Source organism: Anas platyrhynchos, chromosome 24 (genome assembly GCF_047663525.1).
Source record: "Anas platyrhynchos isolate ZD024472 breed Pekin duck chromosome 24, IASCAAS_PekinDuck_T2T, whole genome shotgun sequence".
In the NCBI taxonomy this organism is placed as follows: Eukaryota; Metazoa; Chordata; class Aves; order Anseriformes; family Anatidae; genus Anas; species Anas platyrhynchos.
This window is the reverse complement of record NC_092610.1, coordinates 4867279-4935015: the sequence shown is the minus strand read 5'-3', so window position 1 is coordinate 4935015 and position 67737 is coordinate 4867279. Positions and strand designations below refer to the sequence as shown.

Sequence of the window (67737 nt, the reverse complement as noted above, 5' to 3'; positions counted from 1 at the left end):
CAAAAGCATGTCTCATTCCTTTGGACTCATCCTGGTTATTCTTGCTCTCCTCTGAAGACAGCCTGTTAAACCAGGGTTGGTGATGTCCCTCCCCCTCTGCATGGGGACAGTGGCCAGGAGCAAGCACCTCAGACAGAGACTCCTTCTGCTATCGACTGTGGGAGCAAAACAAATCCCACACCTGGTGAGAGGATGTCCCAGGGGACCTGGGTGCAGAGCACTGGGAGCAGCAAGGCACTGCAGGGCTGTACATCAGCACTGGGAGGACGTGGTTCATTTGTTTTTGCAGAGCTTAGGTGTACAGACTTAGGGGTTCGGGTTCCTCTAAAGATGCTCAGCAGAGTTTGCTGCTGGGTAGAAATGGGGAGATTAGGAAGGTGGTCCCAGGACAGCGAGGGCTTATAAAGCTCCTTCCATGTCCAGTCAAGGCACTTGCGGGGTTCTCAGTTACAGTCTCCTTCTCACCATATGAATGTCTGACATTTCATAAGCTGCTTTCTCTTGACAGGCTAAGAGAGATAATTCTGAGTAATTTCCCATGAGAAGTAAGGGTCGAGTAGGGAATCATAGGGGTTTCTGCTTTTTTGGAAATGTCTTGGAACATCCTAAAAAAAAATGTCTGTAATTTCAAGCTTGTAACTTCCTTTAAAACTCTCCTGTCCTCTTGACTTTACTGTTGTTTTAAAGTTCTTCTGACCTTTATTTTCTCTCTTTAGTTTCCTGAGTAATAAGACTGTAAGGAGCAATATGGGATTTGGGCGGCTTTTTTTTTTCCCGCTTGAGACAGAATGGTATTTGAAGTCACAAGGTGAACGAAGCAAGCTTTAAGCTGGAGAGACGCTGTAGCAGTCCTGGAACTGACTGATAGCAAAACAAGCAGTCAGTTATTAGAAGACACAAATCACTCTAAAAGATTAAGTACTGAAAATAATAGCCATGCAAACCTTGCAGGAAGGGGGATGTCGGAGGCAAAGGTCGTTAATTGACTGGTGAAATTTTGGCTACAGTTAGAGGGAAATTGTCTTCTTTAAGCAAAGAAAAAAATGTATCTGTTTCTATTCTCAATGGCAGTGGTGGTGTACGGTGATTGCTGTTATTGAATGTTTCTAGGTTTGGTGTTAATTCACTACTCCAGCAGATCCAAAGTAATCATTCTTTCTTGCACTTTTTCTGCTTTATTTTATTTACATATTTGACATTTCTGTAGCGCTCTTGCTCTCTATCTGAATATGAAGCGAGATTAAAAATGCTCAGCAATTAAGAACTCTGGAGATAAATGCAGCATATTTAATCTCAAAAATTGCTTGTATGGGCTCATCAGGTGAGGTGCACGAAGGGATCAGGTGTCAATGTGGAAGCAGCCTCTTCCCCTGCCCTACCAACAAACTGCAAAGCCCTCCACTTGGCCACATCACGGAAACAGACAAGATCCAGCCAAAGCTAGAAAATGCTTTGGGAGCCAGGTCTGAAAGAAGCTAGTGAAAAACTCATTATTAATGTTTGTTTTTCTTGCTGTTGTTGTTGTTCTTTTTGTTGTTGTTTGGTTGGTTGGTTCGTTTGATTTGTTTTTTTTAAGTGCACCTAAAGGCTTGGGGACTGCTCAGGAGTCACAGCAGCACTGTTGCTTGAGGAATTTCTCCATTCATGCAATGCTGTGAATCACACTGACCCTATTTTGCTAAAGAAATGCAGGCCAAAGTCATAGGACTTCACAAAGCTTTGCTTATTTACTTATTATTTTCTTAACCGCAGAAATGTGCATCCTAGAAACGCTTCAGAGTTTCTTCAGAGTTCTCTTCTCTTCTTTAATGATGTATTTCTTTGAGACCTGCATCATTTACCCAAATAGAGATGATCCTTTTGATCCTTGAACAAGAAATCCTGCTCTACACTACGCTATGGGCCCTGTTTTTCAGAAGAAAATTGAAATGTTAGACCAGTACCACTGCCCATCAAGGTGAGCACCTTGTGCCACACAGCCAGCAGCATCTGAAACTACAGGTCTTTAGGTAAAAAAGACCTGGAGGAAAATGACTACATTGCCTGCCAAATACACTAGTTAAATTGTTTTAAACTCTTCTGGCTCAACCCTTTTATTCAGAACTGAAGTGGTGCAAATCAGTGTAGCCTACTTTGGTTCCAGAGGTTTTCTTTTTACTGTGAAATTGCAGCAAATGGCATGAATTTCTAGGGCATTACCTGCTCTGTAGGTACTCTCCAGAGTACTGCCAAGTTTCGTGTGTTCAAAGTAGAGCAAGCAGCAGAAAGTTATTCTAAAACACACCAGAAATAGCCACATGGAAAGGAAGTTGTAAATTCTCCTCTTCCTCTTCTTTGCATACCAGCAAGTCCAAGGACAATTAAGCAAACTTTGGGTGACTCTGCTCCTAACTAAAAGTGTTTACACAGTGGTTTAATGAAGTTGCATTAACCCAGTTTAAATCCCCAGCCTTAATTAATTGCAATTATTAACCAGTGGATTAAATTTCTGAGCACCCCCTGCAGGGATGAGCCTTAAATATAAAAATCCTTCAGAGGTGTCGGGCTTGTTCCACAAAAGGCAAAACAAGAATTTGGGGGGGGGGGGGGAAGGTTAACCAAAAGAAGTCTTCCAAAACCTACTTCAAATGTTGGGCAGGGGAGCATACCTTGAGGTCTGGACAGCCTCTCAGGCTCCTGCAATTTGTTCATACTCTGCTTGTTGGGACTTTGCTCCTCTTTCAATTCTTTATTGCAAAGCAAATCCATGTCAATCTAAATCTATTTTCTTTCTGTTTGTATTGAAACTGAGACTAACCCAGACACTTTTATGAAATATTGAAACACATGGATTACTACAAATATTTTTTCTTCTAAAAATGCACATACTGTTTGTAATTCTATTTTTCATTGGCAAATCCTTCAAATAAAAGAAACTTGCCAGCTCCAGAGAGGCAAGTGTATGGTAGTTACATATTCATTTATCATTTCATGCTGTTCAAACATGTGCTAAATACTTTATAGAACAAATAAAAGACAGGCAGAAATCTTTGCCCCAGTGAAAACAGGAAAAACCCAGGGATTTAAACCAGAATCTCATTCTGTCCATTTCAAAATATTTCCAAACTAAGGCTTCTATCAGTGTGCACACATTGAATACAAGCAAATTCCCATCAAGGAGATAAGACCAAATTGCAATACAAGGGCCCATATACTTGACAGTTATTAGCTCTTAGTCTGAAACATAAAGTATTTTCTACCCTTGCTAATACTGGTAAAATTGGTGATATGTTTATTCAGATTTCCCTCCCTAAGTATATGTATAGCTGTATATATATGTATATTGGGGTTGACTGGAGTGATTTCCTAAATCAAGTAGAATTAATTGAGTTGTTTTTTTCCTGGAAAATGCAAAAATATTTTTGAAAAACTAAAAAAAAAAATATTGTGTGCTTTGAATTAATTAAATGGCCCAGGAATTACTTTATTTTCAATTTAATTATGAAAAAAAAAAATGAAGAATAAAAAAAAAGTAATGAAGTGAGGTCACCTTTTTCTGTCTTCTTCTGTGGTCTTTGAGGATCAGTTCTGGAGAGTGTTGCTGGTACAGACATGGGAGAAATAAAAATGCTCCACCGTGGTTGCACTTCAGATTGCAACCTAAGATGCATTTTTTCTTTCTCACCACAAGGATACAGCAGTAATCATTACCTTTTATATATATATATATATATTTATATATATATGATATTCCTTCCCACTCATCTTTTTGTTTGAACGTCTGCATGAAAAAATGTAAAACATTCGAAAATGTTGTTAAGGGAGGAAAAGAAATCAATGTATGTGACCTTCACTTGGCAGCCTTCAAAAGTGGTAAAAGCCATCAGAACCAGGAGGCCTTTGGTGTGTTTAGCTGTGATTTGTAGCTGATCTCCTCGACTCCCAACAACTCCATGAGTTTCATGCATAATGCAGCAGCAGTTTTGATTGAAGTCAAAAAATCTGCTGACAGAATGTAGTGTCAGGCATCTGGGGAGATGTCTAATTAATTATTATAATTGACATCCACACCAGATGTCTGATATATGACAGTCTCTTTGTTGATAAAAGGTTTTGGTAATTCTGTTTGAACAGCACTTTCAGAACAATATGTTTTCCATTTAGGTCACAAGGAAAAAAATATGATTTATTTTTTTCAGGAAATTGAATTCTGTCGGATAGCAGCATTCTTTCGTCTTGCCTTCCAACCTCTAACCAGCCCTGAAAATGCATGGGATGAAGGATGCGATGGAAAAACATTCATCACCGTGTTGACCACTGATCAAAAGCACTTAGCTGGGAAGTGCAGGATCTGCCATCATCTTTTATTTTCTATAGTCACAAAGCAGAGTAGCTGATCTGACATCTGTAAAAAAATAATAATAATAAAAAAGTGAAAACCTCAATCAAAGAGCAATTCTCAAATGGAAAGCCGATATGTTAGGCTATCAAAGAGGGTCAACAGCTTTTTAGTTCTTTCGAGTCATTATAATACTTCTAGAGCTCCTTGTATTGAAAAGGGACAAAGTACACAGTAACCTGAACCTTTTGGCCCCAAATTCAAACTAAGTCTCATCCCAGAAACTTTTAGTAGTATGAAATAGCTTGTCTGGCTTTCTGCCTTAGTAATTCACATTCTTCTGCATATTTTTGTTTTTCTTTTTGGCTTGGAACTGCTGAGAGAAGTTCTTCTTATGGCATGTTCGATCTGGATAAAAGTACAAATCATTTGGAAAATCCAGTTTTATGAGCTTTCCAGAGTATTTGATGGATCACAGAGGTTTCATTTCATCCAGTCTGTTATACCAGCAGGGCTCAGATGATGCTCAGTTCATTCTCTTGCTTCATGAACTCGTAGGACTATCTTCAGCCATCTGCAGAAGCTGTCTTAGCTCTGACTGGAGGTAACTCTCCAGAGAGCAGAGAGGGCACTTGCTTCTTTCCATCACTTTAAACTGCTTCTTTTTCTTCAGCTTTACAGTAAGTCTATGTGACTTCTGAAAAAAAAAAAAAATACAGAAAAGTTCTGCCCATGCTTATAGCAGATGAGAGTCAGCTCTGAAATAGAACATACCGATTGTCAGGACCACATTGACCTGCACTCAGGCCAATAAGCACTACTCAGTTTTTAACCCATATTAATGAAAGTGGCATTCCGGATGCCTACTTCAGTGTAACACCTCTTTAAAGTAAAATAAAGCTGTTTGCAACCACACTGGTTATTCTGTGCCCAGTTCTGGGCACACCGTGAAATTTTCCAAACCATCTGGTGGGCTTCATCTAAGCTTGATGTAAGAGTAGGGCATTGTCATATGAGTGCTTGCAATATATTTTGAGCCATTTAAGAAGCTACCTGCTCGCAACTCCAAATTGTGGCTGCCTTAGCTGGGACATTGTCTCTGACATCCATTTTGGTGCAAAGTATGACAGATTGACTTAAATTGCCTGTTAAAATTCCCTGTCTAGAAGTAACCAAATATACTGCAGATATTTCAAGGTATTTTGATGCCAAAAGAAGCAGATAGGCACTAGTCAGCATTTCAAAGTCTGGAAGTACTAATTTGCATCCTAGATATCCAATTTCCTTTCCAGATGTGGCTTGCAGATGCAGGGGTATGCAGGCATCTGACCTTACAAAGACACCTAAACACAAAATGATTTTAATGGGAATTCAGGCACTTGGTATGGGGCTTCGTTTTACATTTCTTCAAACATCTGAAATTTAAATGTATTTTCGTAGCTATTTCTGAAGCGACTCTTTACAGTTACTGAAGAGATTTATAGTTATTATGCTGTATAGTTATATATGATATCCCCCATGCTGTGTAGGAGTTAAGTGCCTTGATACCTTTGCATGTATGTCCCTAAAGGTTTACGTCTCTTCTGGAAATAGGACATAGGCATCTATGTTACCTAACCTTATGTATGTATTTTCTGAGGGTGCCAAACTAAAGCAAAGCTTAACATGAGAACAAAGCCCTAACATGAAACTGTAAGAAGAATTATCTTCCCCCCCAGCATGAAGATGCTGAATTTCCAGTTGAAACATCAGCTTTATGCTGAGTTACTAGCATTGTCTTTTTGTTTTATGGATAGCCTTACTTGCTTAACAGAATAAAGGAAGATAAAGTACTTGCATGGATATGTATTCACTGCTGTTCTGTTGGTAGTGATTTGAAACCTTTCACTCCTGTGATGTTAATGTCACTTTTAATATTGCAAATTCGCTAAGATGCCAAGCAAACAGCATTTAAATAATATCTTTACAGGACTGATGTGTTTTTCGGTGAGAATAGTAGTGGTTTTTTTACTAGCATCCTTGCAAAGTATGTAGTCTGCACCCTCCTGCTTTAATTCCTGATATAAATGTAAATGGTAATTTTAACATTTTAGATACTAACTTGATTTCATCTGATTTTGGCAAGACACGTGCCATGTATTTTACAATTTAAAAATCAGGTTTGAAAATGTCAGCTTTCATGAGCAGGCGGGCTGTGTCATTTACAGCACACCGAAGGCACATGGCAGATAAGGCAAAGTGGGGCTAAGGAGGCTTTTAGAGATGATTTGCATAAGAGAAGGCTGCTGGGAGGGAATGGCTAAACTATTGGGAAAATGGTTGCCTCAGTATGGATGTCTAGATGAAATGCTGTTGGATGGCTTCTGACACTACAACTGAATTGCACCTTGGCTACTAGCTGTGCTGGACATTCATAGCTGGATGCAGCAGCTAGCATTAAAGCCTGCAGGCCCTGCTCCTGTCTCCAGCAGTTCTTCACCCTCTCGGTGAAAAACCTTTCTCCAACACCCAGCCTGACCATCCCAGCTCCATGCCGTTCCCTCGGGTCCTGTCACTGTCCCCAAGGAGCAGAGCTCAGTGCCTGCCCCTCCGCTCCCCTCATGAGGGAGCTGCAGGCCGCCATGAGGCCTCCCCTCAGCCTGCCCTGCTCAGGGCTGAACAAACCAAGGGGCCTCAGCTGCTCCTCACACATTTTGCTCTCCAGACCCCCCACCATCTTTATTGCCCTCCTTTGGACTCTCTCTACCACCTTTATGCCCTTATGTAAGGGTGCCCAAACCTCCACACAGCTCTCAAGTTGAGGCCACACCAGCACAGAGTGGGACAATGCCTTCCCTCAACCAGCCAGCAGTGCCATGCCTGAGGCACCCCAGGGTATGGCTGGCCCTTTTGGCTGCCAGGGCACACTGCCAACTCATATTCAACTTGTCATCAACCACAACCCCAGCTCCCTTTCTGTGGGGCTGCTCTCCAGCCTCTCATTCCCCAGTCTGTCTGTACAGCCAGGTTTGCCCTCTCCCAGGTGCTGAGTCCAGCACTTGCTCTTGTTAAAATTCATGTGGTTGGTGACATCCAAGCCCTCTTATTTGCCTAGAGCTCTCTGGAAGGCTTCTCCACCCTTGAGAGAGTCAACAGCTCCTCCCAATTTAGTGTCATCCGCAAACTTAGTATATGTTTGAGTCCTGCATTCAGGTCACTTATGAAAACATGAAAGAAAACTGGCCTTGAAATGGAGCCCTGGGGAACCCCACAAGTGACTGCCACCAGTCTGAAGTAACCCCATTCACTATAACCCTTTGACCCGATCCATCAGCCAATTGTTCATCCATCACATTATGTATTTATTTATGGATGGGGAGGACAGTGTCATGGTGAGAGTTTAAAGAGCTCTAACAGCTCTAGTTTATTTGTTTGTGTTTCAAAGGAGTGGGAGAGCATCCCTAAGGCCTTGGTGGGATCAGGAAGCATGGGTGGCACCAGGGTACCCATCACCTCCTCCTCACATCCTGCTGATGCTGAACAGGTCGCTCAGTGAGTAATTAACACCAAGAAAAGGACAAGGAAAGTTTCCAAGGGATGCAAAAAGGCACAGAGAGCTCATTTCTGAGTACAAGTGCAAAGTCTCCCTGTCAGACAGCCACTCCTGTGGACTTTTGGTGTACAGGCTTCTAATTAAGAAACTAGAGGCCTGAAATCACTTGCTTTTATCCTGCAGTTTTTCTCTTGTGAGGATCTCCTGGGGTTCGGTTAGTCAGCACATTGAGGGGATTAGAGAGCCCTGGGAGATACCTTCAGAAATACTAGGGAGCTAATTAAAGCAGGCAAGGGGAGTTGGCCGGAGAAACAGTTTCACAAATACACAGACATTTAAAGGCACCGGCAGAAAATGCAAGACAAGGAGAAAGATGGAGCTTTAAAGAGAGGCTAACGGAAGAGACAGAGACAGAGAGACCACCTGCAAGCAGCAAGAATTATTAGCAACTTTTTTCTTCACCAGCAGCCACGTTTTCCCTCTAGATTTTGCCCACAGGGACAGCACTGTGGCCATTATGGAAATATTTCCTAAAACAACAGGAATCTGTTGCTCACTTCCAGTCATTAGCAGCCCCATTTCTCACATTCAGCTTCTGTGTGAGCATGCAAGGCAGTGGAAGCTGGTAACACTGCCTTTCCCTTTGGCTGCTGAATGCTTCTCATTAAGAGATCCCGCTTTGCATAACTTGTTAGAGCACCAGAAAATCTGAAACATTTGGGCTCACATTTTGCTTGATATTTGTTTGCACCAGGAAACAAATTGGAGTAAAAGTACAAAGTAACATTGGCTACCTCTGAGAAAGGATTTGGAGGAAAACAAATTGGCTTGCTGCTTTATAGAAATACCTACCATGATTCATTGAAAACTCTTGCTATTTGGATAAGGAACCTGTAATTTGGAGGCAAAGTCTCCTTTGTACTAAAGATTTGGCTTTGCCATCCACGCAGCTTCCACTGAACTGTAAGCCAAAAAGAAATCCCAGTTTGCATGGCCATTGTACGGGCTGTATCTGCTGGAGCCTCTCTGTCCTCTGTAATGATATGGAACAGCCAGGCTTAAATCCAAGGAAGGAAGGGGCTTAGGAGTCCTTGGAGGTTTCTAAGACCTTCTCAAGTTGGCAAGAGTCCCATAAGCTGGACAGGAGATCTCCAGACATCCCTTCCCACCACTGCCTCTAACATTTTATTTATCAAATAGCCAAGTCCCACTACTGTCTCTTCTCTCCAGGGGCCAGTCTGCCAAAAAGATAAACGGCCTGGCAGTGCTGCGAGCTGCTGCATTTGCCCACACACCAAAACATGATGGAACAGCTCGAGGCTTTAAAATTCCTGTTTAAAAAAGGTTATGAGGGGGGAGGAATGAATGCCTGTTGAGAGCTATCTAAAAGCAAATTGTTTGTGCAAACAAACAAAACAAAACAAAACAAAAAACAGAAGCAACAACAAGGGTGCTATCCTCTTCTTTGTGTGCTGGAACATTGCACAGCCCATAAGTGGGTCCTGAAGTGGTCTCCAGCCCGGTGCCGACAGTGCCTACAGCTGGCACTCAGCCCCAGGGAGCTGTTGGCTTGATGTGCTTGCCAAAAATCCAGCCATGACTCAGAAGTGCTAGGGAGAGTGCACGCCATGCTGAGAGGGTCCTGGGCAGCAGGGATGATGGAGAGCCAGTAGCAGCAGAAGGTCAGTGAAGCAAACCAAATTTGAGAGGAAGGGTTCAGTCTCGAGAGGCTGAGAGAAAACAGCAATCACGGCAGTTAGCAAAATAATAAATAAGCCCTCCATTTTTTGTGAGAGAAATGGTCACAGCTGAGCAAATGCCTAGCAATGGGCTGTCTGGTGTGAATGATGGATAGAGAGAAGAACAAGGCTCGATGAGGTTTCATGAGCAAAGTAAATACATAAAAGCAACCGCTTGGCAGGAGAGCTGCAATGAGTGGGATATTTGGAGGTGGTTCTCTGAATGCATGCCCCTTAGCAGGGAGAGGCTCTCTGCTCAGAGCAAACTCATGCAATTGCACAGATTCGGGGAGGATGAAACCTTCTGGGTCAACTTTTGCAAATGATTTTGGCTAGAAAAAGAGAAATTTATAAGAAAAGAAAAAAAAAAAAAAGAAAGAAAAAAAAAAAAGAAAGCTTTTTCATCCTGTTGTTTTCAAACTGGAACATTTTGACTGTTTCAAAACACTGTTTTCACTTCAAAATGGACTTAGATGTTTGAAGAGGAAAAATAATCACACAATTCACACTGAAATGAAGAGGTTTTGTTTTGGGCCAGGCAGACATTGACAGCTTTAACCTTCGGGAGGTTTGGAGAGTGGCTGAGGGCTGTAGGAGGTGCTGATTCATAGACAGAAAACATCCATTTGTAATAAGACCCAGAATTAACTATTTTTGCTCCCTGGAATTTTGTCACAAAATATTGTGGGTTTCAAAAGCAAGTGGGCAGATGAATGGGGAATGAATCCATGAAGGGCTATTAAGTACAAAAACATTGATAGGCGACTCCAAGCTTAAAATGTTTGGGAAAATAACAAAACAAAGTGCTCACTGTTATTCTACCCATCTCTTCACGTCCTCATTAACCACTTTGAAGAAAGAATCATGGGTTACCTATACTTTTGGTCTGACCTGTAACAGCTGCCCTTGTATATTATAAGCTAAAACCAAAAAATGCTCTTGCTTTATTCCTTTATTTCCAAGCCCAAATTACATCATGTACTGAGTCATTTCTGCTGATTCTCTAGCTCCTGCCAGGATCAGACCTAGTTCGCACTGACCTCACTTCTAAGCCTCACTGTTGCTTCACGTTTTCATCTCTTATGGCAAAACTTACACAAATAAATTAGTTTTTCTCCCCTGCTTCTTCTCGCTTGCACCACTGCCACCATCATAAATGATGGGCTGTCTCTGGTAGCTGCAAGTATCACCTGGGACAGGGCCACAGCTCAGCAGCATTTGGGGAGAAGAACCACTCTACAGGTAATGGTGAAGGAGAGAAGAAATCTTCGTACAGGGAGCTCAGATTTCACAACTAATGAATTTTGATCCAACCAGGGCTGTTTTCCAACTCCCACCATTAGTTTTTGCCCCAAACTCCCTATCTGTCATCTTCAGCTCCTAAAGGAATGGTGAATTCTTTGGTTCAGCAGCCAAACAAAGCATGCAGAAAAACAAATACATTTCAAAGGAAATTAAATGTATTTTCAAGGGTTATTAGCAAAAATACACAAAAACCTATTTTGCATCAAGATAAGCATGCTGTTTGACCCAAAATGTCATGCTTTGCTGCGTTGGTAGCTTACTTAGCCCTTTTGTTTAAACTCTCCCTTTTCACTTGCAAGACATTTTTTTATGCAAATACTGCCTTATTCCTTGGAGCAGCCCACTTAAGGCTTTCTCCCACAAACCCCAGGTGCAGCAGAGCACCACACTGCTGCCTGCACCCTGCCTGCACCCTGCCTGCACCTTGCCTCCCAGCCTCTTGCTCTGCTGGCTGGGGTATGCAGATAGACAAACTGCCTGTTGAGATGCAGCACATTATCTAAAATTGTTATCTCCCCGTCTTCCTAGTCCCTAGGACCTCATTTGCTGATGACAATACATTAGTGAAAAGCTGCACTCATCCCTTTTGTTACGATTAAAGAAATGTCAAACCGTATTGTGTTCTGCAGCAGCGCATATCTGGTGTGGTCAGGTGGAAAAGGGGGTGGCAAACCCAGGGGGGGTCTTATTCTCCTGCCCTTGTATCAGACTGCAGTGAAACTTTAGAAGGGAGTTTTGGTAAGCTCTTGTGGCCACAACAGAGGACAGATGTCCCAGGGAGTTCTGTATTACAGGGATCTGTTGGACTCATGTAGTGTGTACGTCTAACGCTGGTGCATGTGGGAGAATTTCCTCTTAAACACAGAGCAAGGTCATTTCTTACCTTTTATGTATACAGAAGGGGTACGCAGCCCCACTTGTGTTTTTCCATATTGTCTTCATTCTGCCCCCTTCCTGTAGCTGCAGGACTTGTCTGAGACTCACTGAGAACTCACCTTTTCTGCAAGCCTGTTTACTCCTGGAGATCCCCAGTGACATGAATAACTCAGCTCTTGTTTGGGGCTTCCCTGCTAGGAGGGTCCCCTGTTCCCCTTGAAGGTATGTCCTAGAGTTGGTCTGGCTTAGGCTGATGGCCATATTGACTCTGCAGTGAACAGGACAACACAAAGTGACTTATGACCTTATTTCTTTTGCCTGTAAATTTCTTAGTTTCAGGCCCTTCCAGGACATAGGGTAGAGAAACTACCATATAGTTTTTAACACAGTTCCTCCCTGTGCTTCACCATCACTGAAGGATTTTGTGGAAGGAATTTGATGAGGCAATTCCAGTCCTCCAAGGAAGCTGTAATTCAAGAACCAAAACTTAGTATTGTTTAGGCATCCGTTATTCTGAGCAAACTTTTGATCACTACCTTCATGACATTGTAATTTCAGCAAAAGCATGGTCAATATATGGCTGTACAACAAAATACCATAGCATTACAAGTAATGGGATTGTAAATAGTCTACTCAACACCCTAACCTTAATATACAGCCACAGTACGTTCAGTTGTTACAGTACCCATCACAGCAGCATGGTAGCAGGCCAAATTGCTAGCATTTGGTAAGCGTTACCAAGAGACTCACAAGCAGTAGGAAAGTGCAATGTTTTTCCATGCACAGAATGAAACAGATGTCTTCAGCAGTGAAATCCTCCCCGTGCTGAGGACAACACAAGCTGGCACTGAGAGCTGGGCTGGACGGCAATGGACGGCAAAAAGAGCTTAAAATCTTCTGTATCGGGTCAGACTAAAGCTCAGCCCAGGTCTCCCAGAGTCAGTAGCAGGGGCCTAAAGAGAGCATCAAAACAGGGTCTGTATGATTCTATGATTCCCCAAAATATTATCTGTGTGTCTAGTAACTCATCCCACGGGGATTTCACAAGCCAGATGTAAGGTCATTGTTTTTCATAAACCTCAATCATGTTTTTGGTTCCATTAGTTCACCCAGTAGCTCTTTGAACCCGTACTTATCTGCATCCACAGCTTCTTGCTTCTACTTCCCTAGCAGGGCAAAACCAGCCTTTCAACAAGGGGCTTACAGCCCCCAGAGGGGTCAGCTAGGAAGGACATTTAATTCAACAGTGAGGTGAATGAGCCTACAGGTGGATGTATAAGTAATAGGTAGAGAACCTCTCCTTCATGATGGTGGTTGTTACAATGTCCCCAGGGGCCAGCTTTAAAAGGAGACCCTTCAAAGGGTTAGAAGGGCAAAATGCATCAAGGGAGGCTGATAGGACACGGAATAGTCAAATTCTTTTTTGAGTCACGCAGGGGAACATGGTTTGATAACAATCAGAGCATTTGCAATCTCTCAAAAGGATTAGAAATGTCAGTCAAACTCAGGGCAGGGAGGTGTTAGTGAAAATAAAATTAGAAAAAAAGTAAAATAAAATAGTAGGGAATAAAAGTAGATAGGGACTGCTCTAGAGGAGTTTGCTAAGTGCTTTCATTGACTTCCACTTTGAATCGTGAACTGAGTCCAAAGTCTATATGGTTTTGAGAAGCCATTTCCTTACAGAAAGCACAAATAGCAACTAAAAGATGCTATTCTAAGAAGCACTTGTCACTGTATTCATTCAAAGTTGCAACAGTGAGTTGTGCCAGGAATTTTTTTTTCAGCCCTGTTAATTCTCTGTCAGCTCTATCCTTCTAGGTATCTAGCTCAATCTCAGACTGTGAAACCGTTTAAGAAATTGAAAAGCTTTTGATTCTTAAAAAAGGCAGTAATGCAAGTATGAAAAATATAATTTGGGAGTGGATGTAATAACATTCCTACAGGCATTCAAGCAAAGAAAAATCCTTCTGGTGAAATCTACCCCTTTCTAGAGCAGTTCAGGCTTAAATGGGATATAATTAGGTAGAGCAATTGTGCTGCCTTTGGTCTCAAAAATGGACTTCACCCTTAATAGGACAAAAGATCAGTCAAAACTACATTTTGAAGGAAAATTCATGTTTTCAACAGAACTGGGTTTTTAATGACCAACCACCTCTAGCAGAAAATGTTACTATTTCAACAGAAATCCCAGCTATTTTTTGCCAGGAGCACAAATATTATTACTCATAAGAGTGAGCGTTGGCTTGTGTGGCCTGCAGAGTTGGTGCTCGGGAACCCACCCACCCAGGGCTCCTCTGGTGCTCCTCTGAACCCCAAAGGATGGTGACATGTCTTGGACCACCACGACCACCAGCATGGAAAGGAGAACAGCCACCTGCAGCAGCACCTACAACACCCAGTGCAAATGAATTGTTTTCCCTATGGAATACTCACATGTACATACATTCAGATATTTGAACACAACATCACATTTCTCTCAAAAGCTAAAAAATAAAGGGGGGCATTTTGGAGTAGGCATAAGGAGAACTTTGAGGAAAGAATCACAACATAAAATGTGTGGTAACAGTGCAAATACAGATATTGTATGCATTAAAAGATATAAAGTATTTTATATTATACATGAAATAATATCCATGTATCATATAAATATCAATATTGTGCATACCATAATTTGCATCTATTTAAATAAATAACCGTATATACAGTAATATAAATGAATGTATTTTGGTATGCAGTAGGCAGCCCAGATTTCTCAGACACCCAGAGCAGGCATGACGACAGGACCTGGCCAGGTCAGGTGAGCCCTGTGCCGGGTTTGTTCTCAGTCCCTGCAGCCCGTTAGAAGGCAGACACACTGCCACGTGTGCACATACACATGCACACACTGTGATCTCTGCTGGGGATTTGGCTTTGATTTTTACCTGTTTGCTTTAATATAAAGTAAAAGGTCATCTTAGAGTAACATTCCACATTATTCACTGTTTATTCTCAGTTGGAGATGCAGCATCTCTCTTATCTGACATTTCCACAACAAATTAAGTTCCTCAGACACCTTTTAAGGACGCAAAATGATTAATATCTAACGCAACTCTGAGATATAATAAACTCTGCCTATCACTCCTGCATCTCCACTTGTGTGGTTTTAATGCATTTCTCCTCAGGGCAGCTCTGTGGTAGGGCAGCCCCTCTTACCCTTATTTTACATGTCAGGAGGGGATGCACGGACTTCGGAACTTATGAGGCTTACCTCCTTTATTTTAAACAGCCCTCACCTTTAGGAACATCCTGCTCTCCAGCACCTGGTTACAGATAGGACTAGAGCAACAGTGTGCATTAAATACCTCTTCATTTCCTCCCACCATGTTCCCTACATCCTGTAGTTCTGACAAATTTCTCTGAACAGGGCCAGAAGGCTGAAAACACAAGGAGACACCCAAAAAAAGGGTGATCCCACATGACTCAACTTCCTTAGGAAACCAGCCTGAAAACAGCAAGAAGCATTTCCAGGCTCGAAGCACAGAGAAGAAAAGACCAACAGCAGCACAAGCAAACAGCCCAAGAGGCAGCAGCCCCCCACGCGTTGCAGCTCGGAGCTGGAAGAAATTGCCAATCAGTTTTAGAAAATGTGCAGAAACTCAGCAGCTTTGAACGCACTTCAGAAATGCTGAAATTAATCTTGTTGAAACAATAGATGAAGCGGCAAAGGGAGCAGCTCTCCCCCCCTGCATCCAGGATGAGGTGTGGCAGGACGTGCTGCTGAGGATGCATCTGCCCTTTCTTTGGGCTCGTATCCAGCCTGGATCCAGGTACTGGAATGAGGACTCAAGAGTAGGGCAGTCGTGTGATGGAGGTTGAATTGTGCTGCTCAGTGAGGAATAGCTGCTTTTCTCCAACGCGCATACAAGCACAAGGAGCTTGGGAGTGAGCTAACACAGCACAGCCCACAGCACTGGCAGGTAATGTAGTTAGCCAGAAAAAACACTTCCACACTGTAATTTTGGGGCCAAAATCCAGTTCTGTAAAATTCCAAGCACTCTGTGGGGAAGACTTCAGTGTTAACACAATTTTCTGTGCACAAAAATCAGGAAGTTCAGCATTGCGTTTCTCACCTCATTTCAGGGAGTTTTTGGCATTAGTGGTTCATTGCTGCATCTCCACAGCATCTTGATGCCAGATACATCACCCATGGCATCGTGGCTCATTAGCGTTGGCTTGGTGGTGGCTTCTAGACCAGAAACATTTTGCTTCCAGGTTGGAGGACACACAGACACATCATGCTCTTCTCTTCTCTTCTCTTCTCTTCTCTTCTCTTCTCTTCTCTTCTCTTCTCTTCTCTTCTCTTCTCTTCTCTTCTCTTCTCTTCTCTTCTCTTCTCTTCTCTTCTCTTCTCTTCTCTTCTCTTCTCTTCTCTTCTCTTCTCTTCTCTTCTCTTCTCTTCTCTTCTCTTCTCTTCTCTTCTCTTCTCTTCTCTTCTCTTCTCTTCTCTTCTCTTCTCTTCTCTTCTCTTCTCTTCTCTTCTCTTCTCTTCTCTTCTCTTCTCTTCTCTTCTCTTCTCTTCTCTTCTCTTCTCTTCTCTTCTCTTCTCTTCTCTTCTCTTCTCTTCTCTTCTCTTCTCTTCTCTTCTCTTCTCTTTCTCTTCTCTTCTCTTCTCTTCTCTTCTCTTCTCTTCTCTTCTCTTCTCTTCTCTTCTCTTCTCTTCTCTTCTCTTCTCTTCTCTTCTCTTCTCTTCTCTTCTCTTCTCTTCTCTTCTCTTCTCTTCTCTTCTCTTCTCTTCTCTTCTCTTCTGTTTTTTCCCTTTTTTGAGGGAATTGGAGGTTTCCTAGTAAACAAATGAGGGTCTGCCTAGTTAGGAGAGATTTCGAAAAGCTCATCAAGACTAATCATTAAAATGGATAAACGAAAGCATATTAAACAACCTATGTAGACACACTCATTTGGAATTAAAGGGTCTGTAATTAAGTTTTACTTAATTCACTTTTGAAGTGACTTGAGCCAAATTGAATTAAGCCCACTTTAATTTTAAATGAAAGTATCCAGACCTGGATTTAATGTAATTTAACTAATCCACTTGCAATTCACACCACTAGTTAATTTTGGATTAATTTCCCCTTGTAAGCAAGCTCTTAAACAGACCACAAGAAAGCAACTTTATTTTTTTTCCCTCTTCCATCTAGAGAGGGAGCCACAGAACTTCTTTTTCAAAAAAATAAAAAAATAAATAAAAGGCACCTCTGCTCTGTGAAGTTTAACCCCTTTTCATTCTTTTTCACCATGCTTGGGGTGAGCTTCATGAAGGGTGTGGAAGAAGCCTCCAGTGACCCTCAGCTGAAAGGAGACAGGGATGTTCCTCTGATGTTGTTCCTCAGCAGCCATCAGTGATGTCCCCTCATGCAGGACTTCTTCATGCAGGACAGCCCACCCTCAGGAGAAGGTTTCATATGGGGGAAATAACATTTGGCAAATGGCTCTGGGAAGGCAGCACTGATGTTTAATGGCCTGGCTTGAGTGGAGGTCAGGATCCAGGCAGAGTTTTTGGTCAGCTGAAGAAAGGCAGATCCTTGGGTTTTGGCAAGGCTTGGGAGAGGTGCTGCGTGCTGCATGGTGGGACTGGAAAGAGTCCAGCCAACAAGCTCTGTTAATTAATGCCATTTACAAAGCTGCATATGTCACTTTTAGGAGCCCTGAGCTGTGGCAGCAGCATGAGGCGATGATGTTGCCACGGGGCAATTAAAATGAGGGATCTCTTTGAAGCTTCTGACAACGACAAGCCATTAATAGAGCAACCAGCACATGAACAAGCAAGTGTGGGGCTGGAAGGGATGTCAAGAATTAGAGGAGAAAAAACATTTGCAATAGAGAGAGAGGGTCAGCACAGCTAATGCAGATGGCAGATACCCAAGTCTTGCTGCCTCTGATTTGAAGTGCAGAGTTTCAAGTGCAGCTCAGTTCATCCCAAGGCACTTAAGAGTGTAGGTAACCCTACAGTAGGGCACAGAAACCCCTGACAGCTTGGGTTTCATGCAGAGAAGTGCTGTGCTCCCATCAGTAATAACAGCAGTGATAATTTTCATTACTGCAGCGTGCAGTGGGCATTGTCTGTTCACGCAGACTTTGATAAAAGGAAGATGTTCTCAAATCAAGAGAAAACAGCAGGCTTCCAAAAGGATTTAGGGAGCCAGAGAGCTCGTCCTCCTCTTAATCCCCAAGGGACTGATAGATCCATGCATCCCTTGCGTCATCTCCCCATAAACCCACCTCATGTAACACCTTGCACCTACCTAAAGCGCTAGTGAGATCCTCTGGCATCTGTGCATCATGGTGGCGTGGGGAGGAATGAATATTTCATGCAGGCATTGCATTTTCTAGAGTAAGGAGTAAGGTTCAGGAGATTTTACCAGGAATAGAGCCGGCACCTAAGCTCATATGTTTTTCATCAAAACCAGAGCTTTTATGGGTTTGAATTCAGAAGCTGCTTTTCTTCTCAGCCACAAGCCAGAGCAGTTTAACTGAGAAATCCTGCCTGGGAGGTGCAGCTTGGCTCCAGGGTGCCTCCACCCTTCCCTACAGTACCTTTGATTTCCTAAATCAAACTACACTTCCCAGAAGGCCCCTTCCCCAGCAGCGCCTCTAGGCAGGCCCATGGCTAGGGCTAGTTAGAGTTTAGTTTTTCAGGTATTTGACTTTTTCTAGCAAGACAAGGGAAAAGACACATTCTCTAAAAATTTCATTTAATCAAAAGAAAATCGATTCTTCTGGGAAAAGAAAAAAAACAAAAAAACTCAGTTGAGATGGAATATTTTCAACCAGCCTAATGATAACTATCCCACAGCTCCCTAAATCTGGCTCCCTGCCTTTCACATAAGCAATGACTGGGTAGGAACTCCTGCTGTCAGCATTTTACTTCATTTGTGACCCACCACCTCTTTTCAAATAAATTCCCATTGAATTATCTGAAGTGAACAGAGAGCAAGGGGGGAAAGGAATTCAGGCTTGGAGGATAATACAGAAGTTATTTCAGCTGGAAGATCGAGTGCATTGCATCCATTTAAAAATCATTTAAAATGGTGAAAGAGGTGTTTTGAACTCAGTGGGAAGCTGATGACTGATTTGAATTCGCATTTGCACACCCTTTTACTATGAAAGACTCTCTGGAAAATAAAAGCCCCCAGCAAGATCTCCCAGGATGCAGTGGAGGTTAGGAATCAAAGCAAACTGGAGGTGCGACACAGCTCTTGCACCTACACTCCAGAGCCAGCAGAGGTGCAGCTGTCCTGCTGTCTGCCCTGCAGGATGCATGTCTTGCACCCAGCCCACCGCTGCTGGAGACATCACCACAGCAACCTGCACAGCCCCAGGGTGATGCCCAGAGGGAATGTGGTGGGATGCACAGCAGAGCAGGCTTTGATGCATTTACCACCTTGGTTCAGCATCCCAGAGCAGCAAGGAAGGCATTGTGCAATTTATGCCAGAGAAGGTCCTGCTCTCCTCTTGGCCATTCACTGCTGGCATCAGCCCTTATTTCTGTCTTAGTTTTCCCATCTGTGAAACCACCACGGTGATATAGACCCACTTTTTTGTGATTAGTTTGAGCTCTCTGGATACAAATTGCTAATAATGGCAAATAGTCATGAAAGTAGTTTGAAGAGACATAGATAATTCAGTTTGTTTTGTACTGTAGCTTACTCATACTGCTTATATATACATCTATATATGTTTCTGTTTCTTCTTAAGATTCATTTCATTTTTAAGTGCATGGGAGAAGAGCCCAGAGTTCAGCTATACATCACTTGTTATTGATGGTTTTTAAAAGTAAATAAGTGTATGCTATTATGATTTCATCTTCTGTGCAAGAAAGCGGTGTTCTGCGTGCGCATTACTCTGGGAGACCTGTCGTGTTTATATCCCTTACGCGATACGTCTTTGTTTTCTGAGGCACAGAGTGTCTTCTCCATTTCACAGCACACTAAGGATTAACACCCAAACTGCAAAATGCATTGTACTTCCACTGTTAATCTGTCAGACACACACACAAAAAAAAAAAAAAAAAAAAAAAAAAAAAAAAAAAGGAAAAAGAACAACAAAAAAGTTTCACTCGCTTTCACTGCCTTTCCACATCAGTGACTTTTTTTTAGCATTTTGGAAGGCATTTGAATATTTCAGTTGGGCACAAAACAGGTGACAACGTGGGCCAGGAAATGGGTGATGTCCTCGTAGGCCTCCAAGCTGTAGCAGGGGTGATGCAAACTGTCTATAACCTGCTTTTCATGCTTTACAATGAAAGACAAATTCCTGGTAGCAGAAAACAGCCTTTGACTGTCAAAGCCAAACCTGAAGTCTCTGTTCTTCCCATAGAAGCTTAAATAAATGAGTTTGTGCTGCAGTTCCCATGTGCAAGATGGGTATTATGGACCCCGCCAGCCTCACCAGGGCTTTCTGTGGGGCTTGGATGTTAGGAAAAAATGGGGTATGTAAACAGATAATACAAGGAGAAAATGCAAGCTCCAGCTGTTTTTTTGTTTTTTGAAAGAAAAGAATGCCTCCAGCTTAGGAACGAGCAAAAAGTTCATAGCATTTTCTATGAGCCTGGATTCCCACACTGGGGTTTGGAGTGAATTTTACATAAAGTTTGTCTGGAAATATTCCAGCCTGCAGCGGAAAATGAAACTCTGCAAAGGTACCGACCCTCAGCGACTCAAATCCAAAGCTGGGCTGAGGTTTGCAAAGCTGCAGAGGGAAGCTGGACAGCAGAGTTCACATTAATTTTAATAAGAATCGGGCATTCAGATCCTGCAAATGATAGCAGGGGCTATCAACCTTGAAACCTGTACAAGCCCCAGCCAAGCAGTGCCACATTTCTGCAGAACTCCAACAGCTCTAAATACCTGTCAGAGCCAGCAGAGACCGAGCGCGGTGCACAGCCGGCCACACACGCACCTGCTCCCACAGCATCGCTGCAGCCATACAAGCAATATGGGAGTATTTCTTAGCCTGCACATTTAGAGGTGCTTTTCTGCCTACCAGGAAGTGTGGATTATCTACAAAGTGCATTCATATGGCTAAGTAAGGGCTATTAACATGCAAATTCCACTTCAGCAAGTTTTTATGCTGATTGCTAGACCTCTTTTTTGCGCAGATCCTTGCAGCATATAGCTTTATGTGTAAGAATTTCTTAATGAGCAAGCTTCAGCACAGTATTTGTGGCAATGCTGAGAGGTGCTGTATTTATCAGTGGCTAAAACTCAGGTTTAGAGGCTCAGCCCATTTCTAAATTCAGGCTTTTAACTCAGACTTGTGCAAGCAGTTAAAACACTGGCTAAACTTCCGTAAAAAATCTCATGTTGCTGCAGTCTCTCAATGTGAGATTCCCTACTGAAATACAACAAAAAATGTGGGTTTTTTTGGCTGTTTTGGTTGCCCTCCATGAAGAACTGGGTGTACATCACCAACTGAAGTCTGCAGTAAAGCCGCAGCCATGGGTTCAGCAGAGCTCCATAGCCACATCCCTCAGTACCCAGGTTCAACACCAGTAATGAGGGTGATGGCTATTAGCTTGTCACTTGCGGATAAAAAGGCACAAGGAAGATGGTAGCGAGTATGCCGGTGAGTAAAATCGCTGAAGGTTTTCAAACTCATCATTGCTTAGTACCCAAGAGGCACTTGAACATTTAATGAAGTTCCTGGTCATTTCTTAAATCCACATCAGTCCAGGCTTCCTTAGGATTAACTCTCCACTTTTCTCTGATGATTTATATGAATATTAGTAAGAGAAAAACAGTGAGATACCCTCCTGGACAGTGAGGCAGCAGACACATGAGGATGAGCTGAAAGGCGAGGTCTGCCCTCAGCCCTGAGGCCTGTGAGGCTGGCCAGGAGGTGCTCCCCTCCTCAGCAGGCCTTGATGTTTCAGCTCCAGATTGTGGGGCGATCAGGGCTTTGCTGCCAGTCTTGCCCTGTGTATCTCCTGTAATTAGGACATATCCCTTGGGTATTTTATCCTCATCATTTAACTGAGTAATCTGTGTGAGGCTCGTATCCCAGTCAAGGTCTCCAAGTGATGTTTTCATTCAGGTGGGAACCCCCTGAGTCCCCAAGGCCTGCTGGAGCTCTCTGGAGTATTGCAACTGAGCGCTGCAGGCCAGGTCCCACCTGGTTTCTCACCACACTTTGCCGTGTGGGTCACAGCCTGGGTTCCCCTCACTGACAGCAGGCCTGAGCATCTCCCAGGCTTCCAGTGGGAGCAAGGAGAAGGCACCAAGCGCTGGAGGGGCTCAGTCCACAAAGTCATCCATTCCTGGTCAGAGCAATACACCCAGTGTTGTACTGGGAGCTGCAGCCAAGGAAACAACTGAACTGTGTTTTGCAAATCCCAGGCGAACACCATAACAAACAGAGCATATTCCCTTCTTGCTGGTACTTGCTCGGGACAGGTTATGTGGTACATACAGCTCCAGCAGTTCTTCTGATACAGCACTTACTGGAAAGACACTTTCCTTGCCAAAATTGCCTCTGCTTGGATGTCAGCACTCATTTGCCAAGTAGTGTTGCCTTTAGATGTTGTTCATATACTTATCAAAGTCATTTTCCCCCGAGCTTTCAATCAGATAGCCCTGTGCTGAGCAAACAGGAGGAGACACTCCTTAAGTCCTCAATTACATTTCTTTTCTCCTCTTCAATTCCAGCACAGACAAGAGGTGATAATACCGAATCTTTCAAATATTTGATATACAAAGAGAAGAGCTTGTTAAAACGAGACCAATTAATGCATTTTTAATCCATATTTAAACACATGCAAAGATCCTGAATACTAATGCTGTCATTTAAATTCCAGGCGGGGAGGGCTGGCGCACGAGGCTGCATATCTTTCAATCTCTGCTATCCTGCCTTGTTTGAATCAGGCAAGGTCGACTAGGCACTGCTGCTTATAATAAAAAGGTGTGTTTAGGCTCCCTCCGATTTTTCTAATCACCTGATGATGTTCTTGCAGCTACTGATCATGTTGTTATTATTTTTTCCCTTCTTCCTCCTTTTACTCCCGAAGTTGAAGGACGTTTTGAATCCCCCTGGGTGTGCCTGCTGCTGGGAGAAAACAACCACACAAATCGGTTCAGCTTCTAATGTTTCCCTTAATAGTACAACACGTTTGCTTCCCACTGCTCCTCATGCAAATTGATCAAAACCTTGATTTTGCATCTTTTTATCACCACTGTTGACACCGCAGAGCATTCAGGTGGGCCACGTACGTAGGCAAAGGTTATTTATTTGAGGCATCGCTTGGGTTTCTGTCAGACCTCGTGGCCCTTGCAGCCTAACTTTTGCATATATTAAATCTTTGGCCCAAAGAACTTACAGTATGCATGGGAAAAAAAAAAATGGAGATAGAGAGAGAAGAGAGAAAACAAAGTTAATGCAGTCACTAGTAATGACTGTATCATCGCGTAGGAAGTTACCACCTGCCAGCTGAACTGCAGCAGCAAATCACATGTGCTCCTGCATAGATGGCGATGCCAAATCGGATGTTAATTAAGGAGACCAAATATCTGTTTTAAAGAAATGCAGTTTGGTGTATGTGCATGGCCAGTGACTGAGGGGCAGCTGATAACTTGTCATTCCCAGAGTCTCGATCGCTTCTGTCCATGGGAATAGACCCAAAGCTTGTGAGAGGTATCATAGAAAATGGGTAACAAAAGAAGGAGAAGCAGTGACATCTGTTAAATTTGAGCCAGTCCTGTAGCCCGTATTGCCTCCTGCTGCGGTATGGTATATTAACGGCAGAAATGAGTGTACCTAGAAGCCATTTGCCAAAAAAAATTTCATCATAACATGTTGATTCATCAAAGCCAGAATATTTCAAAGTGAAGGACCAATTTCAGTAGATTTTACATTTGGAGAAAAATTGAGAAAAGTTTTTTAAATTATCAGTAGGTCACCGTGACTCCCAGAAATGGAACTATTATATTTTGCTTCAAATTTGCTTTTCACTTTGAAATGTAAGTTCAGCTACAGGACGAAAAGAAAGATTGAAATGGAAATGAAACCTTTGGAAATTACCAAACTGAGACATTTCTGTGAAACCAGACAGGGCTTTTTTTTAATTACTTTGTTAGAGTCTTCTGGTTTTTTTTTTTTGAGCCTCATTTTAGATTTTTAGCCTTTCAGGACAAAATAGGGAAGAAAAAACTCCTAAAATCTGGAAAACTCTTGAGTGCAACATTGCTAGCAAGCGCAGAAGGGGCTGTTGTCTGGAAACCCTCCAAATGGGTCTAACTGCGAGGCCACCTCTTTTAATCGGCTACCCCCTGCTTCCTTGAGATGAGTGATTATCCTGTATTTAAAGCTTTGGCCTTGAACTTGCAGTAGGGGATGGTGTCTCTCAGGTTTTTACCCTTTCCTTAATTAAGAAGCTGTATTAAATATTCAGAAATTCTGCTCTGCGACTTTCCCGGGAAGCACAAGGGCATCCTAGAGAGACAAATCACTTTCTCATTAACACCTAGCCAGGCCACTGCTTTCCTTTCCTTTTTCTCAGCTCTGGCTCTGCTCCTCCAGGACCACAAAACTGCCAGAGAGCAGCAGGGAGTCTTTCCTGAGCTGCTGGAAATGCTGCAAGGGCTTTCACTGCTGCCAGCATTGAGGGGCCAGTTTGCACCAGTTAGAAGATGGGCTCGTCAGGTACAGGAGCAAAGGATGCAGCAGCAAAGCTAATGGGGAGATTATGTTTTTTTCCAGGCACTTCCAAATGCTGCTGACTCTTTTCATGCATCCACACGGTGGTTTTATGGAGGGAGGGGCTTATGAAAAACTGAAGGAACTCAGCTCCTATGGAAATCCCAGCTTCAGCCTCATCAGCATGGCAGACACCCCACCAAAACTACCAGTCTGCTGAGACAACCACCACATCCCTTTTTTGCGTGCTGCTTGTCACCAGGATCCTAACAAGACCCTATTGATGAGCACCGCCAGCATCGCTACAGCATCTGCAAGCGGAGAGCCAGCTCGCTGCATCTGCATGGGGAGCCGACAGCGCGCTCACTGCAGCAGCCTCCGGCACCGCGCCTGGCCAGGGTGATTTATTTGCTGCCGGTGGCTGGATTAAACTGTTCTTTCCCTTTTGTTTTCCATCGTGGCCTGTCAGTTCTGCAATACCAAAGAAACAGTTTGGAATCGAGCAGGGTCCCTGACCTTCTGCATTTAATTACCAATGAGAACGGCACGGGCCATCAGTAAAGGTGCTGAAAGGCAGGTCTTTATTGGCTCTTGGCTCCTTTTTCCAAAGAAGTGTTGGGTTCTGGAGGTGATAAGTGTTAAAAGTTGCTCTCATGTGGCAAATGTTTTTTCATTAAAAAGAACAAAGAAAGAACCTTTTTTTTTTTTCCTGAAGGGAAATGAAGCAACCGTAGACCCAAATCCTTGTTCTCCTTCTAGCAGTCCCCAGGCAAGGGGCAGCCCAGGGATTACACCCCCGCAAGCTCACACCCCTGAGCTTTGTCCAGAATTTTTAGCGCTTTGGTGCCCAGGGCAGGCAGCCAGGATGGCCTGGCTTCTCCAGCCCCTTTCGTGTTCCTGCTGCAGAGCTGCATCCCCTGGGAGCCCCGTGGAGCACAGCAGCGTGTCCTTCGCAGGGCCAGGAGGACAGAGAGCAGCCAGCCCTGTGCCATTAGCAAGCCCACGCCATCTGTGCCCTGTTAGTCTTTCTTAACGAGACTAAATAAAGGGTTGCTGGTCTCTATAATGAGGTTGGCTGGAGGCAATAGCAGCTGGTGATGGAGAAGGGGAGCATCCAGGCTCTGCAGGGAGGTGTTGAGGCTGCTTCTGTGGTTTTCATTGCCTGGTAAGAAGGATGAGAGATGGGGTAGTGCTGTGTCATGAGGTGCTATGTCATTTGGCTTTGGAGAATAAATGTTCTTGCCTACGTTTGACCTTGTTTGCTTGAAGGAACCTGGGTGTTTCTTGCTTAGGAAGAGTGGTCTGCGAAGGGTTCACTGCAGCTTGCTTGAAAGCAGCAGATACATAAGAAGGTTAATGGTGCATCAAGAGAACTTCATTTTAGGTTCTTTAGATACGCAGATTTAAATGATGAATGTGACAGCAATAGGTCTGAGACAGGTGTGTATTTGGTGTGAAAGACTGATGACTGAAATGCTTCTGCAAAAATAAAATTAATAAAAGCCATTCCTGAATCCTTTTATGTTACAGGCAGGGTGCAAAGAGGCTGTATTGCCACCTGCCAGCCCAAGGTTAGGGCCTCCAGTAGAGCTACCCCACTGGTTTGGGTCACTGGTGCCTTTTACCCCAGGCTTTGAGGAGATTTCCCATCCCTCTGTGTGAGCTAGCAAGAAAAAAGGCAGGGTTGTAGCTGGCCTAATAGTGTGTTAGAGCCAAACCAAGAAAGCAGCTCTGACTCTGCAGAAAGCAAAGTTTGGGTTGTAGTGCTCCAGTTTTGTCGCAATACCCTGTGGGACACCTCTCTTAAATATAGCATGGAACCTTGTTCAATGCTAATGACAGCTTTAGGCACACAACTGGAATAGCCACAGGGAGTGGAGGCATTTGGCACAAGGCTTTTGACTGTCCTGAGAAGAAGCAGATGGGGAAACACTGCGATAAGTGACTGGTGCTCTGAAAATGTCAGCAGCTGCTCAGAGGCTTTCTCTCACTGTGTGTTTGCACAGTGCTGGGACCTGCAGGACCTCAGTCTCTGCTGGGGTTTATGGTGCTGCTACCACAACTGGGCACAGCTTCTGGAGCCACAAGTCTGGTGGAGATGAACACAGACCATGCGAGGGCAGAGTGAGCATCTGGATGGGGAAAAACACAGTGTGTGAGGTTTGGGACCAGCCTTCGGATCCGGTGGGGCTGCAAGCTGCGGTCTGCCTGCTCTTGGTGGTTTTGTTATTTTTCTTCTCCGTACCCAAGGTGTGAGGCGAAATGTCCTTTTTCCTTTGCCAAAGCTGGGGCCCAGCCCCTGTAGGCTGTAACTTCTCCTCTTACTGGGAGCTGCACACTACTTGGGGCACCTCAGTCATTATGTGCAGATCCGGCTGCTTGTGGTCTCCAATTAGCTGCAAGTCCAGAATGCCAATACCCTTTTTCTTTGCTGCCAGAGATAAAAGAAAACCCTTCTGGCCCTTCCTGCAGGAGGGCAGAGGGTCTAGGACACCCGATGTGAGTTTCATCCTCGGCAATAGAGGACAGAGGCTTGCAGCTTTGTTATCTTGCTCCTGGAGTCAACCTGCTACCGGGGCTGGTAGTCCCAGAGCTGCCGGTGACATCTCCTCCCCTGTCACTTCGGTTTCTTCCACCAAGAATCATATTTGGATTTGAAGCTGGGAGCTGCGCTCACAGCCCTGGTGTGCGTGTGATGTGACAGCCCTGTCCTGCTGCCGGTGGTGGCCTTGGCCACCCAGGGGGGGCTCCAGCAGCCCCCTCCCCACGCTCCCCCGAGTGAGCAGCGGAGATCCTGAACTGCTCTGCGCTGCGGTGGGAGGGAGCGGGCGTGCGCAGAGGCAGCGATAGCATCTGCTTTGTAGCAGGCAGCAAGCAGCGGGGTTATTGTTTGTTAATAGATTGCTTTTGAAAAGCTGCTCATATGGGACCAGGCGAGTTTCAGAGGTAATTAAAACTCTGCCTATGCAAAAGGCAGGATCTGATTATTTCCTTTCCAGAGCAGGCAGATTAAACCAGGAAAGTTTTTCACCACTTCTAAGAGTGCGGGGTTGCTTTGAATGGAGTTCGTCGAACAGCATATAATAAATAAAACTCTTCAGCTTTTTCTCTTACATCCAAAAAAAAAAAATATTTTTTTTACCATCTTCTTCCTTGGATTTAAACAGCAGGGCACATGTGCCCCCACGAGTACTGTTGCTCCAAAGCTCATTTCTTAGCTAATAGCTTTCACACCTGCTTCGTCTCCTCTTGGAAGACTTTTTCTGCACCAAGACTCCATCCTACCTGAAACAAAAACATCAGTGGATGGGTAAAGAGGATGAGAAATAGTAGCGAAGTCTCCTTATCTTTTTTTTTTTTTTTATGAAAATGAAATAAAATGTCTTGATTACTTTTAATGTAGTTTATAACCAGGTCAGCATCTAATCTCACAGACTGGCTGTGGGGTTGTGCTGGTGCACCTGGGATTCAGTCTCTGAACCATTCTTGGCTTTAGGCTCTGCCTGCTCCACATATTTCAAAGAGGTGACCTTTGTGGAGCCCCAAGGAAGAAGAAATTTGGGTAGAGATTCATAAATCCACCAAAGAGAAGGGGGGGAAAAAAGATGACTATATGATCTGAGCTGCGTTGGCGTTGTTCTCACAGCTTCTACATCTGAAGCCTGGCTGAAACCCTGAAGGATTTACCTTGGCTGGGGGTGGTGGAACCAGCCAGAGGGGTGAGTGCTGGCTTGTGGCTGGAAGATGTGTCCAATGTGCCTGTGGAACAGCAACAAGGCACAGAGGAGATTTGCTTGTGCCTGGGAGAGATTCCCCTGTGTCCCTGAGATGGAGACAAATGTATGCAGACCAACCAAATTCCTGCCCTGAGAGGGGAAGCCCATGAACATTTGAGAGGAGTCAGGCCTCCTAACACCATGCTTCAGAGCTTTTTGGGTGACAAAAGCCTTTGGCAAGGTCTGCATGGGTAAACTGTGCACTGTAGGACAAAGGCAGGGTGAGTCCTGCCCAGCAGCTGCTGGATCTTGCAGCCTGTCTGTGGGAATAGTGAAAGTCCTGGGATGTGCTGGGCTCCAGGGGACAGCTGTGGGGAACTGGGCAGGCTGAAAGACCCGGTGGAACGTGGTCAGTGGGAGAGGAAAATAAACCCTTAAGGAAGGGGGGATAAAATAAAATCAGTCGCTTAAGCTGTTTTTCCTGGCCACATTCTGCAGCTCAGAGAGCAGGAGGGTTTGCCTGCAAATCCTACATGAGTTTGCCAGCTGAAGCTGTGCCCGAGCAGCCCAGCTGACTGCGGTGGACATGCAGGGCTGGAGTGGAAGTCTGGGTGCAGCCCACCACCTCCTGGAGGCTGAATCCTGCCAGCAGTGGTGGATTTCTAGCTGAAAATCAATGAGGAAAGAGAGGCTGGTTTGGGCAGGGACACAGCAGCAGCATCGAGACTTCTGTGCCTACTTCCATGCCAAGGTCACTCTGTGCAGCTGAGATGGTTGGCTCTCACCTACTCCTGGGTGTATGGCAGCAGTCTATGGGTCAAATGAGTTCCTGAGCTCTCAATCCTATTCCTAGTGAAAACATCTCAGTCTCAAGGCTGGGGGCAGCTTTGTGAGCAGTGCTGGCAGAAGAGGACTGAAGTATGGATTGAGCATAATGGGATCCCAAACCTTTCCACCCCTTCACCTGTGTGCACCCTCCAAGTCGCATGCTGCAGATTACAAATCCTGAATTAGGAGCCCTCTGTGAAAATCCTGCCCACTGGTCAGGTGAGGCTGTGCTCCTCTGTGCCAATCTCCTCCAGGGCTGGGTGTTTTACTGGAAGAGGTGACTTGATGCAGAAATTACGGGGTGAAATGGCATGGCCCTTGTTTCAGAATAGGTTGAGCTAGCTGATCGTAACAGTCCTTTCTGGCTGCAAAATCTGTCTAGCATGTGTAATATACTTGCATATTTTATGAGATCATGGGTCTCTGTGTGTGTACTTAAACTGAGCACACGTATGCATGCATACACATTTTATTGCTGATAGGAAATGAAACCTCAGATTAAAAGACATTAACAAAGATAAAAAGTAACAGAATCTAATTTCAATTGTCTGTGGCAGGAACCCAATTTTCAAATGATAATTACAATAATTAAAAATTCCCTTATCAACTGAGACAAAAATGCTGCACATTGGCAGGCAGAGACGATGAATAAGGCAAGCACAGACTCCTCAATGCTAAAATCAATTTTCAGAAGTTCATACAAGCCCCAGAACAATTCCAGTTTTGTTGTGCTTTTTCCTCCTGGGGGAGAAAGAGACTTTTCTCGTGCATGTACACACAAACTACCACCACCTTTTTTTATTTTTTTTGTCTCCTTTATCCACAAGGTCACGTTAGCTGGAACAAATATGAAAATCTCATGTAAATGCAACTGTTTTTCTGTAGAAGTGGAGTAGGGGAAAAGCTCAAATCTGTCAGACCTTCCCAGTTTGGGCTTTACTTCTAACTACGGATTATCTTGTTTAGAATTAAGAAATGTATGTGCTCTGCTTTTGGGGAGTTTGTCAAGGAAGGTTCTCAAAGCTTTTTGTGCAGAGCACTGCTGCACTTACTTCCTGATGCTTTCTTCTGTCACTGTCCCCACTGTACAAGTGAACATGAGATTGAAGTCTAAGTAAAATAACAAAAAATCCAAGTACACATCTGGAGAAAGTTTTTTTTTTTTTTTTTTTTTTTTTCCCAGAGAAGTCTCAGGTTTCTGTACATGCACTTTGCAAAGGTAATAGACTGCAAAATTAGGGTTTCCAGGTGTTTTTTAAACAGAACAGAAATATATTGCATACTTTTTCATTTTTTTAAACTGGATTGTGATGTGCACAAACTAACAAGCAACCAGACCCAACTGATCAAGCTCAGTGACACCCTTGGAAGGAGAGGTGGGACTTCAAAGAGATCCTGGTCTTCTGCTTTTGCATTTGAAAGGGGGCAGAAGAGGGAAGAATTGTCTGTGGCAGAGCTTTGCTCTTTGCAGGTTGCTCAGTCCAGGTCTTCAGGGAAGTTCTCACTTCAGCCTAATGGAGTTAGTCATCCCCTTGCCACAAACACTGGATCCAACATGATGTATTTATGAGCAGATGACAATTCTCAGTGCATGGCAAATGCATTAGCGCTCTTTAAGCTGTTGTAATTGTACCTAATTAGTCCAGAGAGTCCCAGAGCAGAAAGTTTGGCTCTGGAAGTCTATCCAAACGTCTTCATCGTTGTGTGAGCATTTGACTTTGGGATTTAGGGCAGGCTGTGACTCCATTTTAAGATCTTTTAGTTGTGGGTGCTGGCATTTATAGTGTTTTTTCTCATGATTCTGCAAATTCGTCCTTTCCCCTGAGTTTGCACTATCCGCTCCATACTCTGAGCTGGTACATCATAGAGTCCTCTGTACAGCTGAGGAAAATCCTACAGAAAGGATCTATTTCAGTATTGGATTGGCTGGTTAATTGGCGTCACTTCACTAAAGCCACATTAGTTTTGTTGTGGCTAGATTCCCTACTAGCAAGGTTTTTACTCCTGGGATAAGCTAGTTTTTAATGTAACAGTCAATAAGAATTTCATTTATCAGTGCGTGTACAGGACTGTGAAGGCAGAAAACTGCTACCTGAGTTGTTTCCTTCCTGATTTTGAGAAAAGTCCAGATTGAAGGAGAACAGAAGGGAAAAACCACTGCTAGATTGAATGTGGGCTGGCTCCAGGACTTGTTCTGCCAGGGGGGTTTATTGCTGGCTTTCTCTTCCCCCGTGCATAACCAACCTGGAGACAGGCAGACACGTTTCAGCCATAACTTTCCACCCACTTGAAATCAACCTGGAGCAAATATTTCCACAAGTATGTGATTGAGAGCAGCCAGCTGAGGGCACAGCAATAAAGAGAAAGCAGCAGGAGGGAAGAGGGCTTGAAGCAACTCAAGTTCTAGATACATTGCTGTTAGTAACTAATTTTTTAATTTTTTTTCAAGCTTCCCTGGATCTGACCTTAGTGGTGAGCAAAAACCAGTCTGGGGAATAAGAGTAGAGTTTGCACATGGCAGGTAGAAGTCTTTAATTTGGAAATGAGCACATTTTCCAATAACAAGGAAGAACTTCCTTACCACTTCACTTTTGTGATTCCTTTCCCCAGTAGGAGGGCTTGTACACCGCTATACCCAAAAGAGTTTGCATTTCCCTTCCAGTAAGGAAGAAAAATACGGATGTGCAGTGCTGGCCCCATGCAGCATCAGATCCCTGTTGGGTGATGCAGCCAAATCCATCGAGCTTCAGCTCCTCTTTTCCCTTGAGAGAGAGTCTCAAGTCACTACAGCCTTAATGCCAGCTTTGGGATCTTCCTTCTGAGCAGCCCAAGGTGAGAGGACGAACGCTGCTGAGCTGCAAGGCATCAATAACTGCTCTGTTCCACCAGCACCACGCAGGATTGCTGCCTTGGTGGGAGCAGCATTGTCAAAGGGGGCAGAGCTGAGGGTGACCTCAATTTCCCAGCTCCAATATTCAATTATTTCTGCAAGGAAAAGATCCGTTATTATTAAATAATGGCTGAAGAACTCCAAATTATTCATTAGCAGAGGAAGTGAGTTGCTGCGATGCACAGAAGGGATGCGGTTGGTGTTGGGGGGTGAGGTGCTCAGGGCCCTGCTGAAGGGAGAACTTTACTTCACCTAATGCCAATTCCCAGCACAGACCAAGCAGCACCTTTCTGGGGTCTCATGCAGGCACGCAGCTTGGAGAAAGACTTTTTGTTTGCTTCTGCAGGTATTTTGGGTTTGAGCTGGTGCATCAGTTACCAGGAGGAGCCCAGGTGATAACTGGACCTGACCCTGTTGATGGGTGATGTTCACCCTGTGTTCTTCTGGGTGTTATACGGTTGGGATCCATGCCAGGTTAGGCTATGGGGCTCTTCTCTGTGAGCACATATAACCCATATCCAGACTGCCAGTGCCTCAGCTGGTGTTTCCTCTTGTTCATCTAGGGATGCTGGAGGAAGCTTATTCTGCACTGAAGGTCTCCCTGCTGGGTTGCACGAGCAGCTCTGAAACCATGCTATTTTCTCCAATAGTCAAGACCAAGTGTCCCCATTCTCAAAGAACAAGACATAGGGTTCCCACCTGGAGCTCCCCAAGAGGTATTTGCATGGCAGATCTGTGGTGTGCTGTGAGATGCTGCTGAGTTGGTGTGGACTGGTGCTGCTACAAGCATCCCCCACCCACACATTGCAAATAACATTTTTCCACTCCAGTCAGAAGGTGAACCTGTAAAATGCTGGAAGCTGTTTTGTGAAAGTGCCATACCTGCATGTTTGAAAAGGAAAAGCATCCTTGCTTGCATATTTAATTGCCAAATTATCATATAAATGTCACATTACCTAGGATGCCAGAACTCACTGATATTTTAAATGTTTCCATGTTTTAATTCCTTGCAAGTCAACCTTTGCAAACCTCATTACAAGGGGGGAAAATCACTGACGGCATTTTCTTCACCATGTTTGGAGCTGAAGGGAGTTTCCTGAGACTTCCATGGAGATTTTTTTCAACTGTTTTTTATTTTTTCCTTTGTAGTGACAGGAACTCTTCCTATTGCTCCTCACTAGAATAAAATGGATTACTGTTAGCAAAAACCACAGAGTGGCAATGCCAGAACATGCTTGCACATTTGGGTTACTTTTGCAAAATTATTTCTGCAAAATATCCAAAAATAAACAGAAAAACCCATGCAGAGCTGAAAACCTTGGGGAGGCTTCATGTGAAGGAGCCTTCCATTTCAACACTCCCTTCAATTTTGTTGTAAAAACAGCTGTCTAAAAAGGATCAAAATGAAATATTTTTGAAGCAGCATAGGGCATTTTTTGACACTTCCAGTGCATTGGGAACTGCATGCTTTCAAGTCAGTCTGATGTTTATGTTTATATTAATACTTACAAATGTATGCTTGCTGCTGCCCCTCTATTCACTTCTGCACATGCCAAACCCCCAGGTTTGTGGTTCCCATCACCTCGTAGCACCCTTCCCTGAGCTGTGCATTCAGCATCTATGGAAATCCTTTGATAACTGTCTCCAGGGGAATGGAAATGGCTGTGCTCCCTTAACTCGCCTTTCCCAGAGCCTGGGACACCTCTTAGTGCTCATTTCCACCTCTGTAGTAAGAGCAAATTGCTCAGATGGCTGCAAAAAGGGGTAGGAAATCCCAAGGAGGTCCTGCCAAGCCCTGTTCTGCACAGGTCTGGTGTTTGGGACAGCCCTTCCTTACCTTTCTTAGCCACTTTAATGCTTCATGTGACTGGGAGCAGCTGGGGCTGATCTGTCCTACATGCCCTGCCTCCAGTGCTGCTTTAGCAGCTGTGTTTCAGAGCTGGGCTGCCTGCAGAGCAGCAGATAGTTGTTGCTTCTGCAGAATTTTCTGAGCACATTCCCTTCTTCTGCTTGCAAGGGGATGAAGAACAGGCAAGCGGAGGATGCTGTCCCAAAATCCTGCAGTGAAGCAGAGGAAGGGCTGGAAATCAGCTCCTGGTGCTGTGAGTGGATGTAGGAGGAATGGCCATGGGCAGTGCCCAGGGAATTCCCAGGCCACTGCATGGCTTTGCTCTCCACTTGGATCTCTATCTTCCCTCTAAGCCCTTTCCCTGATGACAGCAGGGTCTTGGTTTTGTGCCATTCTGTGCTGCTCTTCCAGAGAGCCATTCCCCAGGGCAGCTTTAGGGCTGTAACTCCAGACCCCCAAACTCTCGATGCAGCAGAGCTCCTGCTGATAGCCCTGCTCCTTGTGCCTTCTGGGTGCAAGGTGCTAGTAGACAGCTGGCTTTTCTAACCTGTGTATCTTGCCATTTTTGCCCAATTTTCTTTTCTAGCCTGAAATGGAGGAAACGAACTCATATCCACTAATCCAGACATTTAAGACTACACAGCCAAGGTTAATAATCCAGTGACATCTGAATTGCACATACTGTAAATAATCAGCATCCTTCTGAAGAGCTGCTGAAGGGTTTAAAACAGGCTAATTACAGAAATATGAAAGGGAAATAGCTTTGTTGATTCAGCACGTTGCTAAACAGAAAGACAATTCCATAAAAGACTGGGCCAACTGCTGTGCAAAACTGTGCATATAACATGAATATATATGTATGCAATACAAAGTTTAGGAAACAAAGATCTCATTTCTGCTTTGATATTTTTACCTTCCTAGCAATGACTGTATTTGCTTCCTTCTTGAAGAGCAGAACGAGTTCAGGGTGCTGACAATTTTGGTTAAGATCTCTTAGGTTTCTTCTAAGGTCTGTCCAACTGGCTTGGATGTGCAGAGCAGAGCCTTTGACTGCCTGGGGCTTGAGCCCAGATCCCTGGGGTCTTCTGGACACCTTAATCAAGGCTCTTAGTTTGCTTCTTCTCCCACCTCCTGCTGAAGCTGCTATGGTCTTTTCTGCCTTGATATTAAGACACTGGCCCGTGCTGCCCAGAGAAGCTGTAGGTACCCCATCCCAGGCAGTGCTGGAGGGGCTTTGGGCAGCCTGGGTTGGTGGAAGGGTCCCTGCCCATAGCAGGGGGTTGGAATTGGATGGGGTTTACTGCCTTTGTTAAGGAAGGATTTAGTACTGCAGAGCCTGGAGGGGGACAAGTAGGTCTCCATACAGTGATGGGCACTGTGATACCTGAGGAAGGGAATATAGCTGTCAGAAAATGCCAACTATTGACCTGAGATGTGGTGGACCCACGGAGGGTCAGACCCTGACTGCGGGGAGGGGCCAGTGCTTTGTTCTGTGGTGTCTTGAGCCCTGCAAAGAAGAGATGCTAAGAGAATTGATGGCCATAGCACAGGGAAGTGAGGGATCCAGCCATGTTCAAACTAAAACAAGGGGCTTTCCTGAGGGCTGAGCCTCTGTCGCCCCAGTGTTCACAGCTTCTGGCTTCAGTTTGCACAGCACTTACGCTGGCTTTCTGCCTTGGCCATGCTGAGCGATGCCGGCTGTGTGGGATGGTGCAGCTGTGGTTCTGCGTGATCAGGCTTCCTGAGGCAGTGTCCATAAATGTGGTTAATTATTACATAATGAATAATACATCTTTGCGAAAACCTCACTTATAAAAACGCTGCGTTATTCCTCCATGGCTTCTCTCTCCCAAGCAGATGATGCGATGTTCCCCCCCAAAGGAAGGTGCAGGGAGCTTGACTCACTTGTTCTGGCCAGGGAGCTTTACACAGCCCCATGAGGACAGGTCGAGGTCCATCCCTCCGTGGTGCTGGGGGTCTGCTCCCTCTCAGACAGTGCAGAGAAGCAGCTCCCAAGGGGAGCTGCCTTTGCGGCCCATCCCTCTAGGAAAAGACAAGCAGGAGGCATGTGGTTGCCCTCAGGTTTTATATTGGATTATGGACGTAATGGAGCCCTGACATTTCAACCAAGAGCTGAGACATTTTCAGCTGTGTGCAGGGGAAATTAAGGTCTCTGCACTCCAGCAGTGATATCGCAAAGACCAGGAAGCCAGGGGAGGTTCGTTATGCCCCAAAAGCTGCGTGTAGAACTTCACGTTACCATTTGCCATTTCCATTTCTGGCTGTCACTCTGAAATGTTTCTATGAAATAGAGAAAAGCAAGAAACAGGAGAGCTAGGAAAAAAAAAAAAAGTTGCAAACATAGACACCTTTTTGGGCCCCATTTATTCCTTTGCAGCTCCACCAGCTCCAGTGAAGGCACATCTGAGTACACGGATCTGGGTGAGAGCACGTGGCAAGTCCTTATGGCCCAGCATGAGAGCTCCAAGGGGAACAAAGAAAATGGTCAAGCAAGCCACAAAAGTTCATGTAAGGCCACAATGAAGCCAGACAGGGTGTAAGAACAGTATTTTTGATCATGCCTATTTTTATTCACAGTGTTACTGTAAAAGCCTCTTAATTACTGGAAGGTAACTTGTAAGAGGCCTTTTGGTGGAATGCTGCATTTGTGCATTTGCAGGGAGCTATGCTATAAAATCTATTATATGTAGGCTGCTATTCTTTGGACTAAAGGGAGAGGGAGGTGGGGACAGCCAGGGCTTTGTGCCTCTGTCTGCTATTGGATGGTCTAATGCTATCAGGGACTTTGGTGCTATTGTTCAGGATATATTTTTTGCCTTTTCTTTATGGTCTAAATTCTGATGGGTGCTTTGTTCCTGCTGGTGGTCTCTGACTTGTGCTTCTGCCAGTGCAGCTTAATGTCACTGTGCCCATTGCACTGCATTTCTCCGTCCCTGTGTTTCCCTGGGAAGTTGCATGATCAGGGATGGACCACCCCAGGGACAAGGAATCAACCAAGGGAAGAAATTTGTCTTCCAACAAGATTGTCTCATAACTGCCAACCCCACACATTTCAAGTAGTACCAATTGCTTGGTGAAGAGGCGTAGAGATGAAGCAAAGCAATCCTTGTGTTTTTGCAGAAGTTTTACCGCTGCTGACTCATGAAGGAGCTCAGGGAAGAGCAGGACCCTATGGCCACAGCACCATGTACCCCACTTTAGCCAAGAAGTACCTGGCTTAAAGCTGAAAGGCCAGAAATACCTCAGCTGGGAGGGGATGTGGCAGCCTCCTGGCAGGCCTGGCCAGCTCCTGTCCCCTCTTCCAGGAGGCCTTGCCACCATCCTGCAGCCTGAGCACTTCCATGGGCCTGCACCAGCCATGGGCCATTCTGCGTGCCTTGTTTTTTCAGCTGCCCTGACGTAGGTCAGGCTTTCATCTCAGATCAAAAAGGCGAAATGACCACTGGGAGCCCTCACCTGCTGGTTTCAGAGAGCCTCTGATGCACCTCCAGCTTCATGATCTCAGCAGCAGGCTGTCGTCTTGCTTCTGCATGAAATCATCTCTGTGTGGAGGGACAGGGTTTGTGTGGGACAGGGCCGTGTCTAAGATACCTTTGTAAGATCAGAGGTGCCCAGCTAGGCAGAACACGTGCTGTGCTGTGTGAAAGTCAGGGTGGGAGCCTGCTGCAGCCAGGAGGCCAGGGTAGCCCAGATATGAATTGCAAAGAGAATGAAACTTTGATTTTCCTGTCAGCTGGTGTGCTCTGCACTCCTGGCACCCTGCTGATAAGCTTGTCTTAATGGTGATGGGCTACAAAGCTATATTGACCGTGTCTCCGGGCTGCCTGTCTCAAAGGGAAAGCTGTGCCTTCCCCAAGTTTTATGACTCGAAGCTGTCAGGGGACGAGGGGGAAAGCCGTGATGGATTCATTCTTCTGCCTTATCCAGTGGCTACACTGCACCTTCTGCAAATATCAGCATCTTGAAAGGCTTCAGAGAAAGAGCAAGCCCCAGATAAATCTCCAAGGTTTGCAAAGCTTTATGGCAGGTGACAATGGTACGTGAAAGGGCCTTTATTTTACTGCCCCTGCTTGATGCTGTTGCTCCTTCCTGCTCGCCTTTCTTCCATCCTCTTCCCACTCTAACTTGTTTATTACCATTAATAGTTTTTAATAAAGAAACTTAATTTTGGATCAGAATTCACTTGAGCTAGGTGCTGCAGAAACTCAGAGCATTTCATCTGTGCATTTTCTCCTCCCTTCTCATCCTACATTGCCATCTCCCTTCCCCAGAGCAGTTCTCGGGGCCCTGCGCCAGCCTGAGGTGCCTTTGGCTGTATCCGAGCTGCTGGTCATTGCCCAGCTGTGGGAGATGTCCCAGCTTGGGGACAAGGCAGGGACACAACTTGGGACCTGGTCTGGGCAACAGGAGAGAGCTCCACAAGTCACAAACCAGGCCAGCTCAGCACTCAGGTTTAGAAAATGGGCTTGAGTTCGTCATGTTCCTTTCTGAGTCTTAAAAACTTGCAAGCAGTCACAGGACTGTGGGACAAAAGGCTTTAACAAAAATAGTAATAAAAGCTGTGATAGCAGGAGCCTTTTCAGCCCTGCTGTGAACTGGGGCAGGAATACCACACGTGGTGCTGGTGGGGATGAGCACTCCTGGATGAAGCAGGCTGTCCCTCTAGGCACTAATCCATCAGCCAGAAGTTTTCAGGGACAGATCCAGGGTAGAAATCCTAACTGAAATTATCTGGTTTGAAGCTCTTGATTTGCACGTGTGCGATGTACAGTGCTGTTTGGGGAGGGTTGCACGGGCTGGGTGGCTCCTGTACTGCAAATTGCCTGCAAATTTTGTTGCTTCATTACTGGAGAAGGATCAGATGCAGGTTAAATGGATCAGGGCTGGGTGTCTGATACCCACAGGAAAGTGAAAAGGACCCAGTTCTGCAAAATGCCGAGTGCCTCCTCCGTGCTCTTTGAATTTTCAGGGCACCGAGCCCTTACTGGCTTTGTGGTTTATGCTATAGACAAAAGCCCTGATGACATCTTGCTCTTTTTTTTTTGTTTGTTTGTTTGTTTTTTTGTTTTTGTTTTTTTTGTTGTTCAAATGTTATCCCTGTCTAAAAGGTGAGGTGATTTCTATTCCTGGAACCCAGTGGAAATGGAGAAAACCCAGAGGCAGAAGGATGTTTGTTTTTGTTTTTTATCCATTCCTGAAAGCAGCTGGCATACAGCAAGCCTAAGGCTAGCCCTGCAAAGAGGTTTGGGGCATTTGGTTCCTGTGAAGCCTCAGGGGCCTGTTTGGCACTGTCAGGGTTACAAGTCCCAGGTCCACATCTGTTGGTGGCTGGTCCAACTCAATCTTTTTGGTTGCCTGGATTTGCTCTTTAAAAATCCATGAGGCTTTAAAGCAGTTTCAGATCCTGTAAGGAGGATTTGTGAGTGGGAAGTGCTTTTAATTTGGCTAGATTAACATGAACTGTGTTTTTTTCATTGGATGTGTCCTGTAAATCTCTTGCCTCTTGCTTTCCTTATAGAGAGAGAAAAAAAAAAGTGGAATATAGCCCCAGCACATCTCCTTTAACACATGCAAATCCATCTCTGCCATCTACTTGAGAATAAAACCGAACCTCAAGTTAGAGAAGCTTCAAAATCAAACCTTTTCATTTCTTCCTCTTACACTCTGTTTCCTGGCAGGTTTTATTCACTGGTTCAGGGCCCGTGCCTCCTGCTCTAACACAAACACCATAAATCCAGCTTGCAGGAGCTGGGCTCACTCCCTCTGCAGCCCAGCCTCGTGCTCCAGCACACAGCAGCCATCGCAGACGTCAGCACGGCGCTCACGGAGGCGATGCGAGAGCTCCTGTAAAGCTGGGTACACGAGCCCTTGGAGAGGAGGCAGGTGAATGTACGGCCACCCGGACTCATCCAAGGCAGTGGAGCTGTCCAGTTTTACACCGACACAGCGTACGGCCCTCGGTGCTTGATACCAGATGGTATTTTATAAGCGCTGGAATTATTTAGGAGAATGGCTATTACCCCTGCACTAATGAATTACAAATAACTCCTTCAGGAAAGACCCTTTGCTGACTAAGAAACATGTCCCTCAGATAAACTAACTGTTGAGGTTTAAAGGGTCAGCAATTTTTTTAAAATATGTTTTATTCCTAGTAAGTTAAAGGGGCCCCAGAATATCCCACTTGCCTCATTAACGAATATTACCCAATTTTTCTTTCATAGTGTAGCAGGGGGGAAGAAAAGCATATAAAACAAACACCTGGCAGGAGTGCATAATCTGCATAAATTCAAGCAGTTACACTCTTGACAGGAAACCAAACCAAAATGAGACTTTTGAAGCAGGCAACGAGGCCTCAGCAAGGATTAATTTTCATGCAGAGAGTGCATGGCTGGGATTTTAAAGAGCAGCCTCGCAGATCCTGGTGCTTGGTTCCCTCTGGATGCACCAGCTGCCTGGTACAGCTCCCCCAGCTTTTCCAGCTGCAAGTCACCAGCAAAGCAAAGGGCAGCCCCTCCTCGGTGGGTTGTGGCTCCTGGAGCTGCATGGCATTGTCACATCTGTATGTCCCCAGCTGGTGTCACTTCTCCATCAGCATCAAGTACTGCAGTGACCAAGCAAGGACACCTGCACGCTGCGATGGTTTGCAAGCCGTGGTTGGCTCTGCTAGCTGAGTGTCACAGAAGGACCAATGCAGAAAGGACAAGATGCTGTGGTTTATCCTACACGGTTTCTACCTTTCCTTCTGGGAAACCCTGTGGTTTCCCAGAAAAAAAAAAAAAAAAACACGCTTTGCCAAACTATTTGTGCAAATTCACATCCAACCTCTTCAGAATGTGGCATAATGCAGCATCTGCCCATTTCCAAGCTTTGTTTTGACTGGCAGATGTGGATTAGGAGATAACCCAGATCATCGCACCTGATCCCATGCTCTGGACTGAGCAATGCTTAGTGTCATCCTATATAATGCCAAGCTGGAGACCATGCTGAGGGCTTTCTGAGCCCTTTCAGTTCCCTTTCATGGTAGGAGTGCTCTTCATTTGCATGTATTCCCTTACCTTTCCAACTGAAGAAGGAGGAAAAAGCAGTGGGAGAGATGGAGGTAGGTTTATGGTCTAGGTGGCAGGAAGGAGAAAAAAGATTGATTTTGAAGGCACATGTCCATTAGGCAGGAGAATTGCTGAGGGACACGGGCCCAGAGCAGGCTTGGAGGAGCCCTTGCCATGCCAGGAGCGCTCACAGCTTTTCTCCAGGTTTTCTCTCATGCTCAATTACCTGAAAATTGGGCCCACTCTAAGATGCTTCAATAGTATGAGCGGAGGGGGAAAATGCAGAGGGATTGTCTTTAAAACGGAAAATAAAAAGAGTAAATTTTTAATGCTCAATTAATTTCAGGTGCCAAACAACGTATTTGTAACAGAGCTGGCCTCATCAGAATAATGGAAAATCCATGTTCTGAGACATCAATTATTGATAAGGGTTAACAGGGCCATATCCATTCGGGATGGCGGGCAGTGTTGTTGCTTTTCCTTCACATTTAGTTTTCTTCTTCTCTCACTCCCTCTCCTCACCTTCTAACCCCACTGGTACAAGCTATCCCCTCCCCAGGCCCACAGTTCTGCTGGCGATTTTACCTTGGGAGAGACTGATTTATCCCCCCCCCAAAAAAAAGGTGCAGTTCAAGGAGTTAGAGTGCAAACCAACACATTAATAATCTAAAACATAACAAATCCAGCAGCCTGATGTGTTTGAGCCTGAGTCAGGAGACTGAATTTAAGATCATGCATCGAGGTGGAGTTATATTCCTGAGAAACCCAAGGCAAATAGATTGCTTTTTTATTATTATTATTTTTTGTCTCCAACCAAGAAAGCTAGAAAACAGCAAGAAAAGAAAAAGGAGTGCTGAGATTTTGTCACAACTGCAGACTCAGCCTTGAATTATAGAAACTCTCACGGAAAAATATGCAGTAATTGTTTTGCAGCAGAATTAGAAATGATCACTGAGATCCAGCCCCACAGGATCTTGGCACTCGCTGGGCTTTGAAAGCCAGTAAAGAGGGAACAACTCTGGAAGATCCTAGCCCTGGGATTACATATTTATCTGCGAATGCTCTGTAGGATGGGGTCCTTTGGGTCTGCCATCACCTCCAGGCCAGCCTCCAGCCAAGCTGAATGTGTAATAACACTTCTAGGTCTTCAATTTTGCAGCTTTAAGCCTAACGTTTTCATTCACCTTTGAATAGTTTCCCATCTGCAAATATCAGGGGAAAGGCAGGGCGCGATGACAACTAAATGGCAATGTCTGCCAAGAATCTCCTCTCCTTCACTGGGTGACGTGATTTAGCAGGAGCAGAGCAGTTATTCCTCTGCAGCGGGCTTCAAAAGACCACAAAAGGTTGGAGCCAGAGTGCAGAGGAATGGAGCTGGCTGGTGTTTGGGGCACCTAGGTAAGGAAGGGAGGTAGGAACATGCTCCAGGAATGTTTCCAGGCTTGGACCATCTGGGAAACAGGATGATAAAGAAGTGTTTCCCAAATAATATCACAAAACAACAGAAGTCACCAATCCAGCAGTCAGCAGCACCTCCCTGCTACACCAGGCACCTCTGCTCGCCCAGCCCCATTTGCTCTGATTGTTTCACAATTCCTTTTCCAGGCAGAAAAACTCTCCCAGTTGTGGCTTCTTCAAGGCAGGGAAGGAAAATTTTTCTTCTCTCCATATCCAAAAATCCATATTTGAACAAAGACGAGGACAAATTCATATACAGAAATATCATCTTGCAATTAATCATAAAAACCAGAATAATGTAGTAATGATTACTTAGCAAGACTGAACACCCACTCTGTTCTATCTTCTTTTTGTCATGAGTTGGACAATTTTCAACCGTTAATAGGTAAAGCACAGTTTTCAATAGCTCCGACTTCCTTTTTTATTTCTCTTATTAAAAAAAATAGAAAAGAATTGTTCTTTTCTCAATTATGACACGTCCCAGTGGGTTTTAGGCACTGATGGCTGCTCTCACATCACTTGCTGGGTACATGTTTGAAAACCAAAGCAGGTAGGAAATTTTGAATGCCCCTGACCTGTATGTTAGATGAAAACTCAAAGTTTACAGTGCCACTGAGTGATTGTGTGTCTGGATCAACACCAGCAGACCCAAAATAGTCATATGGGACTTCTCTGTGTTTGGTGAGGGAGTGAGAAGGCAGAAGTGGGGAAACAACAGGGATTATTTTTTTTGCCAGATCGTGAAATGAGTGGTGGAACAGAGCAGTGGAACTTCAGTGGTTCCTCTCTTCTGCACTGCTCTGTCATTCTGCAAGCTGGGTTTCCTGGATTTTATTCATCACTTGTAAACCGTCCAAGAATAAAAGCCATTATTCTGGACAGAAAGCGCTTTGGCTGAAAGGCTGCATTTTTTATTATTTGTGTCTGTGCAGTCCACAAATAATAAATAAAGCCTTGGGTAATTTAGCTTTAATTATGCTCCCTGCTTTCATTGCTTTGCCATGTCCCAGGTGTGCCAGATCCGTCCCCCTCTTTGGCTTCTCCATCATTTCCAGAGAAGCACAAACCTCACGGTGCACCCTCTGATGCACCCTGCTCTTGCCTTGCCCCAGCTCCAAGTTAACGGGGTTGGCTTTAGGAGCACCGTGCAGAGCTGCTCGGGGTTGTTGCTGACCTTTCCCTTCCCTTCCATTCCCTTCCTGCAGAATTTGCTTGGTTTTCAACATCAGAACCATTCACGACAAAGAGACAATCTCAGCTTATCTTCCCCTCCAAAAATAAGGGAAAATGTGAAACGTTTGAAATAACCCTTTTGGACCTGTTTGAAATGAAAAATATTTTCTCTGAGGGTCAACATTAATTTCCACTTAGAAGTTTAGCTTACAAACATAAGAGGAAGAAAACAGAAAGGCTGACATCAAAAGAAGCTCTCTAATGCAAGGATGTGCTCTGCGCTGACCCACCTGGGAGGGAGGGTGTTTGGTGGCTCCATTTTTTGGTTTCTCTATTGGGGGGGCTTTTCCTCTGCAGCAACAATGTTTGCAGATCCAGGAGAGCCAATCCAGCTGGCAAAGCTCTGTGTCTAACCAGAGATGGTGCAAACATCCCCTTCTTTAGGGGATGCCCTGGGGAAATTGGTGATTTTCCCCTCCCTCAAGTCCATGGCTGTAATACTGGGGAGGGGGCTGAAACCATTGGGTGCAGCAGTTGAGGTGAGGAGTGCAGGTCCTGGGTACCCAGTCACATTTTCCAAGAGAGATGCTTTGCGGTTTTCCCTCTTGCAGTCAGCCATTTGGCTCATCCCACACTTTGGGAAAGCTTCCAGGTCCCCTCAACAGAGCGCTCCCTGTCCCCAGCTCTGTCACCTTCCCTGCCTGGCTTTGTGAGCGGCTTTGTCCCAGAGGAGCGCAGCTGTCATGGTCGCCCGCAGATCAAAATCCTCTCTTTGATGTGAGCTGGAGTCCGAGCCATGAACTGCATTGAAAATGAGGACCGTGACCTGAAACTGGCACAAGCAACCGCCCAGGACTCGGTGGTGGAATCTGAGCCCAAATCTGATGTCCTTGCAGCAGCCTGAACTGAGGATGGGCACGCAGCCACTGCAGCAGTGGCAGTTTGTGCATCAGCTAAATAATTGTGAATTTGTATTTATGCCATCTCTGAGAAATATCTCAAAATAGATCCTGAAATGATGCCTGAGAGATGTTTCCATCATTTAAATATGAAGTCTGAGCAGTGCCTCGGGCTGTCTCATGTGGATGGAGTCACAGGATGAGAGGGGGACCCCGGTGTCATTTGTCACAGGGTTCATTTGCTGCCTTTGTGCACAGTGGGGTGTTCACAAGGTGGCACTTGCTGGCCATAATGCTCAGGTGATGATCCAGCTGAGGCTGGGGTGGCCCAGCTGAGTGGTACAACCATGGCCACAGGCACCAGCCTCAGGCTGAGGTTTGTGCCTCACCTCAACATCATGTGGGAAGCCCTAGCTCCATACCCAGCTACTTCACCCATAGAGCAAACATCTGGAAAGCAGCTGTCTATTCTGTGGACCTCAAGCTCACCTCTCAAATCTCCCTTTTCACAGCTGGGCCATTTTCATGTCCATGCCCTTGGTGGGCAAGCACCAGGACACAGCACCACACGCAGTCAGCCTGGATCCAGGCTCCACCAGGGAACCCTCAGCCTCGCCTTGCCCATGGCCCAGGGGAGCAGAGAGGTTGTATCAGTCAGGTTGTGAGTGCTGGGGGACAGGGTCTGTGTCCTGCTGTGCTTCAGAGGTATCTAGCCCAAACTCACCCTATCCCTGCCATTTTAATGAGCAGGGACTCTTCAATGAAGAGGGCTGGCAATAGGATGCTCGTGAGCTGCTTCTTGGGAGCTGATCCCTTCCACGTCAGCCCTGTTATTGGTTATTTCAAGGTAATATTATTCCAGCACCTCCATCTAAACAAAATGAGCCTTGAATAAACATAATAGTAAACTTCATTCTTCAGCGGTGCTATGCCATGCCTTTAGCAGTCAATTCCCCTAAGGAGGCATCTCTTCCCCAGCATGCTTTATATAAACCTTAAATTTACATCTCTAGTTAAATAGCAGCTTCCAAGACTAAAGCTTCAGTCTCTAGTGACAATGAATAGAAACATCTCCCCCATTAAAATTTTCATCTTTTTTTTTTTTAATCTGATGAGAAACTGTGCTGTGCGGGCAGTTTTATAGGTTCCCCGAGAGGTGGTCAAGCTGTAGCATTAAATCTTTGCCGCGTCAGGCGGAACAGCCACTAGAGATGGTGTTTAAACACCACCTCTGTTCCCCTGTGCTATTAAGAAAAAAAAAAAAAAAAAGAAAAAAAAAAAGAAAGAAAAAAAACCTTCCCTGCTGGATCACAAGCAGGATACCAAACTCAGCACCTGCCTTGCATCACGAAGAGAAGAGGCAGGGTGCAGAACTGGGTGCTGCAAGCTCCCTGCTGCTGTCCCCACCTGCTGCGTGACCACCAGTGAGTTGTCTCACCTCCCTGAGCCCATTTTTCTCCCTTGTTTATTTAAATGATAAATGTGCCTGAGCATGGACCGTCTCCCATTTCACATTGACCCCCAGTGTGATGCCAGTAACACCAGTGTACTGCACATAAAGCAGAGCCTGGCCCTGCTCCCCCTGTCTCTAGGCAGCATAATAATAATAATAAATGTTGTTAAAATAACATTGCTTATTGCTTAAACAGAGAAAGTGCAGCGCTGCAGAATTAAAGGCTCTTATCCGCCCTGTAACTCACCTAGCCTTACGGAGCACATATGGCAGCCCGGCCACCCACTGCTCAGCGGTTTCAGCAATCCAGGAGCGCGTCGGGGCGGGGAAGTGAATTAAAGATGAAGTGGCAGCTGGAACTGTGAAGTTCCTGGCTTAATATCATTTTCGGAGGAGTTCTGTGCATTTGATAATATGTGCCATGCACATGGTTATTTCCTTGAATTAGATAACAGTAGATAACACAATGATCCTAATCTCCCCCCGTTGCTTGAAACCTGGCATTACGCATCGGCAACAGAGTCCCTGCTTATCTGCTCCACAACGGCTTCCTCAGGAGCTCTCACCGGCAGCTCTCTTTATTTAGATATTGCCAAGATTGCTGCGGATGGAAATGAGTGTCGGCTGGCAACCCACACAGCCTGCAAGGTGTGAGGCTGGAGATACTGGCCCCAGCGCTGGAGACGAGCTCCTGCCTGCTGCAAAACACCCGCGGGCTGAAATGGGACAATAAGGGGTCGGGGGGCGAGGGGTGGCAGCCCAGGCTGTGCACCCAACGGGGTGCACGAAGGGCTGGGGGGTTCCTGGGACATTGCCGACCCTGTGAGGATCTGTCTCGTGTTATCTAGGTGAGAGCTGCTTGTCCTGGCCCCACTTCAAAGCACTGAGCAACCCCAGGCTTTTATGTATTTGTTTGTTTATGGATTTGTTTGCTCTTTTCCCCAGCAGCCACCTGGGATTCTGGCTCGGGAGCAGAGCTGTGCCAGCACCAGGGGCAGCCCCTCCTCGATGGCAGCCGGAGGAGACGTTCGCTTGTCCCACCTGGGGGACCACAACATCCACATGATCCCATCCATCACGGGGAGCCTTTTGCAGTGATGTAAGCACAGAAAGACACACACATTTTGCTGCTCTCCAGCTAAAGGCTACCTGAGCTCAGGCTATCGAGACCTGTAACATTTACATCTGCTCTTGAAAGAGATCACGGGGCAGGAGGGCATTAAAAATAAAAGTAAATCCTTTACCAGGCAGGAGGGTATTAAAAGTAAAGGTAAATCCTTTACCATCACCTCCTGATTGGAAAATGCCATTCAGAAATGTGATAAGTGACTAAGTTACCAGGTTTGCAGAATAAAAATCCAGCTGGCACCTCCTTGTCTTTTGGCAAAGCACAGGACCTCACTGCCCACCACCAGACCCCGTCAGCCCCTTCCCCATCCACAAGCAGCTCTCTCCTCCAGACGAAGGAGGATGCATGCCCTCTCTCTCTCTGTCTCTCTCTCAGGCACAGAGGGTAGCAGAATTCTGGTATTTATGTATCGTTTTTCCCTGCTGGCATTTAATGGGCGTTTTAGTAGCACAAATAGAAAATGCTGCATATTCATCTTCCATGTCACAGGCACCGAGACGGAGAGGAGTGAAGGGAGAAGCGCCTCGGGCTCATTGTACCAATCTTGTCCTCGGCAGCAATCTCCCAGATGAAGAATAACTTAATTACCGCATATCATTTTGTCTCCTTTATTTGCTCTTTGTTGCTCTCCCCCAGTGGCCGTGCCCACTCTGCCACAGGAGCAGCAGGCAGGCGAATCGTGGCGTGATTAAAACACCAGTGGGTTTGCCGCTCCCTGACCCACCTCGAGCTCCTGTGGATCACAGCTGGATGGCAGGAAAGGGGCAGTAAAATACGGACTGGACCTAAAAAGATAAAAGGCTGAAACCCTTTGTAGTGGCTGGGGTGTTGAATTGGCAAAGCAGCAGTCAGTCAGTGATGGGCTGGCCATGCTGGAGGAGGGTAAGGAAGTTGTGTGTATGTCTGTCTTGGTCAGTTTGCTTTGGGAAGAGTTTGGGCACATTTGGATAGAAAAGAGCAGTTTGAAGTCAGGAAGAGTGATTTTTTTTCCCCACCTCCATCTCAGAATTGCTCTGTATGGGCTTTCCTTTTGAGCCAGCACTTAGCAGTCCCACGTGGGACCCTACGTGATGCACAAGGCACAAAATCTGCCAAAAGGTGCCCTCAGGGACAAGGGGATGCTCAGGGAAAAGTACTGCTTAGGGCCTTGGAGACCCACAAAGCTCAGCCCTGCAACTCCCTGTCACGCACCAGGCAGACAGGGACAGATAAAGTCCGATGTCCCCTGCTTTGCCCTGAGCAAGGACACGGTGCCCTTCTACCACCGTGACTCTGAGCAAGGCAAACCTGCGTGGAGATGCTGAGTTGTCTTTTTGCAAATTGGCCCTCGGTGGCTCAGTGAGGTCCCAGCTGGGCAAGAGGACAAGGGCAGCTGGAATTCAGAGCGAAGCGGTCAGCAGGGAGATGCCAGGGCAGCACGGGTGAAAAACTGCATTCCCTGACGCTCTCCAGCACTTAGGAGACACAGACGTGACCCAGAAGGCTTGGCAGCTTAAACACACTTGTTTTCACAGGGTGGAGAGCACCAGAAGCAATTAGCCTGTTTAAAATAGCTTCACAAAACCCTGCTGCAGGTTTGTAAAGCAGGGGAGAAGCCAAAATCCCCAGCGGATAGGGTGCCCATCAGCGTGTCCACAGAGGGATGCTCATGGAGATGTTTTCATTCGTCTTGAGCACAGAGCTAGAGCCAGATCTCAAATCCAAATATCCGCCTTTTCATCCACAACATGTCATTTCCTTTCTGTCCTTAAGAATGGTCTAATTGCCAGATTGATTCCCCTAAGAAAGCGCAAGGGAGTGAGCTCTGTGCTGCCAGGTACCAGTGAGTTAAAGGAGGCAGCAAACCGAGCAGAGCTCATTTGTGCTTTTTGTCAGGGCCGTTCCCTCTGAACACCCTGCTTGTTTTAGGTAAATGTTTCATTGCATTGTGAACACACGCGTAATGAAACCTTATCTTCATAGTTTTGTGACAGAAAAGGGAAACAGAGCTGTGCTAAATATGTCATCAGTGAAGTCACTGCAGCCAAGCCCCCGAGCAATGAGCGTGAAACAGGACCAGCACGTGAGGGCCAGGGCTGCAGTAATTTGATCAGGAGCAGGAGGGTTTGGGAAAATGCTGGGCTCATTTTGTAGAGGAACGTGGAGCTACACAAAGCAAACAGGTAGAGAGATCTGAATTTAGAGACGCGAAGGTGGCCTTGTGGTGTCTCAGACAGGGACCAGGGACTGTAGGGAGAGATTAAATAAATCTGCTAGCGAGGTGCCCCTGGGGAGCTGCAAAGCCTAAGTCCAGCCACCATGCACGTGGCACCCCTGCTGCAATCATCCAGCAGATATGGGGCACAGAAAGGCTCCAGGACCAGCACCAGGTCATTACGTGCTCCAAGTGGATGTTGTGGTTTCAGCAGGCAGCGAAGCTCCAAGCACCGTCCGCTCGCTGCCCCCACAGTGGGATGGGGGAGAGAATCAGAAAAGGGTAACACTGGTGCAATGAGATAAAGACAGTTTAATAGGAAAAAGAATAAAGGAAACATAGTAATAATAATAATAATTAATAATAATAATAATAATAATAATAATAATAATAATAATAATAATAATAATAATAATAATAATAATAATAATAATAATAATAATAAAGCAAACGATGCACAATGTAATTGCTCACCACCTGTCGAATGATGCCCAGCCAGACCCTGAGCAGAAACCACCTCCATCCCCAGCCAACTCCCCAGTTTTATTGTCCCACATGATGCCACATGGCATGGGACATCCCTGTGGCATTTGGGGTCAGCTGTCCTGGTTCTGTCCCCTCACAGCTTCCTTGCTGGCAGGGAGGTATGAAAAGCTGAAAGGTGCTTGGCTTAGTGTAAGCACTGCTCTGCAACAACTGCAGCATCAGTGTGTTATCAGCATTATTTTTCTCCTAAATCCAAAATACAGCAGCACACCAGTGACTATGAAGAAAATTAACTCTCTCTCAGCTGAATCCAGGACAATGGAAAACAAGAAATTCTTGTCCCAGCAGTTTGGTAAGACACAAAAGAGATGTAGCTGGCGATGGAAAGTGTCTTCTCTTAATTACTCGGGAGAGAGTTTGGGTCCACGAGGAGTTTCACAGTTTGTTATATCTGCAGAGCTGGGAATTCATCCTAATAGTGCAGTGGAAAAGAAAGAAATAAAAGTACAGAAGGGCAAGGGCAAGGCCAAGAGCAACAAAGTGTTGTTATTCTCTCTGAAATGTGTGAAATGTGGGGGGGAGGGAGAAGAGCAGCCCACCACATCCTGCACGGTCAGATGTGGGCGTTTAATTTTGTTGAGACCTCACTGGGGGACTGGAAGATCATTTATCCCATTTCAGCTTGCAGTTCATGTTGCAGTTTTACATGCATGCTTGCAGAGCAGGAAGGATCTAATGATTAATTAATGTTAGCACCATGTTTGCAAACTGTCATCGCAAAAGCTCTGGCTATAGACGTTGCACAATGGTATCAACATGCAGCAGATTTTTATGTATATATATATATATATATATATATATATATTTTTGCCACCCAGACTCATTTCAGACAAACAAACCCCACAAAGCATTGTTCTGACCTGCCCTACACAACACAAAGACAGTGCGCTGCCTGTGTGCCACGTGTGACAAATGGCATATGGATAATTCAAAACGTTCTTTGGAAGCATCTGGAAATAAATTTAAAAGCATTGTAAGAAGGGTAGCAAATGTCAGGTTGGATTTTATGCAGAAGACACGCGACCTGCAGTCGGTGGGAGTTGCTTTCTTGAACTCGAAGTGACTGTGCTGTCCTCCAAACACCAAACCTGCCTCCGCGGCTGCCACGCCGAGGACAGTGAGGACCTTTCAGAAGCAAACATGCCCTGGTGCTCAAAAACAAGAAGTTAGGATTTTAGCAGTTCTTTTCGAAGAAGACACCTTGGGAGCTGCTGGGAAGCCAGCAAATGCTGGTTTTCACTGATGAGCCCCAGCGCTCGGCGTTTGGCTGACAAACCCCTGTGCCAACACATGGGGATGGTACTACCAAGGAAATTGCCAAACTTCTACCAGCCAAATATGGGCTGAATGGCAAACAGAAGGAATTTGGATGATATTTTTCAGCTTTTTTTCAGCTTATTTTTGTCTCAGAGCACCCAAACTTCCCACTCAGGCAATGGAGAGTGTCCACACCTGCTTCCCTGCTGCCCCCCAGGCATCAGGGGGCAGGTAAATAAAAGCTGCTGCAACCCGAGATGCTCAGTCCACCCAAGCATCTCCTCCAGCCCCTGCGTAAGAGGCTACTTAATGCAAGGCTCACCACTGCTGCACCTCGTCCAGCACACATTATTAAAAGACAGTTTCTAGGAAGGCATTTAATCTTGGTCTGATGCCTTTCAGGAGATGAAGAATGCCCTGCATCCCATGCCATTTGTTCCACTCTCTCCCCCTTAATTCAACAGCCGCCCAACCTGGTGTCGGCAGCCTTGCAGGAGGGCGGCACTGGAGGGGGACGCTGCCTTTAGCTCGTGCCCTGCTGCCGTGGCCACATTGCTCATGCTATGAAGTGGCTGGTTGCAAGTAGAGCAGGCACATTTGTACAAGTGGCCATGGCCAAGGAGGGGGCCAAGGGCAGGTAGGTCCACCCATTTTGTGCAAAACTTTGAGTTCCATTCAATTCTGGCTTGTTTGAGCCAGAGACATTTTCTTGCTGTCCCAGTCCTCTGGGCCTGCACCTTGCTTTTCCCTCATTGCCCTTCCTCTCCTGCTGCTTTCCTTGCTGCTGCTAGACTGTGTGTTGAGGGGTTTTTAATCCACATAAAACAAGCAAATGTAAAATATTATGATATGATGAATATGATTTTATATTGTAGTTACCTCTGGGCATTCACTTTCTTATTTCGTTGTGGTTGTTATAGTTCTTTTATTCCTTTCATAAAGCAAAAACATTTAATGTAAAAATAAAAGGAATCATGATGATTTGGGTGAATTGTAGCGCTCAAGGCTTTCCTCCACATGTGCTTAAAGATACGTGTGTGCTTTCATGCAGGAGGTGGCAGAAAAAACACCTCATCTAAATCCCATCAAAGGCAGCGGGAGTTTGATCACAGAGCAGAAGACAGCGGCGTGGCTTCAGGTGGGGTGAGGCGGGGACGTGGCTGCCTTTGTGCTTTGGGCTGAGCTGGAAAAGGCTGCTCAGCCTGGGGCATCCAGAAGGTCCAAGCTGGTTTGTGGGAGCTTCTCCACAACTCGTTGCTGCTGCAAACCAGCCCGGGATGCTGGTGTGCCCAGCACTGTCCAAGAAGCTGCACCCATCCAGCCTCTTCCACAGACAGCAAGCACTCTGTTACACTTTTGGGTGTGATTTCTGATGTATTTTATGCCTTTCGGATACTGCCTGTGGATAACTTAAGGGCTTGTGCTATATAAAGGGTCTTTTAGATGCAACTTACCTTAAAGAGGCTGAATGCATAGGGGATTCTGCTGGAGCCTGGCACAGGCTGGAAACTTCCCGGTGGGATTTTATCCCAGATCCAAGTGTGCTGTTGTGAGGTCCTCCTGCCTCTGCTCATGTGGTTTCTCTGGCCCTGAAGACTACATTACAAGTCCCCCTTCAGCTCTGCACATCCTGAAGATGACAGCAAATCTAAGGGGAAAAAAAAAAAAAAGAAAGAAAAAAACAGCTTCTGCATGAAAGCACAGGGTAGGACTTGGTCTTTCTGTGGGGCTACACAAAAATCTGAGTGTGACTGCCTAGCAGCATCCTCACAGCATCCCTACTCAGCCACAGGGTTGTGATTGCTATCTGCAGCCTGCAGCTGGCAAATCCCACCGAGCTGTGTCCACCAAGGGTCTGTGCAGAGCAGAGCTCACCCACTGAACAGGATGGGATGGCTGAAACCTTCCTGGGGAGCAGCATCAGCTCTGACAGTGCCATCAGCCTGTGAGGGGCTGCCAAAGAGGTGACACCAGATGAGAACAGGCTGTTAGCCTTGTGCAGATGTAAGCACGTATGCTCATTTGCACCACAGCAGCGATGCAGCAGGCAGAGGGATGGCTGTGGTGGCAGACAGGGATGCAAGGGATGCTGTCCCCTCTCCCCCTTTACCACAGCAGTAAACGGGCATCAGAGATTTGCCCCAGCAAACTGCCCTTAGACAGTTAATAGCAACGCATTATTTTACAGGCAGTGACCTGTTCATGGGATGATCTTGGAAGGACCATGTGCACTCGTAGATGCCCAGCACCTCTAAGGGGTGTGAGGAGCAGCCCCTCTCCAGGAGGTGCAGGAGCCAAAGAACCTGCTCTGGAGGGAACAGGGCAGTGCTGCTCCTGTACTGAAATCTGTTCCATGCACAGAAAGCCAGGTTTGTTTCAGAGATGAACCAAGCAAGTGCCCAAACACTAGGGGACAGCACTTCCAGAGACCTTTTTAAGGAGTTTTTTTTTTGCACCTTGCCCAGAGTGGGGAATTGCCCAGTGCTAACAGCTATACAGCTATCCTCTGCTGGGCTTCTGCAGCCACGAGACTCAGTGCTGTGCCTTGAGGGCATGGCTCTGGAGCACAGGGACGTGCTGAGGGAGGAATCTGCAGTTTCAAAACTTCTGAGAGACCATCAGAGGCAATAATAAGCCTAATACAAAGCCAATTACCAGCTATTTTTAGAAAGCCTTTGACAGTATCCCCTCCTCAAACCCGGGGATATTTATTCATTATATTCTAACTCAGCTCACTTACCCTGCGGTTGATTCGCATGTCACAGGCACATAATGTTATCAGCCAGGCATCAGCAATGGCACTTCCCATACCAGCCGTTCATCACGGCCGTATTGACTGGCCTGGGTTGCAGACAGGTCACGGAGTGTCGATATTAGCAGTGCCTCCAGCGACAATTAAGCACTAAGTGTGCGCCGGGCAGGATGACACAAGTTTGGAAATATTCAGGTCACTGCAAAGTATTGATGGCAATAAAACCACATGTTTCTGATCCAGCAGGAGCTGCCTGGTTGGAAAACAGCCTGTCCTGCTCATGAAGGGAGCGTCAAAGTGAGAAAAAGACAGGGAGCTGGGGTGTGCTCAACAGCCAGAAGGGGCTGCTGCTTCATCGCTGGGCACGTGCATTTGTGTGGAGCAGTTAGCAAGTGGAAGGGCCTTGTTTTGTCTCTGCTTTGCAGAGGTGCAAAGACACAGGATGGGAATTCAGGTGGAAATTCAGCTTCTTCAGCACTGACAGCCAGCGCTGCTTCCCCAAGAGCTTCGCTCCTGAGCTTGCTCAGATGTGCCTTGCTTGGGCCAGGACTCTCAAACAAAGTAGGGGAGAGGTGCACAAGACCACATATGACCTCCTACAAACTGAAATTGTTCTCTCTTTTTAAAAGCTTTGAGGCCCAGGGCCAAATTTGGAGATGCTGCTCTATGGGGCATTAAGCCAAGGCTCCCCTCACTCTCCCTATCCTCACTTAGAGGTTATTTCAGGCTGGGAGGTCTTTTAAGTAGCACCTTTTTCCTTGGTGCATAAATTACACTTATTTAGGTTGCTTTATGCATCAGCAGGCAGGGTGTACAGAGTGCCCAGGGAGCCTTAGTGAAGCCGAGAGGCTCTGAATTATGCCAACTTAGCCAGCACCACTGAATTTGCCCCACGGCGTCCCAGGTTGCTGAAAGCATCACAACTGAAAGGACCAATACGTGAAATGGATGTGGCTATCAGCCTTCTCCCACCTGTACAAGTGGTCCACGATGTCCTGGCCAGACTCAGGGAGTCTCAGGGAATTTGTCCCTGGTCTCAGTAGGGCTCACCTGGCAGAGGGCACTGAGGCAGCAGCTGTCCCCTTATTGCCAAGGGAAGCAGGGAGATGCCACCAAGGCAGAGCCATCACACAGCCACCATGGACTTCTCCAACCCCTGCTTGCAACAGTAAAGCATAAACTGGACCAGCAGCTCAAGACTGGGGTGTGAAGGCAGCTCTGCAAGTGCAAAGATGCTCACAAGCTGGCTACAGCAAGCAAAAAAGCTGCAGTAGGGTGGAGGGATGAAGCAAGGTCTCTGCCCAAATGCACGTAAGCACCAGCAGCACCGCGGTGGGAATCAGAACCGGGGGCTTGCATCGACCCTGCTTCTTAAAGCCCTTAGAGCAGGCAGCCAGCAGGGAAGAGAAGGGAAGGGAAGGCGGCGTTTGTAACACCTCGCCGTGCCCCTTCACCACGCAGACACCACGCACCCAGCTCCCTGCTGTTCCCAGCTCGCAGCACATCGGGGTGGAAACGGGGTGAATTAAGGCTACGCCCACATGTCACACCTCCCCGTGGTGCAGCAACAACACTGCAGACCTGCCTTCCCTGCATGGCTGGTTCCTGCTATGCGCATCTCGCTGAAAAGCTCTGTCCCTGCCATTACTACTGTCCCAGGGAGTTTCCCAGTCCTGGAAAATCCCTTTGGTTTTTCAGGGCACAGGATTGCAGCCATCATTTTGCTGTTAGAGCCAGACCCAAGCTATGCAGCAGAGGACAGAGGGACAAGCCTGAGCTCCTGCGGGCTCTTCACCGCTGGGTCAAGAGGGGCCGAGGGACCACCCTGCATCGGAGCACTCACCCCAGGCTTTTGGAGGCTCTCCTCTTGCCAACAAAGCTCATCACAGCCCTGGGTGAGCTCATTAACCTTTCCACCCCTGCCTGCAAAAAGAAAAGAGAGCGAATGACATGTGATACGCCTGGGTTTAAGGAGCCGTAACCCTGTTTTCCCAGCCGGTGCCCAAGTTACACGCTCCATCTCTCCCGCCCTGTTAATGCTTAATCCTTCTAAGGGGGGACTGCCCACAAGGAGACCTCGAAAGCCTCAGCCCCCAGTGTCAGCGAGGGGGAAGCTCTGGACACAGGCAGCTCTGGCAGTGACCCAGTAGGAGCCTAAATCCTCTCCTTGGCTGCAATTTGAGCCTATGGAGGGATTTATGCCTAAGGTCTGACCCACCAGGCTGTAGGGCATTGCTGGGGTGTTGCAGGCAGCACCTCTGTGCCTGTGGCCATCCGAGAGGTTTGGTGGATCCTGTACGGCTGCTCCATCACCCTTCTCGAAGCAGGCTGTGAAGGTTCCTGTCCCCTCCTACCCATGCTGGCACTGCCCGCTGACGCGAAAACAAGCTGGAATGAGTCATGGTAGATCTCAAAACATACTTGAAAGAAAAAAAAAAAATTAAAATCAGAGTGAAGACAAAAACAATATGGCCTTTAATGCATGACACATGGCTGTGAAGAAACTTGGAGCTGATTCCAAGCTAAAACCTCCTTTAGAGCCCTGTTACTTTGTGCTTTCACTTCTACTTTGCTGCAGATAGTTAAAACTTCGTTAGCTGAGCCCAATTAATTAATTCTCTCCCCCTCAATGAGCATCTTACCTTAAGGTGCAGATGAAGGCCAGCTCTAAAGGTACAACTTGATCCTTTCTGAGGCTAAGCCCCTATTATTCACCCTGCTTAAAGCTCCCAGGGTTTGCCCCCAGGATCTGGATTTGCAGCCTACCCCATGTCTGGGCCTGTTTAATTCAGCGTGACAATTCCCAGGCACTCCAGCAGACTTTGGATTGAGCCACATTACTACCAAAAGTGCTGTATCAATTCTTTTCTAACTGTACCCAAGTTTTAATGTTTAATATTTAAACATGAAAGTTCCTTTTGAGACGTTTAAAGCGGAATTATTAACAGCCCCGTGTAGAACTGACAGGTTAACAGTGCGACAATTAAAAAGAAAGGTTAAATACATTTTCTTTTCAGACCAACTGCTGTTGCTTAAGACTAATAAATCCACCAGGAGATGGTTTTTACAGAGTGTGAGGGGCTGTGTGTCAGCTTTTATAGGCTTGAGTTTTTCAGAAATCACCACACTCCTCTTTCCAGGCAGCTACAGGTTCCAGGCTATATTTAGCAGATGGGGCTTCTTCCAAAGAGTTGCATGAGTCAAATCAGAAAGAAAAAAAATATATATATATGTTGGAATAGCAAAAAAGCAAAACCTACTGGCTGTGGGATCTTAAAACACCCAGGCTCACAGGTTTTTTAATTTCTCATTATTCATGAGGGCTTTGAAAACAGAGGTGCTGGAGAAGAGCAGAAATTCTGGTGTGGGTCCTCTTAGGGCTGAATTTGATGCTAAGCTCCTATTTTTTCCTTGGAAAAGGGCTGTCCTGGCAGGCTGGGCACACAGCCCCAGGCTTTCCAGGGGCAGCTGCACCCAGCTGCAGTGGCTGGGCTGCAAAATGCCACTGCTCCCAGCGCTCGTGGCCAAATCTGGGTTCTGAGAAAGACATTTCCGTGTGTCTGTATGTGTCTAGTCGGATAAATGTTAACTTAATTGTGCTTTTCCCGTGCTCTGTGATTACAAAATGGAATGTATTGCTGCAGGGTCAGAGGCAAACTAGATGAAAGGGTGACGCTTTAATTACCTAAAGCAAGGTGGCTCTGCTTGAGTGGGGGCTGGAGCAGCCGGGCTCCAGGCTCAACCACTCTGCAATCCTGCAAAAGCAGGGGTAAGGCACCTTCACGAGGGATAAATGCACCCACAACTGTTGGCCTCGAGGACCTGAATACAACCTTCAGCTCCCTGCAAAAGCCAGCCCTGTAATTGCTGCAAGGTGGAGAGATGGAGCAGGGCGATCTGGCTGCCCTCTTTCCAATGCCCTTCCTCGCAGGCATCCTCTTCTGGCCTCTCAGACAAGAAAGGACTTGAGTCTGTCTCAGTGTCACCTTTCCTGTGATTATAGCATGTTTCCAGATCCTTTTGCAGGCCACAGCAGTCCTTCCTCGCCTCTGATGGTCATTGATTTGGCCCCAAATTTGCAACCATGAAAGGTCACGTGGCTTACAGGTATTGAAGAATATTTACTCACCCTGTGCTTTTAGCAGGTTACAAAAATACTAACGGGTGTTTTAAATGAGTTACCGACAGCAGTAGCGGATGTTACAGATTATTATAAGCACATCAGTGGAAGGTATTATAAGATGGCTATAAGCCATGGTTATAAGCAACCTGGTTTTGATTAATTGGACTCTATAGCAACCTATATAAATTGATTAGCCATTTATTAAAGCTGCTATTAATCATGGATTTTCTCTTTGTACAAATTTAGAAAACTTACCTTGGTTACATCTGGGACTTGGAGGGGAGAGCCGTGAGTGCCTCCATCTGTGCTTGCAGCATCCCATGCCTGCAGCACTCCGTGCCACAGCTCCTGGCAGGATGGGTGCCATGCTGCTGGCTCTTCCCACATGGTCCTGCAGCATCCAGGAGATCTGCAATGTCCGAACACCCCGTGGGATGTGCAGCCCCCCAGCCAGTCAGGTCCAGATGTGCAGCCAGGACACCGAGGTGCTGGGAGATGAGGAGCACACAGGGCATTAAACCACCTTCGGTGCCACTGCTGCATCCAAAGCCAGGAAGGTCCCTTTTTATTGTTCTCATATATATTTTGTAAAGGTCAGTTTGATGGCGTTATAATGGACTTGGGGATATTCTGCTGTCTGCTTGCCTCTCTCCTATCTGTCAGCCACACGCTCTGGTGTCAACTTTTCCACATGCAATATATCTTAATGCACCAGTCTGTACTGATCTACCTCCCTTCCCCGCATCCCCCATGAATATATAACCACCAAATGTGATAGGAAGAAATTACTATTGTAATAAAACTGGTTCATTACATCCTTCTAGTCAGAGGCGTTTAATGAGCACCAGGGCTGCCTAATGCTGTTATGTTCCCTTTGAGCCAGATGCAAATGTAATATGTTTCATCGTATCGTTTAATTCACTCTTTGGAGCCGTGGAGGAAGCAGGAAGGTCCTTCATGTGCTGGGCACTGCAGAATTAGCCAAGCCATTAGGAAAATGCCTCCATAGCAGCACTTGTGTGGTGCTGCCATGTACCCAAGTGGTTCAGGGCATGAAGAAGCTGGGTAGTCTGCCATATAGACAGCTACTGGGATGCATGGTTCAACAGCACCTCCAGAGAGAGGATTTCTCCATCTTAAAAGAGGTGTTGAAGTTGGGGAGTAGTCAAGGACAATGTAGGAAAACCTAAATCCCCGTGGGGGACTTACAGGCACATCCGACTTACAGGCATAACCGTAGCTGACTGAGAACAACATTTGTTGAGTTTTGAATACAAAGACTTTTTCCCAATTTCAGGAGTTCTCAGGCAGGGCATGGTAGATGCAGCAGACATCAATCTGTAATTTGCTTACCAAAAGCCTCTCCCAAAAGCTGGCATGAGTGATGGGAACTCTTCATTGGATTCACATCAGGATGGATTCAACTGTTTTGGCAGATGAAAATGCTGGACAAGATCCAAAAATTACATTTGTTTTGTGTTTTCAAAATGATTTTTTTTTCACATTATGTTTTGTGATTACATTTGTCATTTAGGATTCAGCCTTCTTGAAGAAAGCAAACAACATTTCAAAGTGGATCAGCAACCCAACAGGAGCAGAACACTTGATGTGACAAATAAAATGTACATTGGATATGGTGTTGAAATCTGGGACTTCCTTCCAATTTTTTATCTCTCTTCCAGCTTCATTCCAAGCAACTTAACCTCTGAGCACCTTGGTCCTATCCCCACCCACTCAGGGACCCAATATGAAGAAATGTACTCTGAATTTCACTTTGGAAAGCAATGATGCTAATGCATATCACATCCATGGGGTTTTGTGCCTTGATCTGAGCACCTGGTAGCTCTGGAAGGTCCTAGGATGCTGAGGAGCCACTGTCCTGGCTTCTGCTCCCCCTCTGCTACTAACTTCATGTGGGCCTCCCACCATTGCCTCGGTATAAGCACCAGCTAAGTCAGGATGCCATGGTGTTTCCAGAGTCATGTGCACCTGAAGAAGCTTTTTTTTGAGTGTGATTTTTTTTTTTTCTCCGAAAACCACTGAAAGTTGCAGGTGTTGAGCCTATCTCCAAACATCGCCGCCCCAGCCCCAAGCTCAGGTTGTGTTGGTTTACAGCCCCATGGAGAACGAGCTCGGCTATCTACCCCAATTCCCTCCAGCACATTTCAGCAGAGCAGGACTTTGTTCACAAGGATATTATTCCTCAATATTTCCTGCTGTTTTCACCCAGCTTGTTTATGGCAAGTAGACCCTTGAGATATAGTCCTTTTGTCCGGGAAAGCTTTAATGATCTCGGAGTCATCATGTTGGCATCAGTTTAATTCCAGCTGCTATAAGCTGGCAAGCTGATGGGAAGAGATGTGTTTATGGGCTCTCGGGCTATTTTGTTAGGATGCACAGTGCTGTGCTAACACAGACTTGCAGAGCCTTGCCGGGCTGTTAATTAAAGGCACTCCGTAAAGCTGTAAAGGTATCACCGATCATCTCACAGACCTGGGAGAGGTGAGCCTTGGGAAAAGAAACCCTGCGCTGCACAGGGGCTTGTTTCTTTGGAGATGCCATTGTTTCTGGGCTGGGACCTGCAGCATCTCTCCATGAAATCCCCTCTGGCAGGATGCAGACTGGGTTTTATGGCAGCTTTGTCCCCTCGGAGCGCGGTGGCTTTGTCGGGCGGATTGGCTCGCCGTGCTGAGAGCGCAGCATCACTTCCCATACCCCAGCTGCTCTGAGGGTTTTGGGCAGCCAAACAACCCAGTTATCTCAGGTGGGGGCTGACACTTTAATGGGGACTGGATGTGAGGATGGGGAGGCTGGCAGGGATCGCATGCAGCTGTACTGTTGCTTGCCCAGCACTTAGCCAGGAGCATGCACTGTGGCATGAAAGAGGGTAAACAAAACCCCTCTTGGCCAACTCCAACCACTTTATCCCTGTGAGTAAAACTTGCCAAACCTCAGCTGCTGCCAGGCTTCTCTGAAGGCTTGTCCATGCAGGGGCTCTCTGGTAAATTAATATGAATTAAGCAAAAGTCAGAATTTCCGAAGGATTTGCAAAACTGTATTAAACTCTGATATGAATTATGCTGGATGGAATTAAGACTGCATTAATTATAAGAGTGCTCCCATGCATGTTTGAAGAACACGTTACTTATCATGGATATGCCTCTTGAGACAAACCTGGGGGAGAAGCCTGGTGGCCGTGGGGTTTGGTCCTGAGCTAATTTGGGGAGGTGTTGTGCTGGAAAGCTCCCAGAAGCTGAGCACCCCCAGTCCATAACCCACGCTGGAGGCAGCAGCCTGGCTCCATTGCAGTATCTGAGGAAGAGCAGCACAGAGGATTTGCAGAGTTTTTCCACAACAAGTCCCTTCTCCGTTCCTCATCTGTGTCACTGCGAGTACTGCAGAGAACCAAATCTGACGGCCGCTGTGGTTTGCCCCAGCTGAAGTCTCCACGTGAGGCACTCAGGGCCTTTAAGCCATATTTATGCCCCAAAGTGGAGCAGCATTAACTCCCTGAGTGCAGAAAGCAGCCTCGTTGACAAAAATGCACTTATTAGGGGAAGAGGAGCATGCTGTGCTGCTGAGCACCGACTTTCTACCTTCTAACCAAATCCACACTTGCCTTTGTGCTGGTACAACTAATAAGCAGTTAAGGTGCAGTCCCATCAGCACCAGAAATAACAAAGCCTGCTTTCCCTAAGATCTGCATTTCATGCTTGATTGCAGGCTCCGATCACATCTTTTCCTGCAGTTCGAATGGATTTTTCGAAATCCTCTCCCCTGGTGTGGAGTCTTTGATGGCTGGTAAGGCAGAAACCCACACTGCAGCCTGTTGTTCAGACAAGAAATGCTGAGTTGGAGCATTTACAGGCTCACTCTCCTCTACCTGGCCAGTTTTCACAGTATGTATAAAAACTTAATTGTATCCGAGACTACTTTCCTCCCCCATCAAATCTGCTTGAAAGCGCCAATGGGTTCAAAAATTATTAAGGTCAAAATAAACATGCAGAAATGCACACGCATTCATTACATGATCATATGAGCTTAATTTCCTCAGGCAAGCAAGCTAAAAATATCCTGCGTGCCCAGAAGAGGTAATTATACTGGTATAAAAACTGTAGGGTCGTGCTGGTTTCCTCTGCTCTTGCTGCCATTTGAAGCAGTGTCCTGACACATCCCGCGTGCCTCCACCTCCCGCAGCCAGCAAATGTCTTCCAAAAAGGGGGAAATGTTGAATTATTCACTTCCATTTGCATAGAGCGCAATCCAGCCGCGCCACGCCAGGGACGGGAACAGCCGCGGTGAGCCCCGAGGAGATGTCCTCTCAGATCATCTCCTCGCCTCCAGAACAAAACGCTTCCGTCAGGCTGGGTTTTGGAAGCAAAGCATTCTAATGATGATGGACAGTTCCAGATCATCGCTTGCAAAGCCGCGTCCTGAAGAGCTGACACTTCTCGCCGGGACACCGAGGGGATTTATGAGCAACTGGCACCAAGAGAACTCATGCAGCGGTCATGGGCATCTGGGGCTTGGTCACTGTCCTCGTCCCCCAGCAGCTCTGCTCTCACCTTAGTGAGCAGGGGGCTGAGCTCAAGTGGGGACACGTTGCACCAAAGCACTGCTGGATTTGTCATCTTTTCTTTCCAGGGAGGAAAAGTCATGCAATACTTAGACCTAGACTCACATGGCTGCTTAAAAATATCTGCTTGTAGGATGGCCACAGAGGAAGGAGCCGCAAGCATGGTCTAAAAAGTCTTCCCAAAGCATAGTCTCCCCATATAGTCATATGGAGGAGAGAAAGAAATTCTAATTAGTTCTAAGGCTATTTTTAACCAAAATGTGTTGCCTCATTCATGAAATTGGGGTGCCCGAGGTTTCCTGTCCCTTTGCCCAGTGGCCCCAGTGAGGTGCCTGAAACACCCCCCATGGCTGGGTGGAGTTCCTACGTTCTCTGCAGGGGTTTGTTCCCCAGCGGGAAGCTCTCCTGGGGCAGGGTCCTTCTTGCCAAGCACGGCCAACACTTTTCTAGCATCTAGAGTGACAAATTTTGTATTGGGGCTAAAGCAAAATTGCATTTTGTAACTCCTGCGGGATATTAAATAGCCTAACTGTTTAATGCGATTTTCTGGTAGGTAGTCCACCAAGGAATAATTAACCCTTTCTGGTGAGCCACCTTCCCTTAACTTCTATCTCTTCTGCACCAACATTTCAACACGTCACTTGCTGGCCAACTGCGGGGAAAGTTTCTCTGGCTGCTTGAAGTAAAGGTGTTAGGGGGGCTTCTCTTTCAGCAGGGCACATTCACAATTCAAATAAAGCAAATTATTGAAAAAAAAAATCTGCAGCATAGCTGCTGAAGAGATTAAAATTGGACAGGTTGATTATAACCTGTCACAGTTACAAGCTAATGAAATTCCATCGACAGGGCACGAAGGGCCCCGAACCTCCCTGCGACAAGTTTTAAGGCCTTTCAACTGAACTCTAAACTTTGATCATCTGCTGGTGAGTTTCCGTCGAGTTCCCATCAGTCGAAGACAGGCTCATTTCCATCTCACCGGCTGGGAAAACTGAACTGCTGACAAGGGGACGTGAGGGAGAAGGTCGGTGCGACAGATGCGGTGGGTCGGTGCCAGGCGCATTGTTTTGGATGCGGTGCATCGATGTTCAAGATGCCGTTTGGAGTTCAGTTTTAGCTGCCCTTTGCATTTTACTGAGCTGTGCAAGTTCAGTGCCTTGGAGGAACCTGTCCCCTGGCTCTCAGCAGTGGTTTGAAAACCCAGAGTGTCAGAACAGCTTTCTTGAACGCCATCAGGAACTATTTAAGGAAGATAAAGCTCAAACTCCAATCTTTTTCTAGGGAACTTCCTAATCCATGTCATTTCTGAATCTTTTCTGCTAAGTATAAAGCCTAGAAGGGGTCTGGTTTCATCTTCTGCTCTGCAAGATGGTATTGCAAGTCACCCTTTCAAATAGCAGGATCAGTTTAGGTGATAATACAAGTGAATGCAAAAAGGGATGTATGGGATGTGAGAAAAGTTTTGAAAAGATGCGAGTTGGGTCCATCTCAAGGAACCTTAAGACCTGCCAAGCCCTGTACAGTTCAGACCCTCTTTAGTTAAGGAGATCTTTCCATCCTGAAGTGAATTTAATCCCATTTATCCTATTGCTACCACATCTGTCAGCAGCAACCTCAACAAGCCATTAAACACACTCAGAGGCCAACAGGCTTCCTCCTGGCAGCTGTTAGTGGCCCTTACAGCATCACTCCTTCGATTTATGATTACACACAAACCCTCTGTGGATTCGGGACAGTTCCCTCAGTGCCTTTCCCAGCATCCCTTACTTTCTACTTTAAATGTTTGGGAGCAATAATTTATGTGCAGAATGCGAGAACTAATTAGTGTGTCTCTTGCTTTCAGAGAGGGAGCAAAAACCATAGCAAATGACATTCCAGCAAAAATGGGGTCAGCTCGGATTAAACTCCCTTCCCATTTATCTTTGGTCTTTAGCATTAAATTTACCATACATATTAGAAACAAATTTTAATTTTCCACAGCATTGGGCAATATCTTTTCCTTAAAGCCTAGAAGAACATTCATTAACATCCTCTGCCTCCAGTTCAGTGTGACTGTCTCCTCATTTGCACATAAATATGAAGTTTGCTGCCTGGGAAAGCTTGTCTGAATGACATCAAAGTTCCTGTACCAATAGGCACCACACACATCTGCACAAATGAACCCTCCACCCACCACCACATACCTGTCCTTCATTACTCTTGTGTCAGAACAGTGCCCAAAAACACTTGCAAGAAGAGGCCACCATGAACATGACAGCATGAGGACTGACCTCTAGGAATAGAAGAACATGCGTAAGCTGAACTTCCTATTTAATCAAAGTAAACTTCCCACCTTGAAGTTAGGCCTCTGAGTTAAGCTACTCTTTAATGTGGTAGACAATGGCATGAAAACATACTTCCAAAGAGCAACTCATCCCATCTGAGCAGGCACCATGGTCATGAAGGACAATTGGGCATTGGGACAGGTTGCCCAGGGAGGTGGTGGAGTCACCATCCTTGGGGGTGTTCAAGGAAAGGTTGGATGTCGTGCTTGAGAACATGGTTTAGTGGGTGATGGTGGTAGGGGGATGGTTGGACCAGATGATCTTGGAGGGCTTTTCCAACCTTAATGATTCCAGGAGTCTATGGCAACCTAGCACTGAGGGATCTACTTTCTGCAAGGAGTCATCCCTGGTCAGCAACCTGCTCTAACTAAATCACTTAGACCTAAAATCTCCAAGGGATACCTCTAATTGTTACTCCAAATAATTTCAAAAGCATTCATCTTACCCAGCTTTAGGTATTTTTAAGGCAGACGTCAGTCCTACCTTGATAGTAGACACAGCCCAGTATTCATGTGGGCTGTTTTGGGTAACCACAATGGGCTGAGCTGCTCCACGCCTTAGAAGTGTTCCATTCCCTCCAGGTACACAAGGACTCTGACAGCCAGCACCTATGGAGACAGCTATATGAAGGTAGGTGAGATGAATTTCATGCCCATCCAACCACAAACAATTACATTTTTAATAAATAAATATTGTTCTCAGTATCACTGTACCTCCAAGTGAGGATCTAGGCCATAGTGAAGCATTCCCAATCTGTACAAGGAAGATAATAGCACTCACCTATCCCCAGGCTCACTACGGGGATGAATACATCACAGGCAGTTAGATGCTCAGATACTAAGGCAATCAGGTGCTATCTCAGCTCACCAGAGAGATAAGAGCCTAGCAAGTACTGATGGCATTTCAGCTACAAATCCCTGGCCCAGTGGGCAAAGGCAAACTGTGTAAAATGAAAGCTGCCTGCTAGGTTCACATATCCTTCATTTTTGAGTAGTTTTAAGAGTTTTAAGAGTTTTAGTAGTTTTAAGAGTTTTTTTTTTCTGCTGTAATATTACTATAGGTAGCAACACCCCAGTTCAGCACAGGGACAGCAGCTCTGACACCAAGGGTGATTTTCCCAAAAGGCTAGAACAGCTGTAGCTGTTCCAGCCAGTGCTGACATTTAACAATGCATTGACCCTTTTTTAATAACATCCAAATGTTTTCTTTTCCTGACTTCAGCAATTACTAGAGCAAAGAGGAGAATGACCGGCAGTGCCTTACCTGGAGCTACCAGGGTGCAAGGAGGAAATCTCAGCTGCCTGCCTGGTGTAGGAAATTCCGGGCAAAGCTAAGGGAAACCTTTTAACCAACTTGGTCATAATCCATTGCCCAGTCCTTCCCAGTAGATTGCAGTGAATTCCACCAGCTGTGCTAGTAGTGACCCTTCTGTGCAGGAGCAACACACTGCCAGCATCTCTGATCCTCATTTCATTCCCAGGCCTCCTGTACATGAGTAAGTAGTGTGAAGTGGTCTCAATGCTGGATGCCAAAAGCCCTGATTCTTCCCTTGCAGAAGACCCTGAAATGATTAGAGGGCTAGATGGTGCTGCAGATTTGGAAAGAGAAGCCTGGGAAGAGGCAGCATATAGATGAGATAAGCACTTGTGTTCAGAGCTGATGGATAGTGAGGGAGTGTGGCTTTCCTTTGCTAGCTTACTCTTTTAAATATTGATCTGGAAGCCTTCTTGGATCCGTATCAGTGAGCTCTGATTTACACTCCCATCTTTGACTGCCTGTGTTCTTCTCCCAGTGGAAAATCAAAGGGCTTGTACCTACAAATACCCATTTTCCACTTGGCCAGCTAGCTGGCAAACACGAGCACCACTGCCTGCCAGCTGTGCACAGCTGCCCAGGGGCTGTGCCATCTGCAAGGCGTCGAAGGATGCTTCTCCTCGCATGACACAGCAGCTGGAGCGGGTGGAGGACAGGCAGGGAGCCCTTCTGACACACTTTCAGGAAGATTTTTTTTTTGGTATTTTCTTCCCTGCTGTCCTTTGATCTTTCTCTGGCTCACAGTTCAACCCAAGGAATGTTGTTTAACTTCCTTTATGTGCCATTTCTGCAGGCCTATTTGAACTTGAGGAATTGGGTTTTTCTTACGACTTCAAAGTCAGGTTTAATGACTGTAAAGAGCAGCACAGCTGTGGCACTCCAGGTACAAGACGTCCTGTCTCAAGGATTGTCAGGGAATAATAAAAGCATATATGGTAGAGACATGTTGCAAGTCACCTGCACTGTAAATAAATGTGCCTGCTGCTCTCAGAATTGACTTCTCTTCATTGTACTCAGAATGATTCTCTGAATTGAAATGCTTTCATATCTGAAGGGGGGATGGGGAGAAAAAAAAAATGTTCCCTGAAGATAAAAAGTGTAATAGTCTATTTTATTTTCCACTTTCCACATCAATAATGAAAAGTTATCCTCCAGGGACAGCTAGCAACATGCTCAATTCTACCTCTAACACATCAGCAGCACAAAGTATCCCTCGACGGCGAGGCTGTGATACAAAGCACTGCGATACGCCGGGTGGATCAGAGCCAAGGGGAGGCAGGGGCAAGGCAAAGCCTGTGCCCAGCCCGGGGCCATCCCAGCTCCCTCCAATAGAAGTGCTGCTGCCAAGGTCATGCCCTGAAGCCCCTACAAAAGCAAATGGAGGCAAAGAGCCTCTGTTAAGATATCCATATAAATAAAGAAATGCAGGGAAAAGAAAAGAAAATGGCATAAAAATTCGGGCAGAAGCTGTCAAACAAGAGAATGTTTCTTCTTAAGCCAAAAATAAATAATATATAAATGAGGTTTCCTGCTGAATGCTGATACTAGGGTTGACCAGGAGCTTAAATACCTCAAGGAAATGGGCTCTGTTTGCTTGATTTCTTCCTCTGATTACTCCTTTTATCTCTTTGCTTTCCACTGTTGTACAAGCTTGTCCCCCAGCCCTCAGTCTGTGGTGACATTATGCCCTTCTGAACAAAATGACACCCTTCCAGCTGGATCAGCCCCAGCTCAGCTATTGCTCACGGTTCTCCGAAAC

The 67737-nt window shown here is 45.9% G+C and overlaps 3 long non-coding RNA genes across 10 annotated transcripts; 2 read left to right on the top strand and 1 right to left on the bottom strand.

Moving 5' to 3' along the window:
- The first annotated feature begins 21802 nt into the window (after window positions 1–21802).
- On the top strand, window positions 21803–24886 carry LOC119713644 (uncharacterized). The gene is made up of 2 exons (XR_005260859.2): window positions 21803–22702; window positions 24497–24886. It is a non-coding gene; the product is annotated as an uncharacterized lncRNA (long non-coding RNA).
- Window positions 24887–25355: 469 nt separating this feature from the next.
- Window positions 25356–44810, top strand: LOC113839798 (uncharacterized). Of its 2 annotated transcripts, XR_005260857.2 has the most exons (3): window positions 25356–25598; window positions 36115–36245; window positions 36858–38022. It is a non-coding gene; the product is annotated as an uncharacterized lncRNA (long non-coding RNA). The 2 variants fall into 2 exon arrangements; XR_011804795.1 differs by lacking the exons at window positions 36115–36245; window positions 36858–38022 and adding an exon at window positions 39416–44810.
- A 5013-nt stretch (window positions 44811–49823) lies between these two features.
- LOC119713642 (uncharacterized) lies at window positions 49824–56554 on the bottom strand. Of its 7 annotated transcripts, XR_005260853.2 has the most exons (5): window positions 56287–56551; window positions 55863–56064; window positions 55488–55567; window positions 53633–54800; window positions 51251–52540 (listed from the first exon to the last, which is right to left on the bottom strand). It is a non-coding gene; the product is annotated as an uncharacterized lncRNA (long non-coding RNA). The 7 variants fall into 7 exon arrangements; XR_011804793.1 differs by adding an exon at window positions 49824–50047 and having other exon boundaries at window positions 52347–52540; window positions 53633–56064; window positions 56287–56554; XR_005260851.2 differs by adding an exon at window positions 50646–50780 and having other exon boundaries at window positions 52347–52540; window positions 53633–56064; window positions 56287–56554.
- Between the last annotated feature and the right edge of the window lie 11183 nt (window positions 56555–67737).